The following is a 72089-nucleotide window of genomic DNA, read 5'->3' as shown; positions in this document are numbered from 1 at the left end:
GGTAAAATCCGTCACGGACATGTTACCCTGTTTCAAGTGAAGAAATTCTTGTTCTTTTCTGACCTTGAATGTCATAGGAAGGTACTTCTCTTTCATAACTTGCTTAAAATTCTCCCAATTCAACTCTAGCCCATTAGCCTCCATCCTACGCCGAGCAGTTTCCCACCAATCCTGGGCTGCACCCCGGAATTGATTAGTTGCAAAGATCACTTTATCTTCCTCGGTACAGTTGGCCATAAGGAAAATCTTTTCCATGTGCTTAATCCACCTCTTAGCCTCTGGTGGTTCACCACTACCATCGAACTCTGGAGGATGGTTCCGATTGTACTCTCGGAAAGCTAGGTTCCCCACAACTGGAGGTGGAGGATGCTGTTGATGCACTCCCGGACCTTGCTGCATAGCTGCAACCCACTGCTGATGGGATTGAGCATTCTGCTGGATTTGCTGTTGCATCATTTGCATCATCTGCTGATTCTGCTGCATCAACTGTGCCCACATCTGAGCACTAGGATTCTCATTCTCCTCATCATTCTGATTATTCCTTGGCCGGCCCCGTCCTCGTCCTCTTCGCGCTCCGGACATTTCCGCTCTAACTGTCATATTTAAGCCAAAGTGATCAATTTCAACCAAATATAACAATGAGGACAATATCCTAAACTCGAAAGAACAACTCCTTGGATTGTAATATTAATGACCCAAGGCACGATCTGGAACGACCTGCTCTGATACCAATTTGTAACGCCCACTTTGATAGTGTCTAGAATAATCAAAAGTGCGTTAAAACTGATATTGGATACATTAATTTTACAATATAACTGTGTCATCAAACACAACTTCAACAACCAAAGTCTTATATTACATCATTCTTCATAGAAGTTTGCCGTACAAATCTAATTATACATCCAATATACAACATGTGCTAATAATTATACATATGCATCAACTACTTTAACACCAAGATGAAGTCCTTGCATGCATGCTAAACCTGCACCTTTTCTTTACCTTTACTGCGGGAAACCTGAGAACCTGAACAAATAAGGAGAGGGATGAGACATAATGCCTCAGTGAGTTCTATCTAACCCTAGCTAGTGATAACCTCGGGAAAAGTCTATGGTTACCACGTGTCTAATTTACAACCTGACGGTTGATTATACGTGTGTGGGTTGTTTTCCTAGACGGTAGTGCATGCTAGACCCGTCGTAGGTTCAACTTACTTGTTATAGTCTCAATAATTCTAAATATGACATCGCGGTTAAGGGGTAATCTAAGACCGCTTTACCAAGATACTCTCTAAGCATCGAGGTCTATACATATGTCACATTACTAAGTCGTACGATTAGGGGAAAACCTAGAATCGTCATCGACAATACTATCTTTAACTATTTTAGTCTGAAGCTTAACGTATCTGACGTCATCTCATAATCAACAATATTTGAAATAAGAGTTAGCGTTGAACAATAACAATATCTGGATTCATTTTATGGAAAGCCCAGGGGTGGAGTAAACCCGAGCGCAAACCCTATCTGCTCGATGGAAACCTATCTAAGGTAAACCACCGGAACTCCCTAGTGACGTGTGGGCCCCTTACGGCTATTCCCGTTTCACCTAATGGAAACCTCTTGGAACCAACCTAGTGTGATCACAAGAGACACGGCACATATATGTTATTAAAACATTCTTAGTGAAAAGATATCTAATCGTATCACAATCTAATATTCATCGCCTAAATGATGCTATTCTATTCACGACAAACTATGTCGAGTCTCTATGTTTCTTCCCTTGATAAACTATTACTTTCCCTCTCACAATCAAGTGATTTGCTCACTAGAAATCCCTAATGATTATGTTATGATTGCCATGATTTTTAATTCGAGAATCGTTACGTGTTAGATGCATTGCCTAGATGTCGTTTTGGGGTTATAAGATTGGAAAACGATGAAAGAAATACTTCGGAACGCACCACCGACCCGAGGGAGGGCCAAAAGGCCAAAATTTAGTTGGCCACTCCAGAGGGTTGCGCTATTAGCGCCCCTGGGGCGTGGCTTTTCTGGGGAGCTGCGCTATTAGCGTAGAATTTCGCTAATAGCGTAGCTCTTCGGGCCTGTGGTACCAAAATTGCAATTTTTGACCCAAAACGCATCCTAATGCTTCCTGCAATGCACCAAAACATCCAGCAACATACTAAAGCAATAAATAACATATTTCATGGCAATCTTAACAAATATTCATCAAGAATTAGCTTTGAAGTTCATAAACACATCTAGCACAATCAAAGCTTACACACCAAGAAAGCTCAATCCAAAGGAAGGCTTTTCTAACTAAGAACTCACCTTGCCCAAAAGAAATAAGATTCAAGTGTTTCTAAGCTTTACAAAACCCTAGGTAAACAAAAATCAAGAGAGAGAGCTTGCTTCTACAATCTTTAGGTGTTTTCTAACATGAACTTCTTATCCCTTCCCATGATGCTTGCCTCAAGGAATTATCACAAAGAGTGGATGATTATGGAGGGGAGATTGGGCCGAAATTTTAGAGAGAAGGGAGAGAGAAATATTTGTTGGAAACCTAGAGAGAGAAAGTTCAAATGAAAATGAATATTTTGGGACCTTTTGCCCTTAAATACCCCTCAAGCTCAAATTCCAATTACGCCCCTAAACTCAGACGCGCACTTCCTTTCGTTAACTGATATTACTCGCAACTTAAATGGATGGGGTATTACATTATCTCCAAGAAATTATCTCCATTCTTAATTCCCAAGTGACATTATATCTATAAGGGTATATGGTCTAAAGAACACTCTTAATTTCGAGGGAAAAGAATGAGATGAAGGGAAGAAAACTTCTTCAACACAAATCAAAAAGGGAGAGAGAAGAAAATGGTTAATTTCAAGGACAAAAAAAAAGAGATGAAGGGAAGAATGACTCGTCAACACAAGTCATAGAGGGAGATAGAAGAAAAGTATTTGAAGTTTCAGAATACCTTTCAGTGTGTAGAATGCAATATATGTGAGCTCGCTATTTATAGAAGAAATTCACAACTAATATATGAGAAACTTTGGGAACAAGTTAGATCTAGTACAAAAATATCTCAAATACAGTACAATATATATATATATATATATATATATATATATATATATATATCATATTGAGCACAAAAAATATATTTTGAGTACAAAAATATATTATTGAGTGCCAAAATATATGTCTAATCACATACGAAAATATATTAGATTGCATACGAAAATATATCAGGATGTGTTCCAAAATATTGTAACAAAATTTGGCGACTATGAAAAACTTTCTAATAATGACTAAATTAATTATTTCATTTAAAATTTCCAAATAATAAAATATATATCAACATCCTTCAAAAAAAAATATATATCAACATATATTTTTCGAATAATTTAAGGGTTAAATAAGTTTTTAGTCCCTACAAAATCATGAGTTTTTAAGGTTAGTCGCTATGAAATTTCAATGGTAATTTTAGTCCTTCAAAATTTTTAAGTTTGTAAAAATAGTCTCTATTTTGAAAACATTTTACAAAAATTGGATAATTTTAGTCCTCCAAAATAGTCCCTATAAAATTCAAATAGGGACTAAAAGTTAATAAAAAAATTTAGGGAGGGACTAAAAACATATTTAACCCATAATTTAATCTCGACAAATTTCCACTGAATTTATTATTAATTCTGAAAGGAACAAATTGGAACAATAAAAATAGAATTTGAGGTCTTTTAGAAAAAGTTTCTCAAATTTGTTTTGTTCTTTGAGCATATTTGAAAATGAGTGAAGACATATTCTGGTCCCGGGGAAAGTCATCGACAAAAAATAAGACCAATTTTTGTTCTATTTTTTTTTCTATTTTTTTCTTCAAAATGTGGGTGAAATTTATCCCTTAAAATATACACAAACTTTAGCGTAGTAAAAAGAGAGGTCAGACAGGCATGATAGTTCCCTTATTTCCGCAAGTTATTTATAAAAAATGTGCTCCCATTTTACTCGGTAACTCGAGATTTTTTTTTCATATTCCAGAAATTTAGGTTCATCAAACATTATTGCTTATGTGACTCATGAAATTTTACAAAATAAATCATGGGAATGCTTCGGTCATGATAAATAAATTCATATGATATATTAATAAATTAATAACAAGAATTCATCAGCTTATTAATACAAAATAAATAACAATCTATTATGAAACCAACTTGTGTTAAAGGTACTCAATTTTACGCGAAGTTAAAATATTACTGGATCTAGTATTGCTTTTAAGATTTTCTTCTTACATTCAGTAATTTTTCTTAAAAGTTTTTGGAAAAACAATTTATCGAGTCACAAGTTAGTTCTATCAGTTGCCACAATCATGCTTTTAGGTGAAATTTATCTCCAAGAAATTATATACAATTGTAGAACTTGATATATATACAAAAGCGAAAAGGAGATACCAACATTTAGTTATATATATATATATATATATATATATATATATATATATATATAGTTCTTTAAAATCCTTCTCCATCTTCTTATTCTTCTTCTTCTTCTTCTTCTTAAAGTTTCTTTTTAACCAAGAAAGTCTACATGAACAATCAAAACGATTAATTTGTTAATTAAAACACCTACAATGAAAAACAACAAGAAAAGAACAGAGTGAGAGAACCATTCCAAGCCCAACCCCAAAACTGATGAGGCTTTGAATTAGTTATTTCCAAAAAAAAATTTCGTAACAAATCAAAAGCTTCGTCAGCCTTGGAGTTGAACGAGGAAAAGTTCTCTCTCACTCTATTTTTTCCTTTTGTTTTTCATCATAGGAGTTTAAATTCACAAATTAAATGTTACACATACTTGCTTAAGAAGAAGAAGAAGAAGAAGAAGGCAAGGATCAATTTTGAGAACTATATATAATTAGTTATATGCTTGTATCTCCCTTTCTAACATCTAACTTATGCAAGAATTGAGGTGGAATATATTTTTATGATCATTATGATTATATCGAAAAAGAGACTATGGCCTTAAAATATTATTTATTCCGAAGGCTCTTAAGACCATTCTTAATTCCCAAGTGACATTATATCTATAAGGGTATATGGTCTAAAGAACACTCTTAATTTCGAGGGAAAAGAATGAGATGAAAGGAAGAAAACTTCTTCAACACAAATCAAAAAGGGAGAGAGAAGAAAATGGTTAATTTCATGGTTAAAAAAAAAGGAGATGAAGGGCAGAATGACTCGTCAACACAAGTCATAGAGGGAGAGAAAAGAAAAGTATTTGAAGTTTCAGAATTCCTTTCAGTGTGCAGAATGCAATATATGTGAGCTCGCTATTTATAGAAGAAATTCACAACTAATATATGAGAAACTTTGGGAACAAGTTAGATCTAGTACAAAAATATCTCAAATTCAGTACAATATATATATATATATATATATATATATATATATATATATATATATATATATATATATCATATTGAGCACAAAAAATATATTTTGAGTACAAAAATATATTATTGAGTGCCAAAATATATGTCTAATCACATACGAAAATATATTAGATTGCATACGAAAATATATCAGGATGTGTTCCAAAATATTGTAACAAAATTTGGCGACTATGAAAAACTTTCTAATAATGACTAAATTAATTATTTCATTTAAAATTTCCAAATAATAAAATATATATCAACATCCTTCAAAAAAAAATATATATCAACATATATTTTTCGAATAATTTAAGGGTTAAATAAGTTTTTAGTCCCTACAAAATCATGAGTTTTTAAGGTTAGTCGCTATGAAATTTCAATGGTAATTTTAGTCCTTCAAAATTTTTAAGTTTGTAAAAATAGTCTCTATTTTGAAAACATTTTACAAAAATTGGATAATTTTAGTCCTCCAAAATAGTCCCTATAAAATTCAAATAGGGACTAAAAGTTAATAAAAAAATTTAGGGAGGGACTAAAAACATATTTAACCCATAATTTAATCTCGACAAATTTCCACTGAATTTATTATTAATTCTGAAAGGAACAAATTGGAACAATAAAAATAGAATTTGAGGTCTTTTAGAAAAAGTTTCTCAAATTTGTTTTGTTCTTTGAGCATATTTGAAAATGAGTGAAGACATATTCTGGTCCCGGGGAAAGTCATCGACAAAAAATAAGACCAATTTTTGTTCTATTTTTTTTTCTATTTTTTTCTTCAAAATGTGGGTGAAATTTATCCCTTAAAATATACACAAACTTTAGCGTAGTAAAAAGAGAGGTCAGACAGGCATGATAGTTCCCTTATTTCCGCAAGTTATTTATAAAAAATGTGCTCCCATTTTACTCGGTAACTCGAGATTTTTTTTTCATATTCCAGAAATTTAGGTTCATCAAACATTATTGCTTATGTGACTCATGAAATTTTACAAAATAAATCATGGGAATGCTTCGGTCATGATAAATAAATTCATATGATATATTAATAAATTAATAACAAGAATTCATCAGCTTATTAATACAAAATAAATAACAATCTATTATGAAACCAACTTGTGTTAAAGGTACTCAATTTTACGCGAAGTTAAAATATTACTGGATCTAGTATTGCTTTTAAGATTTTCTTCTTACATTCAGTAATTTTTCTTAAAAGTTTTTGGAAAAACAATTTATCGAGTCACAAGTTAGTTCTATCAGTTGCCACAATCATGCTTTTAGGTGAAATTTATCTCCAAGAAATTATATACAATTGTAGAACTTGATATATATACAAAAGCGAAAAGGAGATACCAACATTTAGTTATATATATATATATATATATATATATATATATATATATATATATATAGTTCTTTAAAATCCTTCTCCATCTTCTTATTCTTCTTCTTCTTCTTCTTCTTCTTAAAGTTTCTTTTTAACCAAGAAAGTCTACATGAACAATCAAAACGATTAATTTGTTAATTAAAACACCTACAATGAAAAACAACAAGAAAAGAACAGAGTGAGAGAACCATTCCAAGCCCAACCCCAAAACTGATGAGGCTTTGAATTAGTTATTTCCAAAAAAAAATTTCGTAACAAATCAAAAGCTTCGTCAGCCTTGGAGTTGAACGAGGAAAAGTTCTCTCTCACTCTATTTTTTCCTTTTGTTTTTCATCATAGGAGTTTAAATTCACAAATTAAATGTTACACATACTTGCTTAAGAAGAAGAAGAAGAAGAAGAAGGCAAGGATCAATTTTGAGAACTATATATAATTAGTTATATGCTTGTATCTCCCTTTCTAACATCTAACTTATGCAAGAATTGAGGTGGAATATATTTTTATGATCATTATGATTATATCGAAAAAGAGACTATGGCCTTAAAATATTATTTATTCCGAAGGCTCTTAAGACCATTCTTAATTCCCAAGTGACATTATATCTATAAGGGTATATGGTCTAAAGAACACTCTTAATTTCGAGGGAAAAGAATGAGATGAAAGGAAGAAAACTTCTTCAACACAAATCAAAAAGGGAGAGAGAAGAAAATGGTTAATTTCATGGTTAAAAAAAAAGGAGATGAAGGGCAGAATGACTCGTCAACACAAGTCATAGAGGGAGAGAAAAGAAAAGTATTTGAAGTTTCAGAATTCCTTTCAGTGTGCAGAATGCAATATATGTGAGCTCGCTATTTATAGAAGAAATTCACAACTAATATATGAGAAACTTTGGGAACAAGTTAGATCTAGTACAAAAATATCTCAAATTCAGTACAAAATCATGAGTTTTTAAGGTTAGTCCCTATGAAATTTCAATGGTAATTTTAGTCCTCCAAAATTTTTAAGTTTGTAAAAATAGTCTCTATTTTGAAAACATTTTACAAAAATAGTTCAAATAGGGACTAAAAGTTAATAAAAAAATTTAGGGAGGGACTAAAAATATATTTAACCCATAATTTAATCTCGACAAATTTCCACTGAATTTAATATTAATTCTGAAAGGAACAAATTGGAACAATAAAAATAGAATTTGAGGTCTTTTAGAAAAAGTTTCTCAAATTTATTTTGTTCTTTGAGCATATTTGAAAATGAGTGAAGACATATTCTGGTCCCGGGGAAAGTCATCGACAAAAAATAAGACCAATTTTTGTTCTATTTTTTTTTTCTATTTTTTTCTTCAAAATGTGGGCGAAATTTATCCCTTAAAATATGCACAAACTTTAGCGTAGTAAAAAGAGAGGTCAGACATGCATGATAGTTCCCTTATTTCCGCTAGTTATTTATAAAAAATGTGCTCCCATTTTACTTGGTAACTCGAGATTTTTTTTTCATATTCCAGAAATTTAGGTTCATCAAACATTATTGCTTATGTGACTCATGAAATTTTAAAAAATAAATCATGGGAATGCTTCGGTCATGATAAATAAATTCATATGATATATTAATAAATTAATAACAAGAATTCATCTTTGTCAAAAAAAAAATAACAAGAATTCATCAGCTTATTAATACAAAATAAATAACAATCTATTATGAAACCAACTTGTGTTAAAGGTACTCAATTTTACACGAAGTTAAAATATTACTGAATCTAGTATTGCTTTTAAGATTTTCTTCTTACATTCAATAATTTTTCATAAATTTTTTTGTAAAAACAGTTTATCGAGTCACAAGTTAGTTCTATCAGTTGCCACAATCATGCTTTTAGGTGGAATTTATCTCCAAGAAATTATATACAATTGTAGAACTTGATATATATACAAAAGCGAAAAGTAGATACCAACATTTAGTTATATATATATATATATATATATATATATATATATATATATATATATATAGTTCTTTAAAATCCTTCTCCATCTTCTTATTCTTCTTCTTCTTCTTAAAGTTTCTTTTTAACCAAGAAAGTCTACATGAACAATCAAAACGATTAATAGTTAATTAAAAAACCTACAATGAAAAACAACAGGAAAAGAACAGAGTGAGAGAACCATTCCAAGCCCAACCCCAAAACTGATGAGGCTTTGAATTAGTTATTTCCAAAAAAAAAAAATTCGTAACAAATCAAAAGCTTCGTCAGCCTTGGAGTTGAACGAGGAATAGTTCTCTCTCACACTATTTTTTCCGTTTGTTTTTCATCATAGGAGTTTAAATTCACAAATTAAATGTTTTTATTTTTCTTGGACACATACTTGCTTAAGAAGAAGAAGAAGGCAAGGATCAATTCTGAGAACTATATATAATTAGTTATATGCTTGTATCTCCCTTTCTAACATCTAACTTATGCAAGAATTGAGGTGGAATATATTTTTACGATCATTATGATTATATCGAAAAAGGGACTATGGTCTTAAAATATTATTTATTCCGAAGGGACATAAATTATCAAAGGTACTAGGCTCTTAAGACCATTCTTAATTCCCAAGTGACATTATATCTATAAGGGTATATGGTCTAAAGAACACTCTTAATTTCGAGGGAAAAAGAATGAGATGAAGGGAAGAAAACTTCTTCAACACAAATCAAAAAGGGAGAGAGAAGAAAATGGTTAATTTCAAGGACAAAAAAAAAAAGGAAATGAAGGGAAGAATGACTCGTCAACACAAGTCATAGAGGGAGATAGAAGAAAAGTATTTGAAGTTTCAGAATACCTTTCAGTGTGTAGAATGCAATATATGTGAGCTCGCTATTTATAGAAGAAATTCACAACTAATATATGAGAAACTTTGGGAACAAGTTAGATCTAGTACAAAATTATCTCAAATTCAGTACAATATATATATATATATATATATATATATATATCATATTGAGCACAAAAAATATATTTTGAGTACAAAAATATATTATTGAGTGCCAAAATATATGTCTAATCACATACGAAAATATATTAGATTGCATACAAAAATATATCAGGATGTGTTCCAAAATATTGTAACAAAATTTGGCGACTATGAAAAACTTTCTAATAATGACTAAATTAATTATTTCATTTAAAATTTCCAAATAATAAAATATATATCAACATCCTTCAAAAAAAATATATATATCAACATATATTTTTCGAATAATTTAAGGGTTAAATAAGTTTTTAGTCCCTACAAAATCATGAGTTTTTAAGGTTAGTCCCTATGAAATTTCAATGGTAATTTTAGTCCTCCAAAATTTTTAAGTTTGTAAAAATAGTCTCTATTTTGAAAACATTTTACAAAAATTGGATAATTTTAGTCCTCCAAAATAGTCCCTATAAAATTCAAATAGGGACTAAAAGTTAATAAAAAAAATTTGGGAGGGACTAAAAACATATTTAACCCATAATTTAATCTCGACAAATTTCCACTGAATTTATTATTAATTCTGAAAGGAACAAATTGGAACAATAAAAATAGAATTTGAGGTCTTTTAGAAAAAGTTTCTCAAATTTGTTTTGTTCTTTGAGCATATTTGAAAATGAGTGAAGACATATTCTGGTCCCGGGGAAAGTCATCGACAAAAAATAAGACCAATTTTTGTTCTATTTTTTTTCTATTTTTTTCTTCAAAATGTGGGTGAAATTTATCCCTTAAAATATACACAAACTTTAGCGTAGTAAAAAGAGAGGTCAGACAGGCATGATAGTTCCCTTATTTCCGCAAGTTATTTATAAAAAATGTGCTCCCATTTTACTCGGTAACTCGAGATTTTTTTTTCATATTCCAGAAATTTAGGTTCATCAAACATTATTGCTTATGTGACTCATGAAATTTTACAAAATAAATCATGGGAATGCTTCGGTCATGATAAATAAATTCATATGATATATTAATAAATTAATAACAAGAATTCATCAGCTTATTAATACAAAATAAATAACAATCTATTATGAAACCAACTTGTGTTAAAGGTACTCAATTTTACGCGAAGTTAAAATATTACTGGATCTAGTATTGCTTTTAAGATTTTCTTCTTACATTCAGTAATTTTTCTTAAAAGTTTTTGGAAAAACAATTTATCGAGTCACAAGTTAGTTCTATCAGTTGCCACAATCATGCTTTTAGGTGAAATTTATCTCCAAGAAATTATATACAATTGTAGAACTTGATATATATACAAAAGCGAAAAGGAGATACCAACATTTAGTTATATATATATATATATATATATATATATATATATATATATAGTTCTTTAAAATCCTTCTCCATCTTCTTATTCTTCTTCTTCTTCTTCTTCTTCTTAAAGTTTCTTTTTAACCAAGAAAGTCTACATGAACAATCAAAACGATTAATTTGTTAATTAAAACACCTACAATGAAAAACAACAAGAAAAGAACAGAGTGAGAGAACCATTCCAAGCCCAACCCCAAAACTGATGAGGCTTTGAATTAGTTATTTCCAAAAAAAAATTTCGTAACAAATCAAAAGCTTCGTCAGCCTTGGAGTTGAACGAGGAAAAGTTCTCTCTCACTCTATTTTTTCCTTTTGTTTTTCATCATAGGAGTTTAAATTCACAAATTAAATGTTACACATACTTGCTTAAGAAGAAGAAGAAGAAGAAGAAGGCAAGGATCAATTTTGAGAACTATATATAATTAGTTATATGCTTGTATCTCCCTTTCTAACATCTAACTTATGCAAGAATTGAGGTGGAATATATTTTTATGATCATTATGATTATATCGAAAAAGAGACTATGGCCTTAAAATATTATTTATTCCGAAGGCTCTTAAGACCATTCTTAATTCCCAAGTGACATTATATCTATAAGGGTATATGGTCTAAAGAACACTCTTAATTTCGAGGGAAAAGAATGAGATGAAAGGAAGAAAACTTCTTCAACACAAATCAAAAAGGGAGAGAGAAGAAAATGGTTAATTTCATGGTTAAAAAAAAAGGAGATGAAGGGCAGAATGACTCGTCAACACAAGTCATAGAGGGAGAGAAAAGAAAAGTATTTGAAGTTTCAGAATTCCTTTCAGTGTGCAGAATGCAATATATGTGAGCTCGCTATTTATAGAAGAAATTCACAACTAATATATGAGAAACTTTGGGAACAAGTTAGATCTAGTACAAAAATATCTCAAATTCAGTACAAAATCATGAGTTTTTAAGGTTAGTCCCTATGAAATTTCAATGGTAATTTTAGTCCTCCAAAATTTTTAAGTTTGTAAAAATAGTCTCTATTTTGAAAACATTTTACAAAAATAGTTCAAATAGGGACTAAAAGTTAATAAAAAAATTTAGGGAGGGACTAAAAATATATTTAACCCATAATTTAATCTCGACAAATTTCCACTGAATTTAATATTAATTCTGAAAGGAACAAATTGGAACAATAAAAATAGAATTTGAGGTCTTTTAGAAAAAGTTTCTCAAATTTATTTTGTTCTTTGAGCATATTTGAAAATGAGTGAAGACATATTCTGGTCCCGGGGAAAGTCATCGACAAAAAATAAGACCAATTTTTGTTCTATTTTTTTTTTCTATTTTTTTCTTCAAAATGTGGGCGAAATTTATCCCTTAAAATATGCACAAACTTTAGCGTAGTAAAAAGAGAGGTCAGACATGCATGATAGTTCCCTTATTTCCGCTAGTTATTTATAAAAAATGTGCTCCCATTTTACTTGGTAACTCGAGATTTTTTTTTCATATTCCAGAAATTTAGGTTCATCAAACATTATTGCTTATGTGACTCATGAAATTTTAAAAAATAAATCATGGGAATGCTTCGGTCATGATAAATAAATTCATATGATATATTAATAAATTAATAACAAGAATTCATCTTTGTCAAAAAAAAAATAACAAGAATTCATCAGCTTATTAATACAAAATAAATAACAATCTATTATGAAACCAACTTGTGTTAAAGGTACTCAATTTTACACGAAGTTAAAATATTACTGAATCTAGTATTGCTTTTAAGATTTTCTTCTTACATTCAATAATTTTTCATAAATTTTTTTGTAAAAACAGTTTATCGAGTCACAAGTTAGTTCTATCAGTTGCCACAATCATGCTTTTAGGTGGAATTTATCTCCAAGAAATTATATACAATTGTAGAACTTGATATATATACAAAAGCGAAAAGTAGATACCAACATTTAGTTATATATATATATATATATATATATATATATATATATATAGTTCTTTAAAATCCTTCTCCATCTTCTTATTCTTCTTCTTCTTCTTAAAGTTTCTTTTTAACCAAGAAAGTCTACATGAACAATCAAAACGATTAATAGTTAATTAAAAAACCTACAATGAAAAACAACAGGAAAAGAACAGAGTGAGAGAACCATTCCAAGCCCAACCCCAAAACTGATGAGGCTTTGAATTAGTTATTTCCAAAAAAAAAAAATTCGTAACAAATCAAAAGCTTCGTCAGCCTTGGAGTTGAACGAGGAATAGTTCTCTCTCACACTATTTTTTCCGTTTGTTTTTCATCATAGGAGTTTAAATTCACAAATTAAATGTTTTTATTTTTCTTGGACACATACTTGCTTAAGAAGAAGAAGAAGGCAAGGATCAATTCTGAGAACTATATATAATTAGTTATATGCTTGTATCTCCCTTTCTAACATCTAACTTATGCAAGAATTGAGGTGGAATATATTTTTACGATCATTATGATTATATCGAAAAAGGGACTATGGTCTTAAAATATTATTTATTCCGAAGGGACATAAATTATCAAAGGTACTAGGCTCTTAAGACCATTCTTAATTCCCAAGTGACATTATATCTATAAGGGTATATGGTCTAAAGAACACTCTTAATTTCGAGGGAAAAAGAATGAGATGAAGGGAAGAAAACTTCTTCAACACAAATCAAAAAGGGAGAGAGAAGAAAATGGTTAATTTCAAGGACAAAAAAAAAAAGGAAATGAAGGGAAGAATGACTCGTCAACACAAGTCATAGAGGGAGATAGAAGAAAAGTATTTGAAGTTTCAGAATACCTTTCAGTGTGTAGAATGCAATATATGTGAGCTCGCTATTTATAGAAGAAATTCACAACTAATATATGAGAAACTTTGGGAACAAGTTAGATCTAGTACAAAATTATCTCAAATTCAGTACAATATATATATATATATATATATATATATATATATATATATATCATATTGAGCACAAAAAATATATTTTGAGTACAAAAATATATTATTGAGTGCCAAAATATATGTCTAATCACATACGAAAATATATTAGATTGCATACAAAAATATATCAGGATGTGTTCCAAAATATTGTAACAAAATTTGGCGACTATGAAAAACTTTCTAATAATGACTAAATTAATTATTTCATTTAAAATTTCCAAATAATAAAATATATATCAACATCCTTCAAAAAAAATATATATATCAACATATATTTTTCGAATAATTTAAGGGTTAAATAAGTTTTTAGTCCCTACAAAATCATGAGTTTTTAAGGTTAGTCCCTATGAAATTTCAATGGTAATTTTAGTCCTCCAAAATTTTTAAGTTTGTAAAAATAGTCTCTATTTTGAAAACATTTTACAAAAATTGGATAATTTTAGTCCTCCAAAATAGTCCCTATAAAATTCAAATAGGGACTAAAAGTTAATAAAAAAAATTTGGGAGGGACTAAAAACATATTTAACCCATAATTTAATCTCGACAAATTTCCACTGAATTTATTATTAATTCTGAAAGGAACAAATTGGAACAATAAAAATAGAATTTGAGGTCTTTTAGAAAAAGTTTCTCAAATTTGTTTTGTTCTTTGAGCATATTTGAAAATGAGTGAAGACATATTCTGGTCCCGGGGAAAGTCATCGACAAAAAATAAGACCAATTTTTGTTCTATTTTTTTTCTATTTTTTTCTTCAAAATGTGGGTGAAATTTATCCCTTAAAATATACACAAACTTTAGCGTAGTAAAAAGAGAGGTCAGACAGGCATGATAGTTCCCTTATTTCCGCAAGTTATTTATAAAAAATGTGCTCCCATTTTACTCGGTAACTCGAGATTTTTTTTTCATCTTCCAGAAATTTAGGTTCATCAAACATTATTGCTTATGTGACTCATGAAATTTTACAAAATAAATCATGGGAATGCTTCGGTCATGATAAATAAATTCATATGATATATTAATAAATTAATAACAAGAATTCATCAGCTTATTAATACAAAATAAATAACAATCTATTATGAAACCAACTTGTGTTAAAGGTACTCAATTTTACGCGAAGTTAAAATATTACTGAATCTAGTATTGCTTTTAAGATTTTCTTCTTACATTCAGTAATTTTTCTTAAAAGTTTTTGGAAAAACAGTTTATCGAGTCACAAGTTAGTTCTATCAGTTGCCACAATCATGCTTTTAGGTGGAATTTATCTCCAAGAAATTATATACAATTGTAGAACTTGATATATATATACAAAAGCGAAAAGGAGATACCAACATTTAGTTATATATATATATATATATATATATATATATATATATAGTTCTTTAAAATCCTTCTCCATCTTCTTATTCTTCTTCTTCTTCTTCTTCTTAAAGTTTCTTTTTAACCAAGAAAGTCTACATGAACAATCAAAATGATTAATTTGTTAATTAAAACACCTACAATGAAAAACAACAGGAAAAGAACAGAGTGAGAGAACCATTCCAAGCCCAACCCCAAAACTGATGAGGCTTTCAATTAGTTATTTCCAAAAAAAAATTTCGTAACAAATCAAAAGCTTCGTCAGCCTTGGAGTTGAACTAGGAATAGTTCTCTCTCACTCTATTTTTTCCTTTTGTTTTTCATCATAGGAGTTTAAATTCACAAATTAAATGTTACACATACTTGCTTAAGAAGAAGAAGAAGAAGAAGGCAAGGATCGATTTTGAGAACTATATATAATTAGTTATATGCTTGTATCTCCCTTTCTAACATCTAACTTATGCAAGAATTGAGGTGGAATATATTTTTATGATCATTATGATTATATCGAAAAAGAGACTATGGCCTTAAAATATTATTTATTCCGAAGGCTCTTAAGACCATTCTTAATTCCCAAGTGACATTATATCTATAAGGGTATATGGTCTAAAGAACACTCTTAATTTCGAGGGAAAAGAATGAGATGAAAGGAAGAAAACTTCTTCAACACAAATCAAAAAGGGAGAGAGAAGAAAATGGTTAATTTCATGGATAAAAAAAAGGAGATGAAGGGCAGAATGACTCGTCAACACAAGTCATAGAGGGAGAGAGAAGAAAAGTATTTGAAGTTTCAGAATTCCTTTCAGTGTGCAGAATGCAATATATCTGAGCTCGCTATTTATAGAAGAAATTCACAACTAATATATGAGAAACTTTGGGAACAAGTTAGATCTAATACAAAAATATCACAAATTCAATACAATATATATATATATATATATATATATATATATATCATATTGAGTACAAAAAATATATTTTGAGTACAAAAATATATTATTGAGTGCCAAAATATATGTCTAATCACATACGAAAATATATTAGATTGCATACGAAAATATATCAGGATGTGTTCCGAAATATTGTAACAAAATTTGGCGACTATGAAAAACTTTCTAATAATGACTAAATTAATTATTTCATTTAAAATTTGCAAATAATAAAATATATATCAACATCCTTCAAAAAAAAATATATATCAACATATATTTTTCGAATAATTTAAGGGTTAAATAAGTTTTTAGTCCCTACAAAATCATGAGTTTTTAAGGTTAGTCCCTATGAAATTTCAATGGTAATTTTAGTCCTCCAAAATTTTTAAGTTTGTAAAAATAGTCTCTATTTTGAAAACATTTTACAAAAATTGGATAATTTTAGTCCTCCAAAATAGTCCCTATAAAATTCAAATAGGGACTAAAAGTTAATAAAAAAATTTAGGGAGGGACTAAAAACATATTTAACCCATTATTTAATCTCGACAAATTTCCACTGAATTTATTATTAATTCTGAAAGGAACAAATTGGAACAATAAAAATAGAATTTGAGGTCTTTTAGAAAAAGTTTCTCAAATTTGTTTTGTTCTTTGAGCATATTTGAAAATGAGTGAAGACATATTCTGGTCCCGGGTGAAATTTATCCCTTAAAATATACACAAACTTTAGCGTAGTAAAAAGAGAGGTCAGACAGGCATGATAGTTCCCTTATTTCCGCTAGTTATTTATAAAAAATGTGCTCCCATTTTACTCGGTAACTCGAGATTTTTTTTTCATATTCCAGAAATTTAGGTTCATCAAACATTATTGTTTATGTGACTCATGAAATTTTACAAAATAAATCATGGGAATGCTTCGGTCATGATAAATAAATTCATATGATATATTAATAAATTAATAACAAGAATTCATCAGCTAAAAGTTTTTCTAAAAACAGTTTATCGAGTCACAAGTTAGTTCTATCAGTTGCCACAATCATACTTTTAGGTGGAATTTATCTCCAAGAAATTATATACAATTGTAGAACTTGATATATATACAAAAGCGAAAAGGAGATACCAACATTTAGTTATATATATATATATATATATATATATATATATATATATATGTATATATATATAGTTCTTTAAAATCCTTCTCCATCTTCTTATTCTTATTCTTCTTAAAGTTTCTTTTTAACCAAGAAAGTCTACATGAACAATTAAAACGATTAATTTGTTAATTAAAACACCTACAATGAAAAACAACAGGAAAAGAACAGAGTGAGAGAACCATTCCAAGCCCAACCCCAAAACTGATGAAGCTTTGAATTAGTTATTTCCAAAAAAAAATTTCGTAACAAATCAAAAGCTTCGTCAGCCTTGGAGTTGAACGAGGAATCGTTCTCTCTCACTCTATTTTTTCCTTTTGTTTTTCATCATAGGAGTTTAAATTCACAAATTAAATGTTTTTATTTTTCTTGGACACATACTTGCTTAAAAAGAAGAAGAAGAAGAAGGCAAGGATCGATTTTGAGAACTATATATAATTAGTTATATGCTTGTATCTCCCTTTCTAACATCTAACTTATGCAAGAATTGAGGTGGAATATATTTTTATGATCATTATGATTATATCGAAAAAGGGACTATGGTCTTAAAATATTATTTATTCCGAAGGGACATAAATTATCAAAGGTACTAGGCTCTTAAGACCATTCTTAATTCCCAAGTGACATTATATCTATAAGGGTATATGGTCTAAAGAACACTCTTAATTTCGAGGGAAAAGAATGAGATGAAAGGAAGAAAACTTCTTCAACACAAATCAAAAAGGGAGAGAGAAGAAAATGGTTAATTTCATGGACAAAAAAAAAGGAGATGAAGGGCAGAATGACTCGTCAACACAAGTCATAGAGGGAGAGAGAAGAAAAGTATTTGAAGTTTCAGAATTCCTTTCAGTGTGCAAAATGCAATATATGTGAGCTCGCTATTTATAGAAGAAATTCACAACTAATATATGAGAAACTTTGGGAACAAGTTAGATCTAGTACAAAAATATCACAAATTCAGTACAATATATATATATATATATATATATATATATATATATATCATATTGAGTACAAAAAATATATTTTGAGTACAAAAATATATTATTGAGTGCCAAAATATATGTCTAATCACATACGAAAATATATTAGATTGCATACGAAAATATATCAGGATGTGTTCCGAAATATTGTAACAAAATTTGGCGACTATGAAAAACTTTCTAATAATGACTAAATTAATTATTTCATTTAAAATTTCCAAATAATAAAATATATATCAACATCCTTCAAAAAAAAAATATATATCAACATATATTTTTCGAATAATTTAAGGGTTAAATACGTTTTTAGTCCCTACAAAATCATAAGTGTAACGCCCTCATAAAAGTGTCTAGAATTTTAGAAAGCGTTAAAATTTAATACCGGGTACATTAAATTTCAATATAAAAATTTACCTGTGATGACTGATAATGTGTATATGTCTCTAGGACTCCTGTCTGATTATCTGATAATCTTTACATTTTATCTAGATGATATCTGTACTAACTGACGAACAGATAATATTATACATAATCTGATACATAATTCCCATAAACTGATATGGACTAAAATACATCACAACAAGTCCTGAGACATAATTCCACATATACACATCATCAATGGAGCACCATAATCAACATGTAGCCTTTCTTAATCTTTCTTCTGGGATGACTGTGTACCTGAAAAATAATAAATGGAATGGGATGAGACATAATGTCTCAGTGAGCTCCACCTATCCTAGGCTGCAGGCAATCCTTGGGTATACCTATGATTGCCCTCTGTCTAAATTCAACCTCTCTGAGGTTATACATCTTTAACCTGTAACTCTGATATCTTAACATAACTGAATATTTAATCTTAATATCTAACAAATGTGTTAGTAAAGTTAGCGTTGAACAAACAATTATCTGAGTTGATTTTACGAATAAACCCAGGTGGAGTAACCCCGGAATTTATTCCTCTGATAACCGGTATATATATAAATATTTCCAACTGGCGGGAACCCAACTGACGGGGATACCGGACTCCTCTGATTATTGTGGGGTCATCCTCACGGATAGTGCCCGTTCCAACTGGCGGGAACCTTTCGTATCCAACTGGCGGGATAGCGAAAGCCACAATTTAATAAATCAATTAATGTCATAACTGATAATGAGAATTAAAGTCTCGTCTCTAGCTGAAAATGTATCAATAAATATTCTCTTCTCTAAAATGGTAGTTTACCGGGGTTAGTGACTTTCCCATAATATTATTCATGGCTAATTTACTCTAAACAATCTCTTACTCTATTAGATACTCATTATGGTAGTATATGGTTGGAGAACATTATACACATTTCGGCTACATATTCGATATAATGAGTGTTAAAATTCTCAACCAAGCTAAAAGCCAATTATTTCCATAAAAGTTTCATTTACACTAGCCGAAATTATTTCCAACAAATTTACTTTCCAGAGCACTAGCCGAAATTGTGCAGACATACACTAAAACTTATCAAATTATCCTTCCTCCAATTTCAACACTACCATAAACATATTTAACATCATAAGAGCTATTTTTAGAGTATACTAGCAAGGGTATAAATCTTAAATCATAATCTATTATTCTAAAGGCATAATTTATTCTAAACATTCTTTTATATTAATACGCATAGCAATATGGTAGTATTTGGTTGGAGGTTCTCATAACACTTTTCGGCTACATATCCGGAAAAATGAAAGTTCAATCCGTAACCGCCAATGGTCGCGTATTCATTAAAAGTTTTTCATTCCCATTAGCCAAAGATAGAAACATACCAAATATTTAACAAACTTCCAATTTCCAGAATCTAGCCGAAATCATGTACATATTTCAAAATGTATTGAATCCTTGCCTAATAATTTTCCTCCAACCTCTATACTAACATAAGCATGAAAATTAACATAAAAGCAAATTCTAGAATATATTAGCAAGGGTATTTAGCCTAAAACATAATAGTTCTAACTATGTCCTAATGCTCAAAATCATGATTTATCAATCTATTAGTATAATTGAACTACCCAAAAGGGAAGGTTTACTAACTAAAGGAACTCACAATCTTGTGGAGGTTCCTCTTGAACACTTTGTGGCAAAACTTCCAACTACAAGCCACTAGTTACTTGCCTTCTCCTTCCAATAGCTCCTATAACATCAAACATGTTAAAACCACAATACCCATATCATTTTAAACACACTAAAAGCATGAAATTGGAACAATTTTACAAAGAGCAATTTTCCCCAATTGAAGGGTTAAGGGGCGGCCTACACTACAAGGAGGAGAAAGAGACTTCTTTGTAACTCACCAATGGTTCAATACTTCATGGGTAATCCTAAATTTAATCCTTGAAGCAATTTCCAATGGATTGGAGTGAGAAATAATGATTTGGGAAAAGATTGGATGAGGGGCGGTTTGCTTGGTTAAAGAGGGAGGGAAGAGATTGAAGCTTGTTTGTTGCAAGGAACACTACTAGGGACCCTTAAGCTTGATGATTGTGATGATTTCTTGAGGTTTTGGTGAAATTTTGAAGAAGATGGTGGTATGGAGAGAGGGAGGCCGATGGCTTAGTGAAAGAAGGAATGAAAATGTGTTCGTGAAAATATGAATGAAAGTGTGGAAAGTTATATAACTTTCTTTCTTTAAAAAAAATCTTTGGATGGCAATTGTCCTTTTTGCCCTTGGTTCAATATATTCTCATAGATAATTCGGAAAAATAGCTGACACAGATAAATGACATTTGACAGTGTTGTTAAGCGGGATATTACACTCTACCCCCCTTAAGAAAATTTCGTCCTCGAAATTTAAAGTTTATCTGAAAATAGATACGGATAATGATTTCGTATCTCAGATTCTAAATCTATGGTTTCCAATTCCACTGACTGAGAAGGATCGAGAATGAATTTTTGAACTGAGAGACATGAAATACATCATGTAATTCTAACATTAATGCTAACCGATATGTTACTGGACCGATACGCATGAATATCTGAAAGGGTTCAATATACCTTGGACTAAGTTTTCTTTATTCTAAATGTTCCTTGCGAACCCATCTTAGGTGTAACTTTCAGAATTACATGATCTCCCTCATTGAACTCTAAAGGTCTCTGTTTCTTATCTGCATAACTCTTCTGACGACTTTACGCTGCTTTCATCTTTTCTTGGATGGACTTAACCTTTAAAGTTGTCTCTTGAATAATTTCTGACCCCAAAATATCTTGTCTCCGATTTCTGTCCAACACCGTGGAGTTTTACAATTTCTGAAATAAAAAGCTCTGCATACTGATATGTCTTCCAATCACCTGAGTCGAAAAGGTTTAATAATAACCTCCTTAAGTGTAAGTTGTGGAATACATTATACATTTTGAGTGTAGTGGAAAACAAAGCTAACCAATGCATAAAATATTCTTCTGGTAAATTTCTAGTTCCACATACTCCTTATAAATCTGTCTTAGGTTACTACTACTTGTTTACCTTCACTAAGTTCTGGAAATATCTCATACACTTATTGGAGTAACACTCTTATTGACTTCGTCGATTCTTATCTTTCCATGAACGGATCCAACCTTTGAGGGGGTTCTTCATGATACGACTGATTCCAATAAAAATTTATTTTTTGAACTATACCCCATATAATGAGGTCTCATAATAATAACCACACCATTCTCTGTATAGGATCGCTCCTATTCAGAGCATTATCTGTCATTAAATTTACCTCAATGAATGTAAGAACTGATTCAATCTCCTCCATTATTCAACACATGAATATGAGATGTTATTGTTGATATCTGCTATGTTTTCTGTGGAATGAATCCAAACATGGTACTACCTTAAACAGCTGATGAAAGTACTAACTGACGAGTACAATCCATAAGTCATATTTAAATACAAAATGTACTAACTGGCGAGTACATTAAATATAATTCTTATACGAGTAACTCGTATAAGAAATGTGCTCCCATTTTACTCGGTAACTCGAGATTTTTTTTTCATATTCCAGAAATTTAGGTTCATCAAACATTATTGCTTATGTGACTCATGAAATTTTACAAAATAAATCATGGGAATGCTTCGGTCATGATAAATAAATTTATATGATATATTAATAAATTAATAACAAGAATTCATCAGCTTATTAATACAAAATAAATAACAATCTATTATGAAACCAACTTGTGTTAAAGGTACTCAATTTTACACGAAGTTAAAATATTACTGAATCTAGTATTGCTTTTAAGATTTTCTTCTTACATTAAGTAATTTTTCATAAAAGTTTTTGTAAAAACAGTTTATCGAGTCACAAGTTAGTTCTATCAGTTGCCACAATCATGCTTTTAGGTGGAATTTATCTCCAAGAAATTATATACAATTGTAGAACTTGATATATATACAAAAGCGAAAAGGAGATACCAACATTTAGTTATATATATATATATATATATATATATATATATATATATATATATATATATATATAGTTCTTTAAAATCCTTCTCCATCTTCTTATTCTTCTTCTTCTTCTGCTTAAAGTTTCTTTTTAACCAAGAAAGTCTACATGAACAATCAAAACGATTAATTTGTTAATTAAAACACCTACAATGAAAAACAACAGGAAAAGAACAGAGTGAGAGAACCATTCCAAGCCCAACCCCAAAACTGATGTGGCTTTGAATTAGTTTTTTCCAAAAAAAAATTTCGTAACAAATCAAAAGCTTCGTCAGCCTTGGAGTTGAACGAGGAATAGTTCTCTCTCACTCTATTTTTTCCTTTTGTATTTCATCATAGGAGTTTAAATTCACAAATTAAATGTTTTTATTTTTCTTGGACACATACTTGCTTAAGAAGAATAAGAAGAAGAAGGCAAGGATCGATTCTGAGAACTATATATAATTAGTTATATGCTTGTATCTCCCTTTCTAACATCTAACTTATGCAAGAATTGAGGTGGAATATATTTTTATGATCATTATGATTATATCGAAAAAGGGACTATGGTCTTAAAATATTATTTATTCCGAAGGGACATAAATTATCAAAGGTACTAGGCTCTTAAGACCATTCTTAATTCCCAAGTGACATTATATCTATATGGGTATATGGTCTAAAGAACACTCTTAATTTCGTGGGAAAAGAATGAGATGAAGGGAAGAAAACTTCTTCAACACAAATCAAAAAGGGAGAGAGAAGAAAATGGTTAATTTCATGGACAAAAAAAAAAAGGAGATGAAGGGAAGAATGACTCGTGAACACAAGTCATAGAGGGAGAGAGAAGAAAAGTATTTGAAGTTTCAGAATACCTTTCAGTGTGTAGAATGCAATATATGTGAGCTCGCTATTTATAGAAGAAATTCACAACTAATAATGAGAAACTTTGGGAACAAGTTAGATCTAGTACAAAAATATCTCAAATTCAGTACAATATATATATATATATATATATATATATATATATATATATATATATCATATTGAGTACAAAAAATATATTTTGAGTACAAAAATATATTATTGAGTGCCAAAATATATGTCTAATCACATACGAAAATATATTAGATTGCATACGAAAATATATCAGGATGTGTTCCAAAATATTGTAACAAAATTTGGCGACTATGAAAAACTTTCTAATAATGACTAAATTAATTATTTCATTGAAAATTTCCAAATAATAAAATATATATCAACATCCTTCAAAAAAAAAAAATATATATCAACATATATTTTTCGAATAATTTAAGGGTTAAATAAGTTTTTAGTCCCTACAAAATCATAAGTTTTTAAGGTTAGTCCCTATGAAATTTCAATGGTAATTTTAGTCCTCCAAAATTTTTAATTTTGTAAAAATAGTCTCTATTTTGAAAACATTTTACAAAAATTGGATAATTTTAGTCCTCCAAAATAGTCCCTATAAAATGCAAATAGGGTGTGATATCCCGCCTGTCAGTATCGGTGTATTACCAGTCGATCACGTCAGAGGAATTAAAATCATGGAAAGTAAGTTAATGGAAATATTTTACGAAATGTCAGCTTTTTACGGGAAAAGTATCAGAGTCGTTTTTAAACACACTTGAGGCAAGGGCATTATGGTAATTTCATGGGAAATGATATTTATATGTTTTTGGATGGAAAATATCTCATTATTTCCTTATCCTTTCTCTCTCTTGTTTTTGGCAAAGACTTTCTCTCTCCCTTCTCTCTTCTCCCTCACGCCTCTTTCTCTCTTCCTTCTCCAATCTTTCTCAAACTTCTTCCCACCAAAGACTCATGTCATATGAGGCTCCTTCAAGATCTTTTGTCACTAGAAGCTTGGATTTTGTTGTTTTCTCTACTCTCTACTCTTCTCCTCTTTGGATTTAATCAAGAAGCTAGGGTTTCTTTATGAGGGATGATTATGTTTGAAACTTGGTGGATCATTATGGATGTTAGGAACTTAACAAGCAAGGTTTAATCATGGGTTTGAATGGAAGCTTGAGGACAACTTGGAATCAAGATCAAGAATTAGGGTTTTGGAGGAAGCCTTGAGTTGGAGTATGGACTCAAAGTTTGGTAATCAACAAGTGATCATGGTGCTTTGAATTGCAAGAAAAATTATCAAGATTCAATGGTTTGATCAAAGGAAGTGGGTTGACCTAGAACTAGGGTTTTGGTTTACTTGAGCTTGAGGCTTGGAGCTATCACAAGAAACTTGTTTAGGTGAGTTCCATAGCTAGTTATCCTACCCTTTGGGATCATGTTTATGCCATATTAGTTTATTATGAAAACTATGAAAAGTCTAGGATTATGTATTGTGATAGTTGCCCCTTTTCTTGCCATGCATGCAAAACATGTTTATACTTGCCAAATGAATGTTTTATAAGTTTCCAATGATCAATTATGTTCCAACACACATAGAGACACTTGGTTTGAGGTTTTTGGGTCAAAAATACCATTTTTAAGTGTTCTGGACTGTCCTAACTCGCCATGGCGAGCTATTACTCGCCACGGCGAGCTAGAACTCCGAAAGGGGGGTCTTACTCGCCCCCAACTCGCCACGGAGAGTTACCACTCGCCTCCCCAGCAAATCTACTCGCCTAGGCGAGTAAGACAGTGAGGAATCTCATTGTTTTGCTCGCTTCAGGCAGGCATGGGGATTCGCGATGCGGTTTTCTCCGTGGTGTCTTTTTACGAATGTAAACCCCTCAAACCAAGGTCCTAAATGATGATCAAAGAAAGCATGATTTTTATAAGATGAAGCAAGTATCAAGCATGTTAGTAAGGCATGGCATACGAGAGAAACAAGTCATGAATCGGGTAGCAAAATATTCATTAAGCAAGGGAAAACTAGAGCCTCGGTATAGTTATCGAGAACTAGAATAGTTAGAAAGAATAGAATGCTTTGCATTAGTAATATGCTTGATAGACGCGAGGTAATGAGAGTATTATCTTTGCATAGAAGCAAGTGCCATACGAGTATGGCAAGACGTGAATTGATTTTATATCCATTCACAAAGTAAGTTGAGCAAGCATATAGTTACCTCTAGTGGGATCGTCTAGGGATCCGAGGTAAAGAGTTAGCATGTTTAAGTTAATTTTCATGCATAAGACTAAGACTTTTAAGAAAGAAAGAGTGTCATGTCTCTTGATATCCAAATTGGATTCAAGGGGTTCCCCAAGGGGAATAGTTAAGCCGTAAGGGAGCCGCATTTCACTAAGTTAAGGTGTCGTGTCTTTTGTATTCCTTCCAAGGTTGGGTACAAAAGGTTCTCCAAGGGGAATGGGGTAAGCCGTAAGGGACCCGCACGTTCACTAAGGGAGTCTGGTGCGCTCTTGCTAAGCATATCACCGGTAGTAAGGGATTAACTTCCGGGGTTACTCCACTCGGGACTAATCCGTAAAATGAACTCAGATAAGTTGTTTGTTACACGCTAACATAACCAATTAAGCTAACTATGCATATCTATTATACATGTTTATGTTATGTCATAGAGCCTTGACGTAGATCGTTAAGAACAAGTAGAGACTTGGCGTAGTTCGTCAAGAAGTAGTAAAATAGTAAGAATCACTTAGGTGATAAGAGATGATATGTTGTAGATACAACATATTAAGCAAGTAGAAGCAATTAAAGAAAGATATGCCGTGACGATCTTAGGTTACCCCTAATCGTCCGGTTTAGAATCGTGTCATGATAGAGATATAAGAGAGCCTTGATGCTTAGAGTGTACTCTTGGCAATGCGTTTTTAGTTCCCCTTTCACCGCCATGACACGTATAGCAGAGAAGCCTATAACAAGTTAAGAATATTAAGACGGCCCTAGCAAGCACCGCCGTCTAAGAAAGCAAGTCCCCACACACGTATAATCAACCGGCAGGTTGTATTGTAGACACGTGGTGACCGTAGGTTTCCCCCGTGGTTGCCTATAGCCTAGGGTTAGGTGGAACTCACTGAGACATTATGTCTCATCCCAATCCTTATTTGTTTCAGATATCAGGATGGTTTAGCAAGCTAGTAGCTGGATGGATGTTTCAGCAAGTGTTCGTTCGTACCAGCTGCAGCATGGCCTGGATGTTCAAGGATGCATATGACATATTTTAGAAAATTGAGTTGTAATTTATTGTACGAACGCATTTGTTGTATATAATATTCATTCGCAGTTTTTATGTTGTAAATTTTTAATGTATCCAGTACTAAACTAATACACATGCTAGACTTTCTAGATACGTCTAGTATGGGTGTTACATAGGGACTAAAAGTTAATAAAAAAATTTAGGGAGGGACTAAAAACATATTTAACCCATAATTTAATCTCGACAAATTTCCACTGAATTTATTACTAATTTTGAAAGGAACAAATTGGAACAATAAAAATAGAATTTGAGGTCTTTTAGAAAAAGTTTCTCAAATTTGTTTTGTTCTTTGAGCATATTTGAAAATGAGTGAAGACATATTCTGGTCTCGGGGAAAGTCATCGACAAAAAATAAGACCAATTTTTGTTCTATTTTTTTTTTCTATTTTTTCTTCAAAATGTGGGTCAAATTTATCCCTTAAAATATACACAAACTTTAGCGTAGTAATAAGAGAGGTCAGACAGGCATGATAGTTCCCTTATTTCCGCTAGTTATTTATAAAAAATGTGTTCCCATTTTACTCGGTAACTCGAGATTTTTTTTCATATTCCAGAAATTTTGGTTCATCAAACATTATTGCTTATGTGACTCATGAAATTTTACAAAATAAATCAGGGGAATGCTTCGGTCATGATAAATAAATTCATATGATATATTAATAAATTAATAACAAGAATTCATCAGCTTATTAATACAAATTAAATAACAATCTATTATGAAACCAACTTGTGTTAAAGGTACTCAATTTTACTGTAACACCCATACCAGACGTATCTAGAAAGTCTGGCACGTGCGTTAATATTAGTACTGGATACATTAAAATATACAACAATTAAAAACTTCGAATGAATAATATTTACATCAAGTTACGTTCGTATAAATAATAATACAACACAACTCATCCATACATAAAATACATCCTTGATGTCCATAACGTCCTGCAGCTTTACGAACGAACCCCTGAAGTAATATCCATCCGGCACCGAACATGCATAAACATCCTGCTTATCTGAAACAAATAAGGATTGGGATGAGACATAATGTCTCAGTGAGTTCCCCTAATTCCTAGGCTATAGGTAACCTCAAGGGGAAACCTACGGTCACCACGTGTCTACATTACAACCTGACGGTTGATTATACGTGTGTGGGGACTTGCATACTTAGACGGTAGTGCATACTAGAGCCGTCATAGTCTTATCTTAACTTGCTATAGGCTTCACATCCTATACGTGTCATGGCGGTCGAAGGGGAATCTAAAACCGCATTGCCAAGAATACGCTCTATGTATCGAGGCCTAACATAACATAATCATGGCACGATTCTAAACCGGACGATTAGGGGAAACCTAAGATCATCATCGGTATCCTATTCTTAACTTGCTCTTTCCTTGTAGCATCTAATGCTCTTGCTCTTAACTTAATCATGAACATAAACATAAACATAACATAATCATATCGTGCATAAACGTATCTAAGTTCATTCATAAGGTTAGCGTTGAACAAACAAACATTATCTTGATTCATTTTACGGATAGTCCCGGGTGGAGTAACCCCGAGATCAATCCCATACATGACCGATGTACGTACATCGGACTCCCTCGGTGTCGTGTGGTTCCCTTGCGGCTTAAACCATTCCCCTTAGGTCGAGAACCTCCCGTATCCCCCTGATAGGGCCAAACCGCAAGTGCACGGCCTATCGAAGTAATAGTAGTAAGTAGAGTTATCGTTCCGCTAGGGAGTTGTTCAACTTAATTAACTTTTAGTGAGTGATTAGAGGAGAGAAAGTTAATAAAAGGGGGTTTGATTGCTGAAGGTAAAAACAATAATAATAAAGGGCCTTAGGATCATTGGTTCATCATAATGACTAATCCTTCACTAGACAAAACCTAAACATCTAATTTCGTGATTTACACACTAATTTCTAAAGACCGGTTTCCCTTAGCCCCTCACCTTTCCGATGAAAGTCCGGTGAGAGTTTACTTCTAGTAACCAAGCCTATTTCACTGACATGATTACTAGAAGATGCATGGAGGATTGAAACTACTCTTTGTCTCAATAATTGCAAAGACTATTTCACTGTTTTGCAATTATTGTCTAGATTCACTTGTTCCAACATCAAGACTCCGCTCTCGCTTTATGAATTGATGTTTGGGATGATGGATTAACGATTATCAAACCCTCCGCTTTCGCTTCCACAGTTTGATAATTGTTAATCCACGTTAAGACGGTGAATCTAGATTAGAAATTAGGGTTACATAGAAATTAGGGTTTAGACATGTTTTGTTTAGGATTGAGTCATTAGACTCCCCAACAATCCCAAGACGAAGAAGTCTACTCACTCATGTTCATCGTAGACATGGGGGAAGAAGAGAGAAAATAACAGTAAAGTAAATTGCAAAGAAAGTAAAAGGGAAAATAAAGACTTTTATTAAAATAGCAATTGAAATAAACAAAGTAAAGGATGATTGTTTATGGTGGAGAGCTACTCTATTTATAGCTTTACATCTGACTTAGAAACTAAGCAACTAAAAGGATAAAACAATAAAGCTGCAACAGGGTAACTTGGGCTCGAAGAAAAGCAGCAAAACAGGTCCTGGAGACGGGCACGGCCGTGCCACATGTTGGCACGGGCCGTGCCAAGCTTCTGACTTTGGGGGGGACATATTTTTGTCCCGTATCTTCGTATTCTTGCGCTGTATTTGTTCCAATCCTCTTTCTTTTGCTCCAAGGCACCTTCCACCATATATTTATTCCTAAAATAAAATAAAACACAATTTGAAGTAAAATATTCTAATATAAAATAAAATGAAATAAGACTAAATCAAATCTAAAATAAAACTAAACTAAATAAGGCAAAAAATAAGACTATCTATGACTCATCAAACTCCCCCACACTTGAATCTTTGCTTGTCCTCAAGCAAAAGGCAGCAAACATAGTAGCAACAAAAGATTTGACTATGGCAATATTAAGAACAAATGTCTCAAAAGAAAGGCTTTGCTTCAAGTACACTAATTACAACTTCAAACACTTCTCATGAACCTATTCTACCCAACATCAAGTCTCAAGTGAGTGTGTGTGTGCAGTCCAACCCTTTTCTTGCTCCTGTATAAGACATATATTATGAGGAATAGGTTCTATCCCTAGTGCTAAAGTAACCGAGAAAAGTCCTTTCTTCATTTCATATAAGAGTGATGGGAATTTAAGTTAAAATTAGATTAGATTAACAATTAAGCACAAGGGGCTGCAGATGCTTAGGGGCTATCTATCCTCATAGGAAGTCTTCTCGGATGTAATTGTCCTTTCCCCCTAGATTCAAAATCACCCTAAGCAGTGCTGCAAAATTATTATTTGTTTCATCTCTGCGTAGGAAGTCTTTTTGGATGTAAATGTCCTTTCCCCCTAGCATTGATGAATTTTGTTTCACTTTAAGTTCAAATTAGGGAGTCACCACCACAATTAGGAAGTTGGGGATTGTCCTTTCCCCCACATGTTGGTGCCATTCTCCCGACCCATTTAACATTAACAAATTAAAAAGAATATAACAATTAAGAACAATTTGATTAATTTTCCCACACAAACTTATACTACTTTTACTCTTAAGACTTTAAAGGGTCTAAGTTAACACTAAAGATAGAACGTGTTCCTTAAAATACCTATTCATACATTTACTCAAGGATTGCAACCGAGTGCTTTTCTCATTGGAGAATTTCACAATAAAACATGACATGGGTATAGCAAGAACATAAGAAACACAAGAAACTACTTTCATGTACAAGAGGCAACCTTTAAGAAAGAGACAAAACAAAAAATTTCATGCCATTTTTTACATTAAAAACAAGCTACTAGTCATGCCTCTTGCTATAAAAACAAAACAAAAGAATAAAGTTCAAGGGAGTTTGGGAACACTACGACTCTAGACACTTTATTAGCCCCCCCCCCCCCCCCCCCACACTTAGGGGAAGCATTGTCCTCAATGATTCAAAAGAATAGGAAATTAAAAGAGAAGAAGAAGTAGAGGAAGAAGAAAGAAGGAGTAGAAGAAGAGGAGTAGAGGGAGAGAGAAGGGAAGAGAGGAAGAGGAAAGCTCACATGTTATTGAGGTCCATAAGGAGGACCTTGAAGTTGGAGGTGTTGCATCATCCGACGGAGCATCTCATTATTTTCATCATTGACACGGTTGCCCCTTTGAACTTCATTGCGAAGGCCGGAGATCTCAACACCTTGCCTTTGTTGCTCGGTGCTCATCCTCTCGATTTCATTGTGAATCCATGTCCATCTTTGATTTTCATTAAGCTCACCGGCTTCATGGCCATGGTGCTCCTCCTCATGGTGCAAGTTAGCACCTTCTCCCTCATCATGGTGCAAGTTAGCACCTTCTCCCTCTTCATCATCTTGCTCACCAAGAACCTGCACATCATTAACATACAACCAATTTTCTTCCACCTCGGTGGTAGTCCGAGATGGGTTAGGCAATAAAAACACGATTGGCATATTTAGCTTAAGTTGGTAATGGAGCGGTGGACGATGTTTGATGAAATTCATAGCAATAAGGGTATCTATGTTAAGCCTATTGTTTCCCTCAATTGGTTTGATCCCCTCATCTTCACCCACTCCAAAACACCTAGCTATATATGTAATGATGCCACCCACCATTATGTCTCCTCTACTGGACGGTCTAGTGCCGACAAAGTCTAGGTAATTAATCAAATAAAAACAAGTATTGACGGGGTGGTTGTGGAGCATTGCCCATAGCATGAACAATTCATCGGTTCTAGTGTTTCCTAGCTCGGTTCTACCCCAAATAGTGCAAGCCATTACCCTTTGGAGGTACCTAAGTACGGGGTTGTGGATGTTGCTAGCTTTGTTGGCTCTAGGAACATAGTTGGAAACGCTGGTGATACGTGTCCAAAAGGCAGCTGGGTCATAGTTATTCGGTTTTAGGCTAGGATCCCAATGATCATGAATATATCCTTCATTTGCAAAACCTAAGGCCTCACAAAAGTGCTGAAGTGACATGTCATAATCAATATTCATCAACCGAAAAACAACTCTATGGTTAGGGTTATCAAAATTCAACTTATCTTTAGTGAAAACAATTGAGCTTAAAAATTCATAAGTGAAGTTTTCATAACCCCGCATAGGTTTCAGCAAATCAGTCCAACCTAACTTTCCTATCAACCTAGAAACGTCATTAAACAGCTCTAGCACATCTAAAGTATTGGGATCAGGATAACGAGAAGGATGCAAGTGTTTAGAGATTAGAATTTTATACCTGTCCCGTTGCTTGTTGTTTTTGAAGTTTATTCCATGATTCTTCACTTGTGCTTGCTTCTTTGGGGGAGGTCCTCCTTGAGAGCTTGCTGGTTCTTTACCACTTCTTCTTGAAGCCATTGACCCTTGTTGGAATTGGTTTTGAAGGTTTAGGGTTTGGGAGGATTTTTTGGTGGAAAGGATTGGTTTAGGGTTGGGGTTGATGTTTAAGGAAGGTTTGTTGGTTTGGATGTGGAGATTGGTTAAGGTTTTGAAAGATTAGGGTTTTGGTGAATTGTGGGTTTGAGTGGATGAAAGATGTTTTTGATTGGTGGTTTTTGTTTGGGATGAAGTTTGTGGTTGATTGGTGAAAGAATTGAGTGGTTTGGTGAAGAATTGAGGGAGATATGAAGGTTTGAAGGTTTGAAGGTTATGGAGGTTTAGAGAGAAGTTTGAAAGATGAAAGAGGGTTGTTGTTTGTGAATGAGGAGGAAGAAAGAAAAATTTGTATATATGGGCAACAAGAGGTCGGGCACGGCCGTGCCACCTATTGGCACGGGCCGTGCCATCTTTCTGACTTCATCCATCATTTTTTTCTTCAAAACTTGGCACGGCCGTGCCATACCTAGCACGGGCCGTGCCTCTTCTCTGGTCCTGGGGCTTCAAAATTTTTCCATTTTTTCCGAATCAACTTGGACAATTACCTACAAAAACGTTTAAAACAAAGAGAAACAAAACAAAATTAAATGCGTGGGTTGCCTCCCACGAAGCGCTCTTTTAATGTCATTAGCTTGACGGTTAGAAAGAGTCCTTAGAACGGATCAAAGATATCATATTGTGTAGATGACGCTATAAAACGTTCTTTCACAACATGATCGTTAAGCATGCAACAAGAGTAAAGAGCGGGACCCTTCATAACATTTTCCAACTCGTATCCTACCATTTGATCACTCACTTGAAAGACTATCCTACCAAGTTTAACATCAATGAGAGCTCCCGCAGTTGCGAGGAAAGGTCTACCTAGGATTATAGGGACGTCATCGTCCTCTTCAATGTCAACGACTACAAAATCAGTGGGGATGTATATCCCCTCTATCTTAACAGGTATGTCCTCGACAAATCCTACAAGTTTCATGGTAGAACGATCAGCTAACTTTAATTCCATTTCGGTAGGTTTCAACTCTCCTATCCCTATCCTTTTAAGAAGTGACAAAGGCAGCAAACTAACACTAGCTCCTAAGTCACATAAGGCTTTGTTTATGGTTTCATTCCCAATTTCACACGGTATGGCAAAGGTACCTGGATCTCTAAGCTTAGGGGGTGCTTCTTGGATGATTGCACTAGTTTCCTTAGCCAAGGCTATTGTCTCATTATTCTCTATAGCCCTTTTCTTTGAAAAAATTTCCTTTAAAAACTTGGCATATAGAGGCATCCTAGACAAAGCTTCAGCAAAGAGAAGTTTAATGCAAATCTTCCTAAGTATGTTAACAAATTTTTCAAACTTACCCTCTAGTTTAAGCTTTTCAGGGTTTAAGGGGGATGGAGTTTTGTTTTCTTCAAGTGGTTTTGCTTCTTCTATCACAACTTTATCACCTAAGGGCTTGACATTTTCTTTCCCAATGTTTTTAACCTTAGCAAAAGTTTCGCCTAACTTACTACCCCCAAAAGATATAACATTAACTTGGGCTTTGGGATTGGCTTCGGTTTGACCAGGAAAGACTCCCGGTGTTTGGGAAGATGTAGCCACTTGTTGGGCTATTTGAGCGATTTGAGTTTCAAGCATTTTAGAGTGAGTAGCAATAGAATCAACCTTGGTATTGAGCTTGGAAAGAGAATCATTCAGAAATCCAGTTTGGTTTTTAAGTTCTTGAAGTTGTTTGTTTTGGTTGGCAATAGAATTTTCCAACAAAATTTCCAAATTGGATTTCTGAGTGAATCTTTGGTTGTTTGCATAACCGGGTGGTGCTACTTGTCCATAGGGATTTTGGTTTTTATAAAAATTTTGATTTTGTCGCATCCCTTGGTTGTATTAAGCATAATTCATTTACTCAACACCATTAATAGCACTACCTAGTTGGCAATCAACACCAGCATGACCAGTTATACCACATATTTCACAAGAAGGAGTAGAAGCAGAATTGATAGCACTAACATTGAGTTTTTCAAGTTTTTCGGTTAGTGTATCAATTTTAGAAGCAAGGTGGTCATAGTTAGAGACTTCGTACATACCTGCCTCCTTTTTGGAGGATGAAGAACTAGTAGTGGCTCTCTCGTCGGTCCATTTGTAATGATTTTGAGCCATGTCTTCAATCAAGGCATACGCCTCTGTGTAGTTCTTATTCATAAGTGCTCCACCTGCAGCTGCATCAACAGACATCTTAGTGGTATAAGACAAGTCATTATAAAAAGTGTGGACTATAAGCCACTTCTCTAGGCCATGGTGGGGACAAAGTCTTAGCATTTCTTTGAAACGCTCCCACGCCTCATAGAGAGATTCCCCATCTTTTTGGTTGAACGGCGTGATTTGGTCTCTAAGTTTAGCGGTTTTAGATGGTGGAAAGAAACGGGCAAGGAATGCTTGCCTCATCTGATCCCATGAAGTAATGGAACCGACTTCGAGGGAATGGAACCAAGCGCTAGCTCTATCCCTTAAGGAAAAGGGAAAGAGATGAAGTCTTACGGCTTCTTGGTTCTCCTTCATGGTTACACTAATTCGTAGGAAAACAGAGATGTGAAGATTGGGATCCTCAGTGGGGGATCCCGAGAATTGGTTTTGCTGCACCAAGTTAAGTAGGGCAGGCTTAATTTCAAAATTGTCATCCTCAACCGTTGGGTACACAATAACAGCTTGTGGCTCAGCCGTAGATGGCGTTGCATACTCTTTGAGAGTGCGATTGGCCATGGCGATGTTATTTTGTGCTGCTCTCCTTCTTCTATGTAAGAACCTTTCGATCTCGGGTATGAATACCGCTTGATTTCTAGTTCTTCGCATAAAAGGTTGAGAACCCAAGAAGTTAACGATAACAGAAAAATAAAAAGTTAAAAATAAAAAGAAAAGAGAAAGAAGAGAGAAATCTAATCACTAAGAAAAAGCTAATTAAATTAGTTAACTCCCCGGCAACGGCGCCAAAAACTTGATAGGGCCAAACCGCAAGTGCACGGCCTATCGAAGTAATAGTAGTAAGTAGAGTTATCGTTCCGCTAGGGAGTTGTTCAACTTAATTAACTTTTAGTGAGTTATTAGAGGAGAGAAAGTTAATAAAAGGGGGTTTGATTGCTGAAGGTAAAAACAATAATAATAAAGGGCCTTAGGATCATTGGTTCATCATAATGACTAATCCTTCACTAGACAAAACCTAAACATCTAATTTCGTGATTTACACACTAATTTCTAAAGACCGGTTTCCCTTAGCCCCTCACCTTTCCGATGAAAGTCCGGTGAGAGTTTACTTCTAGTAACCAAGCCTATTTCACTGACATGATTACTAGAAGATGCATGGAGGATTGAAACTACTCTTTGTCTCAATAATTGCAAAGACTATTTCACTGTTTTGCAATTATTGTCTAGATTCACTTGTTCCAACATCAAGACTCTGCTCTCGCTTTATGAATTGATGTTTGGGATGATGGATTAACGATTATCAAACCCTCTGTTTTCGCTTCCACAGTTTGATAATTGTTAATCCACGTTAAGACGGTGAATCTAGATTAGAAATTAGGGTTACATAGAAATTAGGGTTTAGACATGTTTTGTTTAGGATTGAGTCATTAGACTCCCCAACAATCCCAAGACGAAGAAGTCTACTCACTCATGTTCATCGTAGACATGGGGGAAGAAGAGAGAAAATAACAGTAAAGTAAATTGCAAAGAAAGTAAAAGGGAAAATAAAGACTTTTATTAAAATAGCAATTGAAATAAACAAAGTAAAGGATGATTGTTTATGGTGGAGAGCTACTCTATTTATAGCTTTACATCTGACTTAGAAACTAAGCAACTAAAAGGATAAAACGGTAAAGCTGCAACAGGGTAACTTGGGCTCGAAGAAAAGCAGCAAAACAGGTCCTGGAGACGGGCACGGCCGTGCCACATGTTGGCACGGGCCGTGCCAAGCTTCTGACTTTGGGGGGACATATTTTTGTCCCGTATCTTCGTATTCTTGCGCTGTATTTGTTCCAGTCCTCTTTCTTTTGCTCCAAGGCACCTTCCACCATATATTTATTCCTAAAATAAAATAAAACACAATTTGAAGTAAAATATTCTAATATAAAATAAAATGTAATAAAACTAAATCAAATCTAAAATAAAACTAAACTAAATAAGGCAATAAATAAGACTATCTATGACTCATCACCCCCTGGCGTGGATAACAAGAGACACGAGCACCTACGTCTTGTTACTCAGTGACATGCGGGTCCCTTACGGCTTGAATCGTTCTCATAATGAGAACCCCTTGTATCCCCCTGATGTGGATATCAAGAGACATGTCACCTACACTTATTAGTCATGGTCTTGTCGTGTATATAAGTTAAACATAATCATACATACATGTTTACCTCGGAACCTTGATCGATCCGATTATCGGTAACCTATACTTGTTCATAAACATACCTAATCATGGTGAATAGATCAACTAGTCAATCCACGGCTCACATACTTGCTAAGGCATGCTAGATCATATGCGAAGAGAATACACTTCGCGTCTTATCATTCTAGGGATCCATATCCTATAGTTGCCTTACTTGTCACATGCTATCTTCTAGTTCTCGACTAGCTAAGTCGAGGCTCTACATACCTTCCCTTTCTTAGTTCATTACTACCCCATCATGCTTAAACTCTCCTGAGCCATCCTTGTGATACATGCTAAGATTGCCACGATTAATGATGCAAGGATCAATTGACGATGTGTGCAAATTTCCAATAATATCTAAGGACCTAAAATTCCATAAACCCAAGTTTCGAGCCATTTATAAATTCTATGTTTTGATAAAGCCAAACTTGTTCCAGTAGAAAAATAAGTAAAAACAGTGAAAGAACACTTCGAAACGATCGCTACGGACCCCCACGCGACTGCCCCCAAGCACCCGAGCGCAGAACAACGCGAACGTTGTCCTGTCTGGGGCGCCTAGCGCCATAGGGAGGGCGCCTAGCGCTGGGCTCTCTGACTTTGGCCGCCTAGCGCCCTTGTTCAGGCGCAGCGCTGCGAATTCTGCGTTTTCGGTGATTTCGGCTGCGGGTTTTCGCCATTTTCGACCCAAAATTCGTCCAATTTGACCCTGTAATGCACCAAACACATCCAGCAACTTGTATAGACTTAATTAAACATATATCATGGCAAATTTTAACATATAATCAACTAAGATTGGCTTAGGGTACTAAAGTTTCATAAAAACTAAACTAACATAAATCATGATTTTCTACAAGATTAATCAATCCCAAAGGTGGGTAATCTATCTATGGAACTCACCTAATCATGTTTGCTTGCTTTACTTCAATACCTAGCTTCAAACCCTAGCTTTGCTTCATTCCTTGATTTCTTGTTCTTTCCCACCAAACCATGCTTTGATCCTTTCCTTTGCTTGTTTCTTACTTGCTAAGCCATGCTTAATCATGCTTGATCATGATTTGGAAGAAGTTTGGTTGATTAGAGAAGAGAGGGAGGGCGCATGATTGAGAGAAGGAGGAGAGAACTCTTTCTCTCAAAACCTAGAGAGAGAAAGAGGAAGAAATTGTGAGGTTTTCCACCCTCAAATCACTTATATACTCCCTTGAGCGAGATTACTTAAATGCCCTTCGTCTCAGTCGTGTTTACCTGACCCTGATACATAACTCATGCTTAACTGATATTACTTATAAATATCTTCCGTCGTACTTAACTTTCTTCATCATAATCACTTTCCACGAATCTTAGTCCTCTGATACATTTAACAGATGAATTTTCCATTAGCTGACGAGCGGGATGTTACACTCTACCCCCTTTAAAAAAAATTTCGTCCTCGAAATTTAGAGGTCAACTACCAATCATCATGCCAAAACTTACCATATATGGTCTGAGTCAAGCATTTTTTCCATTCCTACATATCCAAAAGGTCTATCGCTTCATGTCCTTATCTCGTTCCTTAATCCACATATAACTGAACAAAACCTTCTTGATCTTAATTTCACTCACTTAGAGTTTTCTTAGTATATTATGATTCCGAACTTACTTTGCTACACATAACTTATTGACTTAGACTTGGATTTAATCCGCTTAACATAAACCATTAATAAAAGTATCTTATCATAGACATGAACACTCAGGATTTGCCTTTTTAACTGGAATCCTATCGAATACCAGGTTTGCCCTGCAGTGCTTACTTGCAACATAAAACATCTTTTCATGCATACATAATCTTATCGGGTAACATATAATTCATACATCAGTTTACTTAGTGTACCTTGAGACATTTTCCTCACTCCAACATTACTTATCTTGATGATTCTACAAATCTCTTGTCTCTTTTCAGAGTCTTAAGAAATCTTTCGATCTCATTACCATTCCTATTGCACCCAAATTCATGGATGACTCATATAACTTGTCATAGAGAGGTGAAATTAATTACGCCTATACATATAACATTCATCAACCCATCTCGTAACTTACATGCTCTTAAAACTTCCGAGTTAAACCTTTTGCATTTGAATACTCTTATCATATACTTGTGCGCTTCATAATACTTTTCGAGCAACTTTGTTGATTACATCAACACATCTTACTCACCATAACAATCACATACTTCCAAATGTCGCTTCTTGTTAAATAATAACGATACTCGTTCTAACATATTACTTTAAAAAGTTTTCTAAACATGAGTATTCGGATCCTTGGAACGAATAGAGACATAATCTTTTAAAAGAATTTTGTGAAAAATTGTCATGTTTAAATAATTTTGTTTCCAAGTCTCTCAATACCCATTTTAAATTTAAGAGTTTTTAAATCATAGTTCGAAATCTTCATAGCAAGTATCGTGATCGTTTAACAGGTCTGACATAAGAGAGTATGCACTTAATCGTGCATAACTCATGATTTATATCTTCATCCAGAATGAAATTCTTGAACTTTAAAGTAACTTCTTTCTTATTCTTTCTTGACTTACATGCATATCTTGGAGACTCGCATAATTGCATAACATAATTCATATAGGATCCTTGACCCTCGTAACATTATCTCATCTCCTCATTCTGAGAACAAATAACGTGAATCTTCAAAACATCATATCCGGTTACGTTCACACATTGTCACCTCATCCTGCATAACACTTCTTCTTTTAATACCGGCCTCACACTTGATAATTCAATCTTTACTTTGAGTTGCAAAAAGAAACCTTTCGACTCTTACCTGCATTTTTTTTTCTTTTCTTGTCATAGCACATATCCTTACATATATCCTTCTTATCATACTTAAATAAAGTCATATCCATTATGCCTTTGTCATATTCTTCGCTGACCGGATCAGTCTCATTACTTATTCAATATTCCGAGAACTCCTCGCTTGTTCCATAATACCTCTTAAGAAGACTCTTACTTTCAAGTTCCATGGTTACTGTCCGAAACTTTATCTATTAACTTTCGTTGCGCCACTCTGATTCCCACCAGTTAGCTTTAACCAATATTCTAATCCATTAAGACAACTGAAACTTTACATATGAGCATCATCTTCTTGAACTCTTGTCAAGACCTATCATGTGGTAACCAATGCCAAAATCTTACACCTTTCATTACCTTATGACATATACTTATCGTACTTTAAACTTGTCTCCGAGAAATCTCGAATTTCCCATAGAAGACTCATCATAAATTATACATGCTTTTCTTGATCTTGCTTCATTGCATCCCTGTATTCTCGTATACTATGTTTTGCGTAATCAATGGATGCTTGCTCGTTAATTTCTTTCTTTAAGAAAACATTATAATACAACACACGGGTCATTGGCGTTGACTATTTCTCTTTATATAAAAACGTAATAAGTTTGGCCCCAGTCGTTGCTCTAAAATCACGAAATAAGTTGACAACACAACTGTGTCATCTAACTTTAGTTCCCGTGAGTTTAGCCCACTCTACGTGAGTCGTAACAACCGGTACCTACAAAATTCCATTTTAAAATCTATAAACATCAACTCCAATCACCCATATGTGTCTACCTTTCTAAAATCTTGTAAACTTTTGAATTCAACATTTAACGGGCTTTAGCAATTCAATTAAGCAAAACATAGATCCGGGGGTACTCATGACTTCATAAAACCTGAAAATCTTGTGACATTCGTATAATTCTCTACCACTTTACTTTCCATCTCATGCCTTTGCATCCACTTAATCCGTTCCATAAGTCGAAACCTTAAAACTCTTGACCCAAGCTCTTCGCCAGCTCTTGCCACGTTAACTTCTAATGTTACCTTGAACCGGATTGATTCCGTTAATAGTTGTCCATGCATTTTCTTCCTTAGAAATCATAGGGTGTGATGTGCATTCGATACTTGATGTTATAGAAAGTTTTTGTTGCATAAAAGATTGTAAAAACATCTCCCAATAGCTACCACTAACCCTAGAGACGAAATGACAGTTTTCGGGAAAACCGAAATTTTGCTCCAGGTACGCTATTAGCGAAATCCTTTGGAGTAATTTCGCTATTAGCGAAATTTTCGCTATTGACTTGCTTCCTTTAACACAGTTTTCTAAAAATCATATTTTTCATAAAATCTTATTTCCTCAAGTATCCCAATGCACATCATTCATTCATTCCTATCTTCGTGAAATATTTTATAACACATGCATGGCAAACATTAACATCAATCGATTCAATTCACGGCACATTAGAAACTGATATCTTGTCGTCCTAGCACTTAACATAAACTTCCACATAAGACTTCAACTTCATTCACTACAACGACTTAACTTATTTCTCACTGAATCATATAAATCTTTGTTCTCATATCTCAATCCCTGAGAGCTTACTAATTCCATCAACATGTGTCGACTTATCCTTCAATTGTAGTCTCACACTTACGTTCCAGAATATATATATATATATATATATATATATATCCAACTTCTTCACTTACGGATACTTAAAGTATCACTAACATCATACTCGAATTTGTCGGAACGTTCTTTCTTAACATGCCTTACATTCCCGGAGGATTCACACTTGTGCTTGCTTAGTTCACCGACCACCTTTTGGCACGATCAAACTCTTACTAATATTTATCCGAGTTCACACTTTCCAGTGCATCTCCATCACATACTTCGTTCCTCCTGGGTCCTATTCAGCTCTCAGGCATCCATTCCAATCGTCGAATGCTAAATTGAGTTGATCAGGCTCAACTAACAACAACAATTAGAACTTTTACCTGGAACCCAATGGTCCCACTACCTTAGTTGTAATCTAATGACCCAAGGCACGATCTGAATCGACCTGCTCTGATACCAATTGTAACACCCATACCAGACGTATCTAGAAAGTCTGGCACGTGCGTTAATATTAGTACTGGATACATTAAAATATACAACAATTAAAAACTTCGAATGAATAATATTTACATCAAGTTACGTTCGTATAAATAATAATACAACACAACTCATCCATACATAAAATACATCCTTGATGTCCATAACGTCCTGCAGCTTTACGAACGAACCCCTGAAGTAATATCCATCCGGCACCGAACATGCATAAACATCATGCTTATCTGAAACAAATAAGGATTGGGATGAGACATAATGTCTCAGTGAGTTCCCCTAATTCCTAGGCTATAGGTAACCTCAAGGGGAAACCTACGGTCACCACGTGTCTACATTACAACCTGACGGTTGATTATACGTGTGTGGGGACTTGCATACTTAGACGGTAGTGCATACTAGAGCCGTCATAGTCTTATCTTAACTTGTTATAGGCTTCACATCCTATATGTGTCATGGCGGTCAAAGGGGAATCTAAAACCGCATTGCCAAGAATACGCTCTATGTATCGAGGCCTAACATAACATAATCATGGCACGATTCTAAACCGGACGATTAGGGGAAACCTAAGATCGTCATCAGTATCCTATTCTTAACTTGCTCTTGCCTTGTAGCATCTAATGCTCTTGCTCTTAACTTAATCATGAACATAAACATAAACATAACATAATCATATCGTGCATAAACGTATCTAAGTTCATTCATAAGGTTAGCGTTGAACAAACAAACATTATCTTGATTCATTTTACGGATAGTCCCGGGTGGAGTAACCCCGAGATCAATCCCATACATGACCGATGTACGTACATCGGACTCCCTCGGTGTCGTGTGGGTCCCTTGCGGCTTAAACCGTTCCCCTTAGGTCGAGAAGCTCCCGTATCCCCCTGGCGTGGATAACAAGAGACACGAGCACCTACGTCTTGTTACTCAGTGACATGCGGGTCCCTTACGGCTTGAATCGTTCTCATAATGAAAACCCCTTGTATCCCCCTGTAATATCCCGCCTGCTAGTATCGGAATATTACCCGTCAATCATGCCAGAGGAAATAATTCATGGAGAGTGGTTAATAGTCAATATTTTATAACATGTCAGCATAACACGGGAAAAGTAACAGAGTCGTATTTAACACGCTTGAGGCAAGGGCAAAATGGTAATTGCATGTGGAAAGGATATTTATTTGGAATTGGACCAAAAATATCTCATTTTTCATTCTCTTTCTCTCTCTAGGTTTTGGGTTGGTTTTGCTCTCCCTTCTCTCTTCTTTCTCACGCCCCCTTTTCCTCTTTCTCTCCATCAAATCTTCTTCCTCTCCATGGAAAGTGAAATGGTATTTCTCCCTCATGGTCTCTTGAATTTGTATAAGTTTGGTTAAGGTTTGATTTCTCTTGTCCATCTCCTATGAAGTTCATCCCATCTCTTCTCCTTTGAAGAAATTCTTCCAAGTTTGTTAGATGTGAACCAAGCAAGAAGCAATTAATGGTTTTGGTTTTGAGGCTTGAAGGTTATGTTGGAATCTAGGGTTTGGTTTTGGTCAAGACCTAGGGTTTGTAATTGGGAAAGAGGAAGCTTGAGCTAGTAAAGGATCGTGATGTTTTGTTGCAAGAAAGGATGGCAAGATTTTGTGTTATGAGCCAAGAATGAAAGTGGATCAAGCTAGGGTTTTGGGCTTGTATAAGCTTGGGATTTGATGATGCTTCAAGAACTTGATTAGGTGAGTTCCATAGATAGTTTTCCTACCCTTTGGGATCATGTTTATGCCATGTTAGATTATTATGAAAGCTATGAAAATTCTAGGGTTTATGTATTATGTTAGTAGCCCTTTTCTTGTCATGCTTGCTAAACATGTTAATACTTGCTATATGAGTGTTTTATAAGTATCCTATGATCAAATATGTACCGATATGCTTAGAGACACTTGGTTTGAGGTTTTTGGGTCAAAAACACCATTTTTAGGGGTTCTGGACTGTCACAACTCGCCATGGCGAGTAGGTACTCGCCTCCCCAGCAATGTTGCTCGCTATGGCGAGCAAGTGGTGCCTTATGGTGCTGCTTGCTCGTTCTGGCAGATTCGGTGTTTTTCATTCCGGATCTTTTGTGCAGTCTTTTATAAAAGTAAACCCCTCAAACCAAGGTCCTAAATGATGATCAATGAAAGCAAGATTTTTATGATAAAGAGGCAAGTATTAATCATGGTAGTAAGGCAAGGCATGCGAGAGAATTATGTCATGATTTGGGTAGCAAGATAATCTTTAAGGAAAGGGAAGAACTAGAGCCTCGGTATAGTTATCGAGAACTAGAATAGTTAGAAAGAAATAGAATGTCATGCATTAGTAATATGCTTGATAAGACGCGAGGTAATGTGAGTGTTATCTTCGCATAGAATCTAGTGTCATACGAGTATGGCAAGACGTGAATCGATTTCGTATCCATTCACAAAGTAAGTTAAGCAAGCATATAAGTTTACCTCTAGTGGGATCGTTTAGGGATCCGAGGTATAAGAGATAGTATGTATAGATTTAATCTTCATACATGCATAAGACAAAGACTTACAAGAAAGAAAGAGTGTCATGTCTCTTGTTATCCAAATTGGATTCAAGGGGTTCCCCAAGGGGAATGGTTAAGCCGCAAGGGAGCCGCATTTCACTAAGTTAAGGTGTCGTGTCTTTTGTATACCTTCCAAGGTTGGGTACAAAAGGTTCTCCAAGGGGAATGGGGTAAGCCGTAAGGGACCCGCACGTTCACTAAGGGAGTCCGGTGCGCTATTGCAAAGCATTTTCACCGGTAGTAAGGGATTAACTTCCGGGGTTACTCCACTCGGGACTAATCCGTAAAATGAACTCAGATAAGTTGTTTGTTACACGCTAACATAATCAATGAAGCTGACTTTGCATATTTATTATACATGTATATGTTATGTCATAGAGCCTTGACATAGATTGTCAAGAACAAGTAGAGACTTGGCGTAGATCGTCAAGAAGTAGCAAGTTAGCAAGAGTCACTTTTGTGATAAGAGATGATATGTTGTAGATACAACATATTAAGCAAGTAACACAAGTATATAAAGATATGCCGATGACGATCTTAGGTTTCCCCTAATCGTCCGGTTTAGATTCGTGTCAAGATATATATATATATATATATATATATATATATATATATATATATATATATATATATATATATATATGAGAGCCATGATGCACAGAGCGTATCTTAGCATTGCGGTTTTAGATTTCCCCTAACCGCCATGACACGTATTGAAGAGAAGCCTATAACAAGTTAAGAATATTATGACAGCCCTAGTATGCACGACCGTCTAAGAAAGCAAGTCCCCACACACGTATAATCAACCGGCAGGTTGTATTGTAGACACGTGGTGACCGTAGGTTTCCCCCGTGGTTGCCTATAGCCTAGGATTAGGTGGAACTCACTGAGACATTATGTCTCATCCCAATCCTTATTTGTTTCAGATATCAGGATGGTTAGCAAGCTAGTAGCCGGATGGATGTTACAGCAAGTGTTCGTTCGTACCAGCTACAGCATGATATGGATGGTCAAGGATGCATTTATCATATTTTTGAAAAGTTGAGTTGTAATCTTATTGTACGAACGCAATTGTTGTATACGATATTCATTTGATGTTTTTTTTGTTGTAAAATTTAATGTATCCAGTACTAAACTAATGCACATGCTAGACTTTCTAGATACGTCTAGTATGGGTGTTACAATTGGTATCAGAGCAGGTCGATTCAGACCGTGCCTTGGGTCATTAAGTTACAACAAAGGTAGTGGGACCATTGGGTTCCGGGTAAATGTTCTAGTTGTTGATGTTAGTTGAGCCTGATCAACTCAATTTAACATTAGACGATTAGAACGGATGCCTGAGAGCTGAATAGGACCTAGGAGGAACGAAGTTTATGATGAAGATGCACTTGAAAGTGTAAGAATAGAAGTAAGAACTCGGAATGAGTGCTAGTAAGAGTTTGTTTGTGCCAGAAGGTGGCCGATGAACTAAGTAAGTAGAAGTATGAATATTTCGGGAATGTAAGGTAATGAAGAGAAGGAGCGTTCCGACGGCGTTCGATAAGATGTGGAAGATACTTCGTATACCGTAAGTAAGAGTTTGGAAATGTCTAAGTATGATCTGAAGTTTCAGTAAAGATTTGTTGTTGGAACAGACTTATTTTAGAAGAAGTATTTGTATTCCAGAACGTCAGCACAAGGCTTTAAGATAAGGAGAAGTCGACGTATGTTGATGGAGTTAGTAAGCTCTCAAGAAGTCGTTATGTGATAAAATTAAGATTCTGTATGCTCAGAGTGGAGATGGTTCTAGTGTTTAGAAGATTGTGTTAAGAAACACGAAGAGAGGGAAGCTACTCGTAGCGGAAGAAGCTAAGAATTTAAGCGAGAATTTTATGTCATCAGGACTGATGCATTAATTTCCAACGTACCGAACATTGTAACGAAGTAGGTTGACGCTTGCCATGCATAGATGATAAAGTATTTTATGAAGGTAGGAGTGACTGATGTGCATTGGATTACTTGAGAAATGATAATTGTATGTAAAGTATTTTTTCCAGAGAATTGAACTGAAGAAACTCCCCAATAGCAAACCTGGAATGAGATTTCCTATTTCCCGAAAACCGTAAATTCATCTCCAGGGTTTCGTTGACTATTGGAGGGTTGTTTTCATAATATTTTTCATGCAACGAAAACCTTTTTATGATATCAAGTAACAAATGCATATCACATTCTAAGGTTACATAGGAAAAGGCATGGGCAACCATTAACAAAATCGGTTCAGTTTAAGGTAACTTGGGAAGTTAATGTATCAAGAGTTAAAAATGAGCTTAGCCTAAGAGTTTAAAGGTTTCGGTACGTGGAATGGACATCACGGATGAGAAAGCTTGAAGCAAGATGTTAAGTGGTGTGAAATCACAAGGTTCACGTTTTTGTGAAACTAAGAGTATTCCTCGAATCTATGTTTTGTTTGATTGACTTGCTAAGGCTCGTTACGATGTTAAAACGTAAAGTTTATATGATTTTAGAAAGATATATGCATATGGGTGATTGAAGTTGACATTTTCAAAATTTAAAATAAATGTTGAAGGTACCGATTTGTTATGACTCGCGTAGAGTGGGGCTAAACTCACTAGAACCAAGATTCGACGACACACACGTGTTATCAACTCGTTCTGTGATTTTAGAGTAACAAATGGGGCCTAGGTTCAGTACATGTTTATATAGTGAGGAGTCGTCAACGTCCATGACCCATGTGCTAGTTTATAAAATTTTCGTTAGAAGAAGGATTAATGAGCAAGCATAAGAATGATTAAGCAAAATATAGTATGCGAGAATACTAAGATACAATGATAGATATTTAAGAAAGGTATGTCAAAGTGCAAGATGAGTCTACTAAGGGAATTTAAGGTTCGTACGGAAACAAGTTTAAGTATGATATGTATATATCAAGAGAAGAATCCAACTAGCAAGAACGTGAAGTCTATTTCTGAGTAAAGTAATATGAGTATACGATAAATTGATCGTGAGTTTAATCTTGCAAACAAAGGGTAGAGCAAGGTTGCAGAGTTGATTTCAACATAGAAAGTTTTGAGAAGAGTTCAAGAAGTTAGTAATGTATTGATAGAAGAAGGGCAAATTATATTCGTCTCAGCAGATTAGAGTATTGGTTGAAGCCAACCGGTGGGAATCAGAGTAGCGCGACGGAAGTTAATTAGTAAAATTGTTGACAATAACTATGGAATTTAGTGGTAAGAATCTTCGCGAAGAATGTTCAAGTTGGTAATACAGTTTTAGTAAAGAAAGTACTACGAGACGAGCGAGAGGAACTCTCATTATGATAAGTAAGTATTGATGCTTCTACCGTCAGTGATGAGTAAGGTAAAAGTTTAAAGGATGTATCTTCACTTAAGCAAGACAAGAAAGACTAGAGTTACCACAGATGAAGTAATCGGATTGCCGATTGATGAGGTTGAATGTGTTGAGGAGCTATTGGTTAGTCAGGAAAGGTTATGAGCTACCATAAGAGAATACAGTTCACGAGTTATGCACGAAGAAGTACATGCCCTCATATACCCTACTTGTTAAGTGATAACGATACTTGCCAGAATAAAGTTAAATTTTGATTCTGTGACTTTTAAAGTTAAGATTGGTATTAAGGAACTTGGGAACGAGGTTTGTTTTAAAACATGACATTGTACATTGTTGAAACTGAGAAGGCATGTCGTAAGCGAGTAAGTTCACTTAGGGCGTGCAGACTTCAGGGCCAACTTGTCATAGGCAAGTTTGGGACGAGTTGTAAAACCTTTTTCATAATATAGAGACTCGTCCTGAGGTTCTGCGGTATCATTACAAACTCGGTTTCAAAATGAGATTTTCTTTTAGTTAAATAAATGTTCGTTCCAAAAACCTATGTACCAAGGTTTAGAAATTTTTAGAAGCAAAATGCCAAAAACAGTATCGTTATTAACTAACAAGAAGCGGTACTTAAAGGAATGAGAATACTATGGAGATAAGATTTTAAGAGGAAACGGCAAGTCCTTATGATATCAATATCGTATGAGATTTATGGATTTTTGCTTAAAGAGTTCAAGTGTAAGTGCATAAGGGATTTAGTAGAAGATTTTAAGAGTATTTAATCCCCAAGACTGGTAAATAGATTGTCAGATGAATCGACGTAATGGATTTCGCTTTTCATGTCAAGTTAGAAAGGTTTATGAAGAGCTTGAAAGAGTTAAGAGATTTGTATAATCATCAAGATAAGTGACATAAGTAAGAGTTATAAATCGCAAGATGCAGTAAGAAAGATTATGTATGCATAGTAAGATGTATGCATGATAAGATGTTTCTGATATAAGAAAGCACTGCAGGGCAAACCTGGATTCTGGTAGGACCCTAGTATAAAGGCAAATCCTGAGTGTTTAGGTTCGTGAAAGGTTAATTATGTGAATGGTTATGCTATACAGATGAGATATGGAATTGAGGCAACTAGTCCGCATGTAGCCAAAACGTGTGTCAAACACAATGTTCTGAGATAGATCTATGATTTTGAGAAAGATATTAGATGGAGGAGATCATATTCGTTTATGCGAATAAAGAAAAAGGATGAGCTATATGCTTCGAACCCTTTTGGAGTGAGTACGAACGGACTTTGTTTAACTAAACACCGAAGAAGACGAGTTAATGTCAGAGATTGGTATATGGTTTCTAAATTTCGAGGACGAAATTTTTTAAGGGGGGTAGAATGTAATATACCGCCTGCTAGTATCGGAATATTACCCGTCAATCATGCCAGAGGAAATAATTCATGGAGAGTGGTTAATAGTCAATATTTTATGACATGTCAGCATAACACGGGAAAAGTAACAGAGTCGTATTTAACACGCTTGAGGCAAGGGCAAAATGGTAATTGCATGTGGAAAGGATATTTATTTGGAATTGGACCAAAAATATCTCATTTTTAATTCTCTTTCTCTCTCTAGGTTTTGGGTTGGTTTTGCTCTCCCTTCTCTCTTCTTTCTCACGCCCCCTTTTCCTCTTTCTCTCCATCAAATCTTCTTCCTCTCCATGGCAAGTGAAATGGTATTGCTCCCTCATGGTCTCTTGAACTTGTATAAGTTTGGTTAAGGTTTGATTTCTCTTGTCCACCTCCTATGAAGTTCATCCCATCTCTTCTCCTTTGAAGAAATTCTTCCAAGTTTGTTAGATGTGAACCAAGCAAGAAGCAATTAATGGTTTTGGTTTTGAGGCTTGAAGGTTATGTTGGAATCTAGGGTTTGGTTTTGGTCAAGAACTAGGGTTTGTAATTGGGAAAGAGGAAGCTTGAGCTAGTAAAGGATCATGATGTTTTGTTGCAAGAAAGGATGGCAAGATTTTGTGTTATGAGCCAAGAATGAAAGTGGATCAAGCTAGGGTTTTGGGCTTGTATAAGCTTGGGATTTGATGATGCTTCAAGAACTTGATTAGGTGAGTTCCATAGATAGTTTTCCTACCCTTTGGGATCATGTTTATGCCATGTTAGATTATTATGAAAGCTATGAAAATTCTAGGGTTTATGTATTATGTTAGTAGCCCTTTTCTTGTCATGCTTGCTAAACATGTTAATACTTGCTATATGAGTGTTTTATAAGTATCCTATGATCAAATATGTACCGATATGCTTAGAGACACTTGGTTTGAGGTTTTTGGGTCAAAAACACCATTTTTAGGGGTTCTGGACTGTCACAACTCGCCACGGCGAGCTATTGCTCGCCACAGCAAGCAGAAGCAGCAGAACACATGATCTGCTCGCCTCCTACTCGCCATGGCGAGTAGGTACTCGCCTCCCCAGCAATGTTGCTCGCTATGGCGAGCAAGTGGTGCCTTCTGGTGCTGCTTGCTCGTTCTGGCAGATTCGGTGTTTTTCATTCCGGATCTTTTGTGCAGTCTTTTATAAAAGTAAACCCCTCAAACCAAGGTCCTAAATGATGATCAATGAAAGCAAGATTTTTATGATAAAGAGGCAAGTATTAATCATGGTAGTAAGGCAAGGCATGCGAGAGAATTATGTCATGATTTGGGTAGCAAGATAATCTTTAAGGAAAGGGAAGAACTAGAGCCTCGGTATAGTTATCGAGAACTAGAATAGTTAGAAAGAAATAGAATGTCATGCATTAGTAATATGCTTGATAAGACGCGAGGTAATGTGAGTGTTATCTTCGCATAGAAGCTAGTGTCATACGAGTATGGCAAGACGTGAATCGATTTCGTATCCCTTCACAAAGTAAGTTAAGCAAGCATATAAGTTTACCTCTAGTGGGATCGTTTAGGGATCCGAGGTATAAGAGATAGTATGTATAGATTTAATCTTCATACATGCATAAGACAAAGACTTACAAGAAAGAAAGAGTGTCATGTCTCTTGTTATCCAAATTGGATTCAAGGGGTTCCCCAAGGGGAATGGTTAAGCCGCAAGGGAGCCGCATTTCACTAAGTTAAGGTGTCGTGTCTTTTGTATACCTTCCAAGGTTGGGTACAAAAGGTTCTCCAAGGGGAATGGGGTAAGCCGTAAGGGACCCGCACGTTCACTAAGGGAGTCCGGTGCGCTATTGCAAAGCATTTTCACCGGTAGTAAGGGATTAACTTCCGGGGTTACTCCACTCGGGACTAATCCGTAAAATGAACTCAGATAAGTTGTTTGTTACACGCTAACATAATCAATGAAGCTGACTTTGCATATTTATTATACATGTATATGTTATGTCATAGAGCCTTGACATAGATTGTCAAGAACAAGTAGAGACTTGGCGTAGATCGTCAAGAAGTAGCAAGTTAGCAAGAGTCACTTTTGTGATAAGAGATGATATGTTGTAGATACAACATATTAAGCAAGTAACACAAGTATATAAAGATATGCCGATGACGATCTTAGGTTTCCCCTAATCGTCCGGTTTAGATTCGTGTCAAGATATATATATATATATATATGAGAGCCATGATGCACAGAGCGTATCTTGGCATTGCGGTTTTAGATTTCCCCTAACCGCCATGACACGTATTGAAGAGAAGCCTATAACAAGTTAAGAATATTATGACGGCCCTAGTATGCACGACCGTCTAAGAAAGCAAGTCCCCACACACGTATAATCAACCGGCAGGTTGTATTGTAGACACGTGGTGACCGTAGGTTTCCCCCGTGGTTGCCTATAGCCTAGGATTAGGTGGAACTCACTGAGACATTATGTCTCATCCCAATCCTTATTTGTTTCAGATATCAGGATGGTTAGCAAGCTAGTAGCCGGATGGATGTTACAACAAGTGTTCGTTCGTACCAGCTACAACATGATATGGATGGTCAAGGATGCATTTATCATATTTTTGAAAAGTTGAGTTGTAATCTTATTGTACGAACGCAATTGTTGTATACGATATTCATTCGAAGTTTTTTTTTGTTGTAAAATTTAATGTATCCAGTACTAAACTAATGCACATGCTAGACTTTCTAGATACGTCTAGTATGGGTGTTACACCCCCTGATGTGGATATCAAGAGACATGTCACCTACACTTATTAGTCATGGTCTTGTCGTGCATATAAGTTAAACATAATCATACATACATGTTTACCTCGGAACCTTGATCGATCCGATTATCGGTAACCTATACTTGTTCATAAACATACCTAATCATGGTGAATAGATCAACTAGTCAATCCACGGCTCACATACTTGCTAAGGCATGCTAGATCATATGCGAAGAGAATACACTTCGCGTCTTATCATTCTAGGGATCCATATCTTATATTTGCCTTACTTGTCACATGCTATCTTCTAGTTCTCGACTAGCTAAGCCGAGGCTCTACATACCTTCCCTTTCTTAGTTCATTACTACCCCATCATGCTTAAACTCTCCTGAGCCATCCTTGTGATACATGCTAAGATTTCCACGATTAATGATGCAAGGATCAATTGACGATGTGTGCAAATTTCCAATAATTTCTAAGGACCGAAAATGCCATAAATCCAAGTTTCGAGCCATTTATAAATTCTATGTTTTGATAAAGCCAAACTTGTTCCAGTAGAAAAATAAGTAAAAACAGTGAAAGAACACTTCGAAACGATCGCTACGGACCCCCACGCGACTGCCCCCAAGCACCCGAGCGCAGAACAACGCGAACGTTGTCCTGTCTGGGGCGCCTAGCGCCAGAGGGAGGGCGCCTAGCGCTGGGCTCTCTGACTTTGGGCGCCTAGCGCCCTTGTTCAGGCGCAGCGCTGCGAATTCTGCGTTTTCGGTGATTTCGGTTGCGGGTTTTCGCCATTTTCGACCCAAAACTCGTCCAATTTGACCCTGTAATGCACCAAACACATCCAACAACTTGTATAGACTTAATTAAACATATATCATGGCAAATTTTAACATATAATCAACTAGGATTGGCTTAGGGTACTAAAGTTTCATAAAAACTAAACTAACATAAATCATGATTTTCTACAAGATTAATCAATCCCAAAGGTGGGTAATCTATCTATGGAACTCACCTAATCATGTTTGCTTGCTTTACTTCAATACCTAGCTTCAAACCCTAGCTTTGCTTCATTCCTTGATTTCTTGTTCTTTCCCACCAAACCATGCTTTGATCCTTTCCTTTGCTTGTTTCTTACTTGCTAAGCCATGCTTAATCATGCTTGATCATGATTTGGAAGAAGTTTGGTTGATTAGAGAAGAGAGGGAGGGCGCATGATTGAGAGAAGGAGGAGAGAACTCTTTCTCTCAAAACCTAGAGAGAGAAAGAGGAAGAAATTGTGAGGTTTTACTTAAATGCCCTTCGTCTCAGTCGTGTTTACCTGACCCTGATACATAACTCATGCTTAACTGATATTACTTATAAATATCTTCCGTCATACTTAACTTTCTTCATCATAATCACTTTCCACGAATCTTAGTCCTCTGATACATTTAACAGATGAATTTTCCATTAGCTGACGAGCGGGATGTTACACTTACACGAAGTTAAAATATTACTGAATCTAGTATTGCTTTTAAGATTTTCTTCTTACATTCAATAATTTTTCATAAAAGTTTTTGTAAAAACAGTTTATCGAGTCACAAGTTAGTTCTATCAGTTGCCACAATCATGCTTTTAGGTGGAATTTATCTCCAAAAAATTATATACAATTGTAGAACTTGATATATATACAAAAGCGAAAAGGAGATACCAACATTTAGTTATATATATATATATATAGTTCTTTAAAATCCTTCTCCATCTTCTTATTCTTCTTCTTCTTCTTCTTCTTCTTAAAGTTTCTTTTTAACCAAGAAAGTCTACATGAACAATCAAAACGATTAATTTGTTAATTAAAACACCTACAATGAAAAACAACATGAAAAGAACAGAGTGAGAGAACCATTCCAAGCCCAACCCCAAAACTGATGAGGCTTTGAATTAGTTTTTTCCAAAAAAAAAATTCGTAACAAATCAAAAGCTTCGTCAGCCTTGGAGTTGAACGAGGAATAGTTCTCTCTCACTCTATTTTTTCCTTTTGTTTTTCATCATATGAGTTTAAATTCACAAATTAAATGTTTTTATTTTTCTTGGACACATACTTGCTTAAGAAGAAGAAGAAGAAGAAGAAGAAGAAGGCAAGGATCGATTCTGAGAACTATATATAATTAGTTATATGCTTGTATCTCCCTTTCTAACATCTAACTTATGCAAGAATTGAGGTGGGATATATTTTTATGATCATTATGATTATATCGAAAAAGGGACTATGGTCTTAAAATATTATTTATTCCGAAGGGACATAAATTATCAAAGGTACTAGGCTCTTAAGACCATTCTTAATTCCCAAGTGACATTATATCTATAAGGGTATATGGTCTAAAGAACACTCTTAATTTCGAGGGAAAAGAATGAGATGAAAGGAAGAAAACTTCTTCAACACAAATCAAAAAGGGAGAGAGAATAAAATGGTTAATTTCATGGACAAAAAAAAAAAGGAGATGAATGGCAGAATGACTCGTCAACACAAGTCATAGAGGGAGAGAGAAGAAAAGTATTTGAAGTTTCAGAATTCCTTTCAGTGTGCAGAATGCAATATATGTGAGCTCGCTATTTATAGAAGAAATTCACAACTAATATATGAGAAACTTTGGGAACAAGTTAGATCTAGTACAAAAATATCACAAATTCAGTACAATATATATATATATATATATATATATATATATATATATATATATATATCATATTGAGTACAAAAAATATATTTTGAGTACAAAAATATATTATTGAGTGCCAAAATATATGTCTAATCACATACGAAAATATATCAGGATGTGTTCCAAAATATTGTAACAAAATTTGGCGACTATGAAAAACTTTCTAATAATGACTAAATTAATTATTTCATTTAAAATTTCCAAATAATAAAATATATATCAACATCCTTCAAAAAAAAAATATATATCAACATATATTTTTCGAATAATTTAAGGGTTAAATAAGTTTTTAGTCCCTACAAAATCATAAGTTTTTAAGGTTAGTCCCTATGAAATTTCAATGGTAATTTTAGTCCTCCAAAATTTTTAAGTTTGTAAAAATAGTCTCTATTTTGAAAACATTTTACAAAAATTGGATAATTTTAGTCCTCCAAAATAGTCCCTATAAAATGCAAATAGGGACTAAAAGTTAATAAAAAAATTTAGGGAGGGACTAAAAACATATTTAACCCATAATTTAATCTCGACAAATTTCCACTGAATTTATTATTAATTCTGAAAGGAACAAATTGGAACAATAAAAATAGAATTTGAGGTCTTTTAGAAAAAGTTTCTCAAATTTGTTTTGTTCTTTGAGCATATTTGAAAATGAGTGAAGACATATTCTGGTCCAGGGGAAAGTCATCGACAAAAAATAAGATCAATTTTTGTTCTATTTTTTTTTCTATTTTTTTGTTCAAAATGTGGGTGAAATTTATCCCTTAAAATATACACAAACTTTAGCGTAGTAAAAAGAGAGGTCAGACAGGCATGATAGTTCCCTTATTTCCGCTAGTTATTTATAAAAAATGTGCTCCCATTTTACTCGGTAACTCGAGATTTTTTTTTCATATTCCAGAAATTTAGGTTCATCAAACATTATTGCTTATGTGACTCATGAAATTTTACAAAATAAATCATGGGAATGCTTCGGTCATGATAAATAAATTCATATGATATATTAATAAATTAATAACAAGAATTCATCAGCTTATTAATACAAAATAAATAACAATCTATTATGAAACCAACTTGTGTTAAAGGTACTCAATCACGAAGTTAAAATATTACTGAATCTAGTGTTGCTTTTAAGATTTTCTTCTTACATTCAGTAATTTTTCATAAAAGTTTTTGTAAAAACAGTTTATCGAGTCACAAGTTAGTTCTATCAGTTGCCACAATCATGCTTTTAGGTGGAATTTATCTACAAGAAGTTATATACAATTGTAGAACTTGATATATATACAAAAGCGAAAAGGAGATACCAATATTTAGTTTTATATATATATATATATATATATATATATATATATATATATATATATATATATATATATATAGTTCTTTAAAATCCTTCTCCATCTTCTTATTCTTCTTCTTCTTCTTCTTAAAGTTTCTTTTTAACCAAGAAAGTCTACATGAACAATCAAAACGATTAATTTGTTAATTAAAACACCTACAATGAAAAACAACAGGAAAAGAACAGAGTGAGAGAACCATTCCAAGCCCAACCCCAAAACTGATGAGGCTTTGAATTAGATTTTTCCAAAAAAAAATTTCGTAACAAATCAAAAGCTTCGTCAGCCTTGGAATTGAACGAGGAATAGTTCTCTCTCACTCTATTTTTTCCTTTTGTTTTTCATCATAGGAGTTTAACTTCACAAATTAAATGTTTTTATTTATCTTGGAAACATACTTGCTTAAGAAGAAGAAGAAGAAGAAGGCAAGGATCAATTCTGAGAACTATATATAATTAGTTATATGCTTGTATCTCCCTTTCTAACATCTAAGTTATGCAAGAATTGAGGTGGAATATATTTTTATGATCATTATGATTATATCGAAAAAGGGACTATGGTCTTAAAATATTATTTATTCCGAAGGGACATAAATTATCAAAGGTACTAGGCTCTTAAGACCATTCTTAATTCCCAAGTGACATTATAGGAGTTTAAATTCACAAATTAAATGTTTTTATTTTTCTTGGACACATACTTGCTTAAGAAGAAGAAGAAGGCAAGGATCGATTCTGGGAACTATATATAATTAGTTATATGCTTGTATCTCCCTTTCTAACATCTAACTTATGCAAGAATTGAGGTGGAATATATTTTTATGATCATTATGATTATATCGAAAAAGGGACTATGGTCTTAAAATATTATTTATTCCAAAGGGACATAAATTATCAAAGGTACTAGGCTCTTAAGACCATTCTTAATTCCCAAGTGACATTATATCTATAAGGGTATATGGTCTAAAGAACACTCTTAATTTCGATGGAAAAGAATGAGATGAAGGGAAGAAAACTTCTTCAACACAAATCAAAAAGGGAGAGAGAAGAAAATGGTTAATTTCATGGACAAAAAAAAAAGGAGATGAAGGGAAGAATGAGTCGTCAACACAAGTCATAGAGGGAGAGAGAAGAAAAGTATTTGAAGTTTCAGAATTCCTTTCTGTGTGTAGAATGCAATATATGTGAGCTCGCTATTTATAGAAGAAATTCACAACTAATATATGAGAAACTTTGGGAACAAGTTAGATCTAGTACAAAAATATCTCAAATTCAGTACAATATATATATATATCATATTGAGTACAAAAAATATATTTTGAGTACAAAAATATATTATTGAGTGCCAAAATATATGTCTAATCACATACGAAAATATATTAGATTGCATACGAAAATATATCAGGATGTGTTCCAAAATATTGTAACAAAATTTGGCGATTATGAAAAACTTTCTAATAATGACTAAATTAATTATTTCATTTAAAATTTCCAAATAATAAAATATATATCAACATCCTTAAAAAAAAATATATATATCAACATATATTTTTCGAATAATTTAAGGGTTAAATAAGTTTTTAGTCCCTACAAAATCATAAGTTTTTAAGGTTAGTCCCTATGAAATTTCAATGGTAATTTTAGTCCTCCAAAATTTTTAAGTTTGTAAAAATAGTCTCTATTTTGAAAACATTTTACAAAAATTGGATAATTTTACTCCTCCAAAATAGTCCCTATAAAATGAAAATAGGGACTAAAAGTTAATAAAAAAATTTAGGGAGGGACTAAAAACATATTTAACCTATAATTTAATATCGACAAATTTCCACTGAATTTATTATTAATTCTGAAAGGAACAAATGGGAACAATAAGTTTCTCAAATTTGTTTTGTTCTTTGAGCATATTTGAAAATGAGTGAAGACATATTCTGGTCCCAGGGGAAGTCATCGACAAAAAATAAGACCAATTTTTGTTCTATTTTTTTTTCTATTTTTTCTTCAAAATGTGGGTCAAATTTATCCCTTAAAATATACACAAACTTTAGCGTAGTAATAAGAGAGGTCAGACAGTCATGATAGTTCCCTTATTTCCGCTAGTTATTTATAAAAAATGTGCTCCCATTTTACTCGGTTGTAACACCCATACTAAACGTATCTAGAAAGTTTAGGATGAACGTTATTCTTGGTACTGGATACATTAAAATATACAACAATAAAAGTTTTCGAATGAATAATAATTACATCAAGTCCCGTTCGTATAAATAATAATACAATACATCTCATCCATATATAAAAATACATCCTTGATGTCCACAATGTCCTGCAGCTGTACGAACGAACCCTTGAAGTAATATCCATCCGGCTACGAACATGCATAATCCTCCTACTTATCTGAAACAAATAAGGATTGGGATGAGACATAATGTCTCAGTGAGTTCCCCTAAATCCTATGTAACACCCATACTAAACGTATCTAGAAAGTTTAGCATGAACGTTATTCTTGGCACTGGATACATTAAAATATACAACATAAAATTTCTCGAATGAATAATATTTACATCAAGTCACGTTCGTATAAATAATAATACAACACATCTCATCCATACATAAAAATACATCCTTGATGTCCGTGACGTCCTGCAGCGGTACGAACGAACCCTTGAAGTAATATCCATCCGGCTACGAACATGCATAATCAACCTGCTTATTTGAAACAAATAAGGATTGGGATGAGACATAATGTCTCAATGAGTTCCCCTAAATCCTAGGCTATAGGCAACCTCAAGGGAAACCTACGGTCACCACGTGTCTACATTACAACCTGACGGTTGATTATACGTGTGTGGGGACTTGCATACTTAGACGGTAGTGCATACTAGAGCCGTCATAGACATATCTCACTTGTTATAGGCTTCACTTCCTATACATGTCATGGCGGCCGAGGGGGAAACTAGGACCGCATTGCCAAGGATACGCTCTACGTATCAAGGCCTAAGCATAACATGTCATGTCACGAATCTAAACCGGACAATTGGGGAAAACCTAAGATCGTCACCGGTATCATAATCTTTACTTGCTCTATTCCATGTCTTATACGTGTCTTTTAGCATCTAGTGCTCTTTTCCTTGAACATAACTTACATGGAATCATTCTTACATAATGATGGACATAATCATAAACATAACATACATGGTCGTACATAAGTTCATTCATTAAGTTAGCGTTGAACAAACAATCATTATCTTGGTTCATTTTACGGAAAGTCCCGGGTGGAGTAACCCCGAGTACAATCCCATCATGACCGATGTACGTACATCGGACTCCCTCAGTGTCGTGCGATCCCCTTACGGAGCTTTCCCCGTTCCCATCATGAGAACCCCTTGAATCCATACCTTCATGGATTACAAGAGACACAAACACCTACAATCTTAATTACTCAGTACCATGCTATCCCCTTGCAGAGCCTTCCCCGTTCCCATCATGAGAACCCCTTGAATCCATACCTTCATGGATTGCAAGAGACATGGCACCTACTTTACATTCATCATGGTTTGTCATTCATTTAGGTTAAACCTAATCATGCATACATGTTTACCTCGGAACTTTAATCGAACCGATTAGTGGTAAACTCTTACTTGTTCATATACGTACCTAATCATGGTGGAGAGAAACAACCTATCAAACCATGTCTTACATATTAGCTATGTCATCTAGCTCATGTGCAAAGAGATTACACCTCGCGTCATATCATTCTAGGGATTCATATCCTATACTTGTCATACTTATCATTCTTGCTATCTTTCTAGTTCTCGACACTATGTCGAGGCTCTAGTTTTCCCTAGAACACTTAAAAATGGTATTTTTGACCCAAAAACCTCAAACCAAGTGCCTCTAAGTATTTTGAAACATATTTGATCATAGGATACTTATAAAACACTCATATAGCAAGTATTAACATGTTTAGCAAGCATGGCAATAAAAGGGCAACTAAACTTATACTAGAAAACCCTAGAATTCTCATGTTAATTATACAAGGCATAAACATAATCCCAAAGGGTGGGAAACTATCTATGGAACTCACCTCATAGCAAACTTGACAATCCTTCAAGCATTAAGCTCAAGCAACAAAACCCTAGCTTGATTCTCTTGCAACCTTAGCTTAAGCCATTCAATCTTGTTGATTTCTTGCAAGCTAATACTCCTTGATCCTTATCCATGAAGAAACCATTACTTGAACCATCTTTGAGCTTTCCAACAAACAATCCTTAACTTGCCTCCTTGCTTCCAAAGCTCCAAGAATCACAATCCACATTCTAGCTCTTCAACCCAACCTCTAAACATCATCTTTATCATGAAAGACCCACTTCTTAAACAACTTCATGTCTCAATTCCCAACTTACCAAAACCCTAGATTTATGGAGGAGAAGAGAAGTTGAGGAATCAAACAAAATACAAGCTTCCAATAACTTATTAGATCATGAAGTAAACATAACTAGAAGCTTGCCATGAGAGGAAGAAGATTTGGAAGGCTTGATGGAAAGGGAGAAGAGGGAGAGTGGCGTGAGAGATAGAGAGAAGGAAGAGGAAAATGTTTTCCAACAATGAAGAGAGAGAAGTGGGTAAGGGAAATGAGATATTTTTGGGTAAAACCAAATAAATATCCTTCCCACATGAAATTACCATTTTACCCTTGGCTTAAGCGTGTTTAAAACTACACTGATACTTTATCCGTATTATGCTGACATGTCATAAATTATTTCCCATAACTTACTTTTTCCATGAATTTAATTCCTCTGGCACGATCACGGGAAATATACCGTCACTGACAGGCGGGATATTACATTCTACCCCCCTTAAAAAATTTCGTCCTCGAAATTTAGAGATCACCCACCGATCTTCATGACAAAAACTTACCATCTATGGTCTGATCCATACATCTTCTATTCATACATATTCATAAGGTTCGTCGTATCATGTCCTCATCTTGTTTCTTAGTCCACATACAACTGAGCATAGCCTTCTTGATCTTAATATCACTCAAAATTTAGAGTTAACTTGTTACATCATGATTTAGAATATTCCTTGCTACACAAAGACTCGTCGTCTCGGACTCGTACTTTACCCGCTTAACATAAACCATTCATAAAATTATCTCGTCATAAACATGAACACTCAGGATTTGCCTTTTAACTGGAATCCTACCGGAAACCAGGTTTGCCCTGCAGTGCTTACTTGCAGCTTTGAAATATCTTTTCATGCATACACAATCTTATCAGGTAAACATATATATCATATAGACAATTTCCACAAATTACTTATATCTTTCTGAGTCTTGAGAAATACTCCGACTTTACGCGATTTATTTGCACCTGAATCAATAGGTACTTACATAGCTTGACATGAGAATGTAAAATCAACTTGCCACTTCTTCTGACAATCTAATAACCAATGTTGTGGTTAACATGTTCTTGAAACTTTCTAGCAAATCTACTTGCACATACATCAAACATTCTCAATACATTTCCGTGTATCCCATAGGATATTGGCTTCATACGAACATTGTCGTTCCAATAACATGTGCATACTTTCAAGTGACATCTCTTGTTAAATGATAACGATACGTGTTCTAAAATCTTTCTTGAAGAAATTTTTCTTAAACTTTGGTATTCGGATCCTTGGTACGAACTTGTACATGACTAAAAAGATTTTTATCATTTCCAAAACTGATTGTGTAATGGTACCACAGAACCACCGGACGAGTTTCTATATTTTGAAAAAGATTTTAACAACCCGCCCCAAACTTGTCCACGACAAGTTGGTCCTGAAGTTTGTACGTCTTAAGTAAGTTCACTTACTACGTATCTTATCAGTTTCGAAAATGTATAATTCCATGAGTTTAAAATAAGCATCATTCCCAAGTTCCTTAATACCAATCTTAACTTTTAAAAGTTATAAAATCATGACTTAACATGTCTTAACAAGTATCGTTTTCACTCAACAAGTATTGCATACGAGGGTATTAATCCCATTATTCAAAACTCATGAGTTGCGACTCCTTCACGTTAACAGGTTTAACTTCGAAGATGGATTCTTTCCTTCTTAACTGATATACATACCTCAGACACGCATTGCTGCATAACATAAATCATAGGAAATCCTTGGCCTACTTGACGTTAACTCGTTCCTCTTCAGGAACACAAAACTTGATGCTCCACATCATCTCATTCGGTTATCGTTTGAGCGTTAATACCTTTCCGGAAACCGGTCATCATTCTTGATGCGTTGATCTTTACCTTGAGTCGCAAGTCGAACCTTCTGAATCTTACATGTTTCCGTACTTCATGATTACCGAATAACTTTCATGGTGCTACTCTGATTCCCACCGGTTGGCTTAAACCAATACTATAATCCATTAGAGCGAGTGAAGCTTCACATTCCTGACTACCACTTGAATACTTATTTCTCAAACTATTCTCACGATCTGCCATGTTGCAACCAACACCACAACCTTACACTTGTCTTGTAATTTCAAACTCGTGATAACTTATCTTATACTCACAATACTTGACTTGGGGGTGAACTTTACATTCTTGCTAGTTGGATTTATCGGCTGGGTATACATGTCATACTTGAACTTGTTTCAGAGTAAACTCAAATTCCTTTGACAAACTCGTCTTGAACTTGAACATATCTTCCTTAAACATTTAACCTTTTCATTCTCGCATACTATATTTTGCTTAATCATACCAATGCTTGCTCGGTGTTTTTTTTTAATTTAAAGAAAACTTCGTAAACTAGCGCATGGGTCATTGACGTTGATAATTTTCTACTTTATATATAAGTATTGAGTTTAGGCCCCGGTTGTTACTCTAAAATCATAGAACGAGTTGATAACACATACGTGTCATCAAATCTAGATTTTAATGAGTCTAGCTCGCCCTACGAGTATCGTAGCAAACCGGTTCCTAGAAAAATCTCGTGAACTTTCAAAATGTCAACTTCAATCACCCATATGCATAAATCTTTCTAAAATTATTTAAACTTTATGATTCAACATCATATCGAGCCTTAGCAAGTCTATTAAGCAAAACATAGGTTCGAGAGATACGCCATAATTTCACATAATCCATGAACCTTGTAATTTCTCATAACTTTGCATCCCTTTAGCTTCTTACTTCATACCTCATGCATAAACATCTTCGACTTTCCTTCTAGATACCGTAACTTCTATACTTTTGATCTTGGCTCGTTCGTGACTCTTAACACATTAACTTCCAAAGCTACCTTAAACCATATCGATTTCGTTGATGGTTGCCCATGTCCTTTCTTTGAAATTTTAGGACATGATATGCATTCGTCACTTGATGTCATAAATTATTTTCGTCACATAAAAATTACTGGGAAGACATCTCCCCAATAGTCATTGCAAACCATAGGAACGAATTGGTAGAAAACGAAAAGTTTCATCCCCGGCTTGCTATTGGTGAGCTTCTCCGACTCTGTTTTTTTTTCCAGAAACATTCTTTACATAAAGTTTTTTTTTATTCTCAAGTAACCAATGCACATCATTCATTTCTATAATCGAAAAAAAATATTCTATAACCTATGCATGGCAACATCAACCTTTTTCGATACAATTCTTGGCACGTCGGAAATCAATGCCTTAATCCTGATAACATAAAACCTTCTCTTGAATTCTTAACTTCCACCATTGTGAATAACTTACCTCTTTACGTTGTCACTTACGCAACCTGACAAACCTACATGTCCTTAACTTCATTTACATATTGCTATTCCTGAGAGTCCGCTGACTCTGTCAACATATGTCGACCTCTTACTACCTTATAGCCTTCTTCTGACAATCCAGAATATCATAAACCCGTTTCAACCACAACTCTTACAGAAACTTTCGGTCATGCTTAGATATATATATATATATATATATATATATATATATATATATATATATATATATATATATATATCCAACTTCTTCACTTACGGGTACACAAAGATTTGCTAACATCTTACCCGACATTGTCGGAACGTCCCTTCTTAACATGCCTTACATTCCCGGAGGATTCACACTTGCACCTAATTAGTTCACCGGCCACCTTTTGGCACGATCAAACTACTTCATCACATCCTTCGTTCCTCCTGGGTCCTATTCAGCTCTCAGGCATCCATTCTAATCGTTGAATGCTAAATTGAGTTGATCAGGCTCAACTAACAACAACAACTAGAACATTTACCCGGAACCCAATGGTCCCACTTCCTTTGTTGTAATTTAATGACCCAAGGCACAGTCTGAATCGACCTGCTCTGATACCAATTGTAACACCCATACTAAACGTATCTAGAAAGTTTAGCATGAACGTTATTCTTGGTACTGGATACATTAAAATATACAACATAAAATTTCTCGAATGAATAATATTTACATCAAGTCACGTTCGTATAAATAATAATACAACACATCTCATCCATACATAAAAATACATCCTTGATGTTCGTGACGTCCTGCAGCGGTACAAACGAACCCTTGAAGTAATATCCATCCGGCTACGAACATGCATAATCAACCTGCTTATCTGAAACAAATAAGGATTGGGATGAGACATAATGTCTCAATGAGTTCCCCTAAATCCTAGGCTATAGGCAACCTCAAGGGAATCCTACGGTCACCACGTGTCTACATTACAACCTGACGGTTGATTATACGTGTGTGGGGACTTGCATACTTAGACAGTAGTGCATACTAGAGCCGTCATAGACATATCTCACTTGTTATAGGCTTCACTTCATATACATGTCATGGCGGCCGAGGGGGAAACTAGGACCGCATTGCCAAGGATACGCTCTACGTATCAAGGCCTAAGCATAACATGTCATGTCACGAATCTAAATCGGACGATTGGGGAAAACCTAAGATCGTCACCGGTATCATAATCTTTACTTGCTCTATTCCATGTCTTATACGTGTCTTTTAGCATCTAGTGCTCTTTTCCTTGAACATAACTTACATGGAATCATTCTTACATAATGATGGACATAATCATAAACATAACATACATGGTCGTACATAAGTTCATTCATTAAGTTAGCGTTGAACAAACAATCATTATCTTGGTTCATTTTACGGAAAGTCCTGGGTGGAGTAACCCCGAGTACAATCCCATCATGACCGATGTACGTACATCGGACTCCCTCAGTGTCGTGCGATCCCCTTACGGAGCTTTCCCCGTTCCCATCATGAGAACCCCTTGAATCCATACCTTCATGGATTACAAGAGACACGAACACCTACAATCTTAATTACTCAGTACCATGCGATCCCCTTGCGGAGCCTTCCCCGTTCCCATCATGAGAACCCCTTGAATCCATACCTTCATGGATTGCAAGAGACATGGCACCTAATTTACATTCATCATGGTTTGTCATTCATTTAGGTTAAACCTAATCATGCATACATGTTTACCTCGGAACCTTAATCGAACCGATTAGTGGTAAACTCTTACTTGTTCATATACGTACATAATCATGGTGGAGAGAAACAACCTATCAAACCACGTCTTACATATTAGCTATGTCATCTAGCTCATGTGCAAAGAGATTACACCTCGCGTCATATCATTCTAGGGATTCATATCCTATACTTGTCATACTTATCATTCTTGCTATCTTTCTAGTTCTCGACACTATGTCGAGGCTCTAGTTTTCCCTTGCTTAATGGATAATTTACGACCCGATTCATGACTTGATTCTCTCGTATGCCATGCATTACTAACTTGTATAATACTTGCCTCTTTAACATAAGAATCTTGCTTCCCTTGATCATCATTTGGGACCTTGGTTTGAGGGGTTTACATTCGTAAAAAGACACCACCGAGAAAACCGCATCGCAAATCCCCATGCCTGCTTGAAGCAAGCAAAACAATGGGATTTCTCCCTGTCTTACTCGCCTAGGCGAGTAGATTTACTGGGGAGGCGAGCAGCAGCTCGCAGCTGCGAGTTGGGGGCGAGCAGAACCCCCCATTCGAAATTCTAGCTAGCCGTGGCGAGTAATAGCTCGCCGTGGCGAGTTAGGACAGTCCAGAACACTTAAAAATGGTATTTTTGACCCAAAAACCTCAAACCAAGTGCCTCTAAGTATTTTGAAACATATTTGATCATAGGATACTTATAAAACACTCATATAGCAAGTATTAACATGTTTAGCAAGCATGGCAATAAAAGGGCAACTAAACTTATACTAGAAAACCCTAGAATTCTCATGTTAATTATACAAGGCATAAACATAATCCCAAAGGGTGGGAAACTATCTATGGAACTCACCTCATAGCAAACTTGACAATCCTTCAAGCATTAAGCTCAAGCAACAAAACCCTAGCTTGATTCTCTTGCAACCTTAGCTTAAGCCATTCAATCTTGTTGATTTCTTGCAAGCTAATACTCCTTGATCCTTATCCATGAAGAAACCATTACTTGAACCATCTTTGAGCTTTCCAACAAACAAACCTTAACTTGCCTCCTTGCTTCCAAAGCTCCAAGAATCACAATCCACATTCTAGCTCTTCAACCCAACCTCTAAACATCATCTTTATCATGAAAGAACCACTTCTTAAACAACTTCATGTCTCAATTCCCAACTTACCAAAACCATAGATTTATGGAGGAGAAGAGAAGTTGAGGAATCAAACAAAATACAAGCTTCCAATAACTTATTAGATCATGAAGTAAACATAACTAGAAGCTTGCCATCAGAGGAAGAAGATTTGGAAGGTTTGATGGAAAGGGAGAAGAGGGAGAGTGGCGTGAGAGATAGAGAGAAGGAAGAGGAAAATGTTTTCCAACAATGAAGAGAGAGAAGTGGGTAAGGGAAATGAGATATTTTTGGGTAAAACCAAATAAATATCCTTCCCACATGAAATTACCATTTTACCCTTGGCTAAAGCGTGTTTAAAACTACACTGATACTTTATCCGTATTATGCTGACATGTCATAAATTATTTCCCATAACTTACTTTTTCCATGAATTTAATTCCTCTGGCACGATCACGGGTAATATACCGACACTGACAGGCGGGATATTACATCCTAGGCTATAGGCAACCTCGAGGGGAAACCTACGGTCACCACGTGTCTACATTACAACCTGCCGGTTGATTATACGTGTGTGGGGACTTGCATACTTAGACGGTAGTGCATACTAGAGCCGTCATAGTCTTATCTTACTTGTTATAGGCTTCTCATCTATACATGTCATGGCGGTTGAGGGGAACCTAAACCGCATTGCCAAGTATACGCTTTACGTATCAAGGCCTAAACATAAAATAACATAGCATATTCATGACATGAATTTAAACCGGACGACTAGGGGAAAACTAAGGTCGTCACGGGCATAGCTTTCTTTACTTGTTCTATACATATCTTGCTCATGTCTAATAGCATTCATGCTCTTGTTCTTGTTCTTAAACATAAACATACATGGGCTCATTCTTGAGCATAAACATAATCGTGCATAGAAACCTAATCATAACATACGTGTCGTACATAAGTTCATTTATTATGTTAGCGTTGAACAAACATTATTATCTTGATTCATTTTACGGATAGTCCTGAGTGGAGTAACCCCGAGATCAATCCCATACATGACCGATGTACGTACATCGGACTCCCTCAGTGTCGTGCGGGTCCCTTGCGGCTTGAACCGTTCCCCTTAGGTCGAGAACCTCCCGTATCCCCCTGGCGTGGATAACAAGAGACACGAGCACCTACGTCTTGTTAACTCAGTGACATGCGGGTCCCTTACGGCTTGAATCGTTCTCATTACGAGAACCCCTTGTATCCCCCTGATGTGGATAGCAAGAGACATGCCACCTACAATTATTAGTCATGGTCTTGTCGTGCATATAAGTTAACATATACATACTTATTCATGGTGGAGAGATTAACTAGTCACTCCACGGATTACATACTTGCTAAGTCATAATTGATCATATGCGAAGAGAATACACTTCGCATCTTATCATTCTAGGGAAACATATCCTATACTTGTCATACTTATCATTCATGCTATTTTTCTAGTTCTCGACTAGCTAAGCCGAGGCTCTACGTTCATTCCCTTTCTTAGTTCATTGCTACCCCATCATGCTTAAACTCTCTTGAGCCATCCTTGTAATACATGCTAAGATTGCCACGATTATTGATGCAAGGATCATTGGATGATGTGTGTAATTTTCAATAATTTCTAAAGACCAAAAATGCCATAAACCCAAGTTTCAAGCCGTTTATAAATTCTATGATTTGATAAAGCTAAGTTTGTTCCAGTAGAAAGATAAGTGAAAACAGCAAAAGAACACTTCGAAACGATCGCTACGGACCCCCACACGACTGCCCCCAAGCACCCGAACGCAGGACAACGCGGACGTTGTCCAATCTGGGGTGCCTGGCGCCAGGAGTGGGGCGCCTAGCGCTAGCTCCCTGTGTGTGGGCGCCTAGCGCCCTTGTACAGGCGCAGTGCTCCATAGCTTGCGTTTTCGCGTGTTCCGGCCGCGGGTTTTCGCCATTTTCAACCCAAAACTCGTCCAATTCGACCCTGTAATGCACCAAATCCATCCAACAACATATATAGACTTATTTAAACATATTCCATGGCGATTTTAACATATAATCATCAAGAATTACTCAAAAGAACATTAAGGTTCTAAACCCCTCATAAACATAAATCAATACTTTCTAGCATGAATTTATACAACCAAAGGTAGGTAAACTATCTATGGAACTCACCTAATCATGTTTGCTTGCTTTCCTTCAAGTTCCAAGCTCAAACCCTAGCTTCCATTTCATTCTTGATCCATATCTTTTGGTTGCTTCTTGCTCTAGAAGTTGCCATGCTTCATCCTTGATCACTAATTTCACGAATTTGGAAGCTTGTTGATAGAAGATTGGGGAAGAGGGGGCGGTTCCATAGAGAGGGAGAGGAGAGAAATCTTTCTCTCAACCCTAGAGAGAGAAAGCAAATGAGAAATGAAATAATTTTGGGTCCAATCCAAATAAATATCTTTTCCCACGCAATTACCTCTTTGCCCCTGCCTCTAGCGTGTTTTATCCGACACTGATACTTTACCCGTATTTAGCTGACATTACATAATAAACATTCCCTATTATACTTACTTTCCATGAACTTTCGTCCTCTGATACATTTAACAGGTAAAATTTCCATTAGCTGACGAGCGGGATGTTACACTCTACCCCCTTAAAGAAATTTCGTCCTCGAAATTTAGAGACCAACTACCAATTCTCATGACAAAACTTATCATCTATAGTCTGAGTTAAACATTTTTCCATTCATACATATCCAAAGGGTTTATCGCATCATGTCCTCATCTTGTTCTTAACCCACATGTAACTGAACATAGCCTTCTTGATCTTAATATCACTCAAACTTAAAGTTATCTTAGTATATCATGACTTGGAACTTACCTTGCTACACATAAACTTCTTGTCTCAGACTCGCACCTTACTCACTTAACATAAACCAGTCATAAAGGTATCTTATCATAAACATGAACACTCAAGATTTGCCTTTTAACTGGAATCCTACCAGAACCCAGGTTTGCCCTGCATTGCTTACTTGTAACTTTAAAACATCTTTTCATGCATACATAATCTTATCGGGTAAACATATAATTCATACATCAGTTACTTATTGTACTTTGAGACAGGTGCCTCATTTTGACATTACTTACCTCGACGATTCTACGAATCTCTTGTCTCCTTTCAGAGTCTTAAGAAATCTTTCGATCTCATTACCATTCTTATTGCACCCAAATTCATGGACGACTCATATAACTTGTCATAAAGAAGCATAATTTATACACTCCGATACATCTTTCATCTGGCAACCAGTATTGTGGCTCGTATGTTCTTAAAACTTCCAACTTAGGCCATTTGCATTCGAATACTCTTAGCATATACTTGTGCGTCTCATAAGACTTTTCGAAAAACTGTTGTTTACTTCATCAAATCTTACCTTACAGGGCGTCCTACATACTCTCAAGTGTCACATCTTGTTAGATAATAACGATACTTGTTCTAACATCTTGATTAAGAAAATTTTCCTAAACTTTGGTATTTGGGTCCTTGGAATGAATAATTGTATAACTTAATAGAAAACATTAAAAAAAATCATATATTTTTTTTAAAAAAAAATAAAAATAATCCTCGTCCCAAAGTCCCTTACTACCCATTTTTAACTTTAAAAGTTATAAATCATAATTCGAAATCTTCATAGCAAGTATCATGATCATTTAACAAGTTTGACATAGGAGAGTATGCACTTCCTCGTGCATAACTCATGATTTGTATCTCTTTCCATAATGAAATTCTTGAACTTCCAAAAGTAACTTCTTTATTATTCTTCCTTGAATTACATACATATCTTGGAAACTCACATAAATGTATAACATATATCATATAGGATCCTTGACCCTCAGAACATTATCTCATTTCCTCGTTCTAAGAACAATAAATTTGAATCTTCAAAACATCATATCCTGTTACGATCACATATTGTTACCTTATCCTGCATAATACTTCTTGTTTAAATATCGGTTCCACGCTTGATAATTCAATCATCACCTTGAGTCCCAAAAAGGAACCTTTCGACTCTTACATGCATTTCTCTTATCATAGCACATACTCTTCATTTGTAGTGACTCTAGCCTTTCCTATCTTACCTAGATGAAGACACATCCACATACCTTTACCATTTGCCATATTCTTCACTGACCGTATCGGTCTCATTACTTATTCAATATTTCGAGAACTCCTCGCTTGTTCCATAATGCTTCTTAAGAAGACTCTTACTTTTAAGTTCCATGGTTACTGTCCGAAACTTTATCTATTAACTTTCGTTGCGCCACTCTGATTCCCACCAGTTGACCTTAACTAATACTGTAATCCATTGAAGCGACTGAACTTCACATTCTTTTTCCCATATGAGCATTATCTTCTTGAGCATTTCTCAAAACCTTTCATATGGCAACCAATGCCATACTTGCACCTCACAATACCTTGCAAGATTGAATCTTACTGTAGACTTGTCGAATTACCATATTCTTTTACTTAGAAATCGACCTTTCTTTCTCACTGGTTGAATTTACCTCGTAACATATACTTATCATACATAAACTTGTTTCTGAAAAATCTTGAATTCCCGTAGTAGACTTATCATAAATTATACATGCTTATCTCAATCTTGCTTCATCGCATCCTTGTATTCTCACATACTATGTTTTGCATAATCAACTAATGCTTGCTCGTTAATTTCTTTCCTTAAGAAAACATTGTAATATAACACACGGGTCATTGGCGTTGACAATTTCTCTTCATATCAAAACGTAATAAGTTTGGCCCCCAGTCGTTGCTCTAAAATCACGGAATAAGTTGACAACACGACTGTGTCATTCAACCTTAGTTCCGGTGAGTTTAGTCCACTCTACGTGAGTCGTAACAACCGGTACCTGCAAAAATTTCTTTTAATTCTATGAACGCCATCTCCAATCACCCATATGCATGTATTCATTTTCAAAATTTTGGCAAACTTTAGAATTCATTATCATAACGAGCTTTAATAATTCAATTAAGCAAAACATAGATCCGGGGAAATACTCACAACTTCCTTAAATCTGAAAATCTTGTGACTTCACATAATTCTCTACCACTTTACTTTCCATCTCATGCCTTTGCATCCACTTTATCCGTTCCATAAACCGAAACCTTAAAACTCTTGACCCAAGCTCTTCGTCAGCTCTTGCCACGTTAACTTCTAATGTTACCTTAAACCTGATTGATTCCGTTAATACTTGTCCATGCATTTTCTTCCTTAGAAATCATAGAGTGTGATGTGCATTCGATACTTGATGTTATATAGAATGTTTGTTGCATAAAAGATTATGAAAACAACTCCCAATAGCTACTTAAGGCCCTAGAGACGAAATGACAGGTTTCGGAAAAACTGAAAATTTTCCCTCCAGGTTCGCTATTGGCGTGTTTTCTTCAGCTCAGTTTTCTAAAAACATAATTTGCATAAAAATCTTATTTCCTCAAGTAATCTAGTGCACATCATTCATTCTGGTTATCATAAAAAATAAATAATAATTTCATAACTGTTGCATGGCAAGCATTAACACCAA

General features: G+C 34.7%; 3 long non-coding RNA genes and 1 other non-coding gene across 4 annotated transcripts; 1 reads left to right on the top strand and 3 right to left on the bottom strand.

The window, feature by feature from the left end:
- Positions 1–18821: 18821 nt before the first annotated feature.
- On the bottom strand, positions 18822–21103 carry LOC146922195 (uncharacterized). The gene is made up of 3 exons (XR_015012387.1): positions 20794–21103; positions 20547–20633; positions 18822–19152 (listed from the first exon to the last, which is right to left on the bottom strand). It is a non-coding gene; the product is annotated as an uncharacterized LOC146922195 (long non-coding RNA).
- A 6810-nt stretch (positions 21104–27913) lies between these two features.
- On the bottom strand, positions 27914–40082 carry LOC146922193 (uncharacterized). Its single transcript, XR_015012396.1, has 2 exons — positions 37805–40082; positions 27914–28098 (listed from the first exon to the last, which is right to left on the bottom strand). It is a non-coding gene; the product is annotated as an uncharacterized LOC146922193 (long non-coding RNA).
- On the top strand, positions 34772–34878 carry LOC146922194 (small nucleolar RNA R71). The gene has a single exon (XR_015012957.1). It is a non-coding gene; the product is annotated as a small nucleolar RNA R71 (small nucleolar RNA).
- A 1784-nt stretch (positions 40083–41866) lies between the features above and the next one.
- Positions 41867–53105, bottom strand: LOC146922192 (uncharacterized). Its single transcript, XR_015012397.1, has 2 exons — positions 52870–53105; positions 41867–42063 (listed from the first exon to the last, which is right to left on the bottom strand). It is a non-coding gene; the product is annotated as an uncharacterized LOC146922192 (long non-coding RNA).
- Between the last annotated feature and the right edge of the window lie 18984 nt (positions 53106–72089).

The sequence above is a fragment of the Medicago sativa genome, chromosome 5 (assembly GCF_051527215.1).
Source record: "Medicago sativa cultivar Bolivia chromosome 5, Bolivia_mono, whole genome shotgun sequence".
In the NCBI taxonomy this organism is placed as follows: Eukaryota; Viridiplantae; Streptophyta; class Magnoliopsida; order Fabales; family Fabaceae; genus Medicago; species Medicago sativa.
Note: the sequence above shows the minus strand (reverse complement) of the source record. Positions and strands in the feature narration are given on the sequence as shown.